General features: G+C 42.9%; 1 protein-coding gene across 3 annotated transcripts; it reads right to left on the reverse strand.

The window, feature by feature from the left end:
• Window positions 1–17,564: 17,564 nt before the first annotated feature.
• LOC125462372 (mesothelin-like protein) lies at window positions 17,565–52,008 on the reverse strand. 3 transcript variants are annotated; one of them, XM_059654219.1, is made up of 11 exons: window positions 51,936–52,008; window positions 43,678–43,777; window positions 42,424–42,455; window positions 41,043–41,136; window positions 39,043–39,224; window positions 36,271–36,417; window positions 35,710–35,843; window positions 34,260–34,393; window positions 33,585–33,679; window positions 19,982–20,180; window positions 17,565–18,255 (listed from the first exon to the last, which is right to left on the reverse strand). In XM_059654219.1, the coding sequence occupies exons 2-11, from the start codon at window positions 43,745–43,747 to the stop codon at window positions 18,161–18,163; spliced, it is 1,182 nt and encodes a 393-aa protein (XP_059510202.1). In that variant the 5' UTR covers window positions 43,748–43,777; window positions 51,936–52,008; the 3' UTR covers window positions 17,565–18,160. The 3 variants fall into 3 exon arrangements, with proteins under 3 accessions (XP_059510202.1, XP_048408326.1, XP_048408328.1); XM_048552369.2 differs by having other exon boundaries at window positions 51,881–52,002; XM_048552371.2 differs by lacking the exon at window positions 43,678–43,777 and having other exon boundaries at window positions 51,881–52,002.
• Between the last annotated feature and the right edge of the window lie 3,712 nt (window positions 52,009–55,720).

The raw sequence follows: 55,720 nt of genomic DNA on the forward strand, positions 1-55,720 counted from the left end.
TAGTTCCTCTGTGCTGCAGTGTGTGGTGGCTCGTTGGAATAATGTTCTAATGCAGCTTCGTTTGTGGGTGTTGGGATGGTTGCTCCTGTAGTTCAGTATTTGGTCTGTATGTGTTGTTTTCCTGTAGACGCTGGTTTGAAGTTCCCTATTGACTGTTCATTCTACTGTGACATCAAGAGGATGCAGGTCAGCTCTCAGTCCCCGATGCTCCAGAGATATTAGCCCCAGCCTATTCTGCCTCTCCTTTTGCTCAAACACTCCAAAGCTGGCAACATCCTTGTAAATCTTTTCTGAACCCTTCCTTGTTCAGGGAGACCAGAATTATATGTAGTATTCCAAAAGTGGCCTAATCAATGTCCTGCACAGCCACAAAATGACCTCCCAACAGCTATACTCAATGCACTGACCAGTAAAGGCAAGTATATCAAACACTTTCTTTATTTCTATATCTTTTAGAGCTTTTATTGATGTGTAGTTGCCACCTTACATTCATTTAACATTTTTCCAGGGAATTCCATTCAGTTAGAGAAGGCACTTGAAAGGACACATTCAGAAATGCGACTTGCCGCAACTATATTCGATGGTCCATCCTATACCTCATCAGCATTAAACAGTGAGGAGTTACATATAGATTTACAGCATAGAAACAGTAAATCCAATCTCACAAATCTAACAAAGGCATTTGTATCCCACAGGATCATCTACCCCCACCTAACCTCATCTGACCCATCGTTGTAACATCAGGACACTTCTAGATTCATTTTCAGAGGACAGAAGTTGTAAAAAAAATCAAAATGATTTAAAAATACATTTTAGTTTAAAAATTCCACACATTGCAGGCTTTTTTTTTGCTTGCTGAAATGGAAATCTGAAGTGGCTGTCACATTTCAATACTGATAGCAACAAAGTGATAATTTAATTGTTAAAAGGCTAACCTGTGAGATTATTGCAGCATTCTCCCTGGAACTGTTACAGTTCATCATTCTGTCACTCCACCTGAGCTTGTCTTGCATGTTTGTCTGACAGGGCGAGACATTGTTTCCAAGAATGCGCACTGCAGAAGATACCCTGCCAAGTACTTAAAATACAGCCGTGATCAAACATGGCATCTTGACATTCTTTGGGCATTTGTATTTTCAGATTGCCCTGGATATGTGCTTAGTCTTCCTCCATGCTATTATGACTCTCAGAGGATTCTTTATAGTTGAGGGCAAAAATTCAATGATTTCCAGGAATTAAAGACCTTGTGAAGATCATCAATCCAAAAGACTGATTGTTTCTAACTCCACAGATGCTGCATGATCTGGTGGGTATTTCCAATATCTTCTGATTTTATTTATTAGGTACACAAGGTTATTTCATTCTGACCACTTGTGGCCTTCAGCCACCTAGATTCGATATGCTGAAATTGTATTCCCACAGCCCTCCAACTCAACAAATCCCTCACCTCCCTCTTAAAATGTATCTCATTCACCAACTGTTTGATTGCCCCTCCTACTGAATCCTTCTTGCGTTCAGCAATTTATTTTTAGTTATATTCCTATTAAGTGCTTTGAGACATTTCTCCATGGTAAAGATACTACAAGAGCGGACACAGCTTTTGTCTGCCATTCTTACAAGCTCTATGAAAGCTCTTTCCTGTAGGTTTCAGGGCTTTTTTGGGTTCTGCTGTGCTCTGTTCAAGGCTCAACAGTTCACCGTTAATATCTATGGTGGGCAGTCTACTTGCAAAGGTTAATGTCAGAATCTGAACAACTGGTTTAACACCAAGAGTCAGAACATGTACCTTTAAATAACATGTTCCGGGAAATGTCTGTGCATGTAATTATGACAGTTGTCTTTGAACTGATAAACATTGCTTAAAAAGACAGCAGCAATGTGGCTTAGTACTTAGCACTGCAGGTTCACGGTGCCAGCGTCCCATGTTCAATTGGCCAACTGTGTGCAATTTCCACATTCTCTCTGTGTCTGTTTGGGTGTGCTCTAGTTTCCTCCCACAGTCCAAAGATGTGCAGGCTGGGTGGATTAATTTGCTCATAGTGCCCAGGGATGTGTAGTTTTGGTGGGGGATTGGTCTGGGTGGGATGCTCTGAGGGTCAGCGTGGACTTGTTGGGCTGAAGGACCTGTTTCCACACCGTAGGGATTTGATGATGATGAAAAATAGAGAGGATTTGTGTGCGGCAGTGGTGGCCTGGGTTCAAGTCCCCCCTACTCCAAAGGTATATCTAAACAGGTTGATTAAAAATTTATATAGAATGGGACAAGACCAGCTTACAGTATTATCATAGACAATGAAAACAGAAAGCACAACAGATAGTGTAAATGGGAAATTGATCAAAAATCTCAGCAGGCCTGCAGCACCTGTTGAGGGAAATCAGAGTTAATATTTCAGGTTGAGTGTTCCTTCGTCAGAACATAAACTGGTTGGATAAAGCCTTGTTACCATGATGTAAATTTAATGTGGTTTCACATAGTTCAAAAGGACAGAGGTACCATGATTGCTATTGTGCAAAGAGAGCTGTTAGATTCTTTTTAACAACTTGACAATATGAGATATTCTTAGGGCCAGATGATTAGAACAGAACTTGAAAATGAAGGCCAGAGGGGTACCAATATCCTGGGGGGAAAATTTGCTAAGGCAGTTCGGGTGGGTTTAAACTAATTCAGCAGGGGGATGGGCACCAAAATTGTAGTTCGACTATAGAAAAGGTTGAGAGTAGGATGGTCCGAAATAAAGTCTCAGGGAAGCAAGATGGCACCAGCAAGCAAGAAGTTGGTTTGAAGTGTGTCTACTTCAATGCCAAGAGCATCCGGAATAAGGTGGGTGAACTTGCAGCATGGGTTAGTACCTGGGACTTCGATGTTGTGGCCATTTCGGAGACATGGATAGAGCAGGGGCAGGAATGGTTGTTGCAGGTTCCGGGATTTAGATGTTTCAGTAAGAACAGAGAAGATGGTAAAAGGGGAGAGGTGTGGCATTGTTGGTCAAGGACAGTATTACAGTTGCAGAAAGGATGTTTGGGGACTCGTCAACTGAGGTAGTATGGACTGAGGTTAGAAACAGAAAGGAGAGGTCACCCTGTTGGGAGTTTTCTATAGGCCTCCATATAGTTCCAGAGATGTAGAGGAAAGGATAGCAAAGATGATTCCCAATAGGAGTGAGAGAGATAGGGTAGTTGTCATGGGGTCTTCAACTTTCCAAATATTGACTGGGAACACTATAGTTCGAGTACTATAGATGGGTCAGTTTTTGTCCAGTGTGTGCAGGAGGGCTTCCTGACACAGTATGTAGACAGGCCAACAAGGGGCAAAGGCACATTAGATTTGGTACTGGGTAATGAGCCTGGCCAGGTGTTAGATTTGGAAGTAGGTGAGCACTTTGGTGGTAGCGATCACAATTCTGTTATGTTTACTTTAGTGATGGAAAGGGATAGGTGTATACCACTGGGCAAGAGCTATAGCTGGGGGAAAGGCAATTACGATGAGATTAGGCAAGATTTAGGGAGCATAGGATGGGGAAAGAAACTACAGGGGATGGGCACATTAGAAATGTGGAGCTTATTCAAGGAAAAGCTCCTATGTGTCCTAGATAAGTATGTACCTGTCAGGCAGGGAGGAAGCTGTAGAGTGCGGGAGCCGTGGTTTACGAAGGAGGTGGAATCTCTGGTCAAGAGGAAGAAGAAGGCTTATGTTAGGATGAGATGTGAAGGCTCAGTTAGGGCACTTGAGGGCTATGAGGTAGCCAGGAAAGACCTAAAGAGAGAGCTCAGAAGAGCCGGAAGAGTCATGAGAAGTTGTTGGCGGATAGGATCAGGATAAACCCTAAGGCTTTCTATAGGTATTTAAGGAATAAAAGAATAACAAAAGTAAGATTAGGCCCAATCAAGGATAGTAGTGGTAAGTTGTGTGTGGAGTCAGACGAGATAGGGGAAGCGCTAAATGAATATTTTTCAACAGTATTCACTCTAGAAAATGACAATGTTGTCAAGGAGAATACTGAGATACAGGCTACTAGACTAGGTGGGATTGAGGTTCACAAGGAAGCGGTATTAGAAATCCTTCAGAGGGTGAAGATAGATAAGTCCCCTGGGCCAGATGGGATTTATCCTCGGGACCTCTGGGAAGCCAGGGAGGAGATTGCCGAGCCTTTGGCATTGATCTTTAACTCGTCATTGTCTGCAGGAATAGTGCCAGATGACTGGAGGATAGCAAATGTGGTTCCCCTGTTCAAGAAGGGTAGTAGAGACAACCCTGGTAATTATAGACCAGTGAGCCTTACTTCAGTTGTTGGTAAAGTGTTGGAAAATGTTATAAGGGATAGGATTTATAATCATCTAGAAAAGAATAAATTGATTAGGGATAGTCAGCACGGTTTTGTGAAGGGTAGGTCGTGCCTCGCAAACCTTATTGAGTTCTTTGAGAAGGTGACCAAACAGGTAGATAAGAGTAAACCGGTTGATGTGGTGTATATGAATTTCAGCAAGGCATTCGATAAGGATCCCCACAATAGGCTATTGTACAAAATGCGGAGGAATGGAATTGTGGGAGATATAGCAGTTTGGATCGGAAATTGGCTTGCTGAAAGAAGACAGAGGGTGGTAGTTGATGGGAAATGTTCATCCTGGAGACCAGTTACTAGTGGTGTACCGCAAGGGTCGGTGTTGGGTCCACTGCTGTTTGTCATTTTTATAAATGACCTGGATGAGGGCATAGAAGGATGGGTTAGTAAATTTGCAGACAACACTAAGGTCGGTGGAGTTGTGGACAGTGACGAAGGATGCTGTAGGTTGCAGAGAGACATAGATAAGCTGCAGAGCTGGGCTGAGAGGTGGCAAATGGAGTTTAATGCGGACAAGTGTGAGGTGATGCACTTTGGTAGGAGTAACCAGAAGGCAAAGTACAGGGCTAATGGTAAGATTCTTGGTAGTGTAGATGAGCAGAGAGATCTCGGTGTCTATGTACACAGATCCTTGAAAGTTGCCACCCAGGATGATAGGGCTGTTATGAAGGCATACAGTGTTTTAGCTTTTATTAATAGAGGGATCGAGTTCCGGAACCAAGAGGTTATGGTGAAGCTGTACAAAACTCTGGTGCGGCCACACTTGGAGTATTGTGTACAGTTCTGGTCACCGCATTATAAGAAGGATGTGGAAGCTTTGGAAAGGGTGCAGAGGAGATTTACTAGGATGTTGCCTGGTATGGAGGGAAGGTCTTATGAGGAATGGCTGAGGGACTTGAGGCTGTTTTCATTAGAGAGAAGAAGGTTGAGAGGTGACTTAATTGAAACATATAAAATAATCAGAGGGTTAGATAGGGTGGATAGGGAGAGCCTTTTTCCTAGGACGGTGACGGCGAGCATGAGGGGGCATAGCTTTAAATTGAGGGGTGAAAGATATAGGACAGATGTCAGAGGTAGTTTCTTTACTCAGAGTAGTAAGGGAATGGAACGCTTTGCCTGCAACGGTAGTAGATTCGCCAACTTTAGGTACATTTAAGTCGTCATTGGACAAGCATATGGACGTACATGGAATAGTGTAGGTTAGATGGGCTTCAGATTGGTATGACAGGTCGGCACAACATCGAGGGCCGAAGGGCCTGTACTGTGCTGTAATGTTCTACGTTCTATGAAACCATTGCGTAAATTCCCAAAGTGACGATTACACACTTTTCTGATTGACTATTTTAATCCTTTGAAATTGTGTTTTGTAATATGACTCAGTACTTTAATTCCTTCAGTAAAAATCATCAAGGAGAATGAATTACTGTCAGCTCAGGGTTTCAGAATCTTACCAATTCTTTTGTTGTTACCTTTCCAAACCATCTTGGACCTGACTCCTTTTGTCTGTTAATCTTGTAATCCATCGGAATGATTCCCTATTGTGTTTGGGGGAGATTGCTGATAGCCTGGACTCAGGCATCTCTATCTCCCACTCAGCTTTCCTGCCATTTTCTTAACCATCATTTTCCATGCCCCCTTGTCCTTTCACCAATCAAACAGATTGGAGAAGGGGTGGGGACCGAAGGAACAATGGACTGAGAGTAAAAGGTGATGGAATAGAAAGGGAAAGATTCAGATCGGGGATAAACAGACCAGAGAAGCAGAGGGGAAAGGAGTGACAGTGTAATGAGATTTTCTAATATATTCCTGAGTGAATTAATGATCAACTATTCAGGATTAATTTCCTTGATAATTCAACAAGTTAACTCATTTACAGTGATCAGAACCAAATGAGAGATCTTCTCAGCTCACCTACTTTGAGGCTTTTGTCTTCAAGATTCAGAGTCTCACTTACAAAGGGCTTGACTTCAACCCTGGATATATCGGGAAAATAGCAAAATTCCAGGAGAATGTTGGTCAGCAATAATCGACATTTGAGTTCCACCTCTCGCAAATCAGTTTGTCCAGCGATCAAAGCCCTCACCCCTTATCTCTCTTAAACATTTGGTTTGCCTTCTCTCCACAAAGTCATCTGATTGTTTGCAAATAAGTGAACCTGAACACTTTTCAACTTTTTGACTTTTCTTTCCAAGAGGTCACACATTAAACTCTCTTAAACGCAGAAGTTGTCCAAATCATTGCATCTTCTCCTGCTCCCCTTACAGTAGTTAGTTTTACGGTTTATGTATTCCCAAATGATAGGCAACATAAAAGTGTAACTTTTCCAAGAATTTCTAATGATGAACTGCTATGCAACAAATCCAAGTCCAAAAGCAACTAATTTCCTCACAGCTTCTCCAGTTTGGAGCCATTAGCATGGAATGAAGACACCAATGTTAGTGTTCATGGATAACACACATCAAACAACTGCACTGAAAAGGTGAATACACTTTGCAAAGCTTTGCCATTGAAAATGCTGATGTTTCTCTGATGTGAAGAGGCCACAACAGGATCTTTTAAACTGAGAAAGGTCTGCCAAGACTGGAGATTTCCTGACTTGTGCCAGTAATGGAGATCTAGTCCTCAGTTTCCCTTTCTTTGTTCCCAGACCTCCCCTGGCTGTATCCCTTTAGGAATCCATGATTCATTGCCTGGCTCTAACTGGTTATATATGACCTGAGATTCCAGATGAAAAATCATAATTTCTCTTCTAGGCCTCCTTTGCACTACTATTTGTATTCTTCATAACATTTCAAATTGCTGTTTTTTATTAACCATAGCTCAAACTCTTTAAATCATCTCTTGCCTCTTTTGTCTCTGGCTTTTAAAATGGTTCCCAATAATTTGTCCATTATTTCCAGTTTTCGTTACTCTTTTTTTCCCACTTTTCTCTCCTTCGACTGAGTACTATTTCTCTTTAACTGAGTACAGTGTACATTATCAGTACATACCCATTTTGCCAATTACCCCTGTGCCTTTCATTTCAGTTCTGAACATACTTGGATATAGATGAGAAAAAATATTCCAGTCAGGAATAATTCTGAATATTTCTCCAGATTCTTGAGCACTTTATTTGTATATTTCTGAATTTTCTCTTCTATTCTATTTATTTGTGTATAATCTTTTCTTCTATTGTATTCAGTCCATACCATTTCCGTAATCTCCCACCTGTTATGACACTCACCTTATTGACAGAGTTCGATTCTTTAATGTCAACTGTAAGAATTCTCTGATTCTGTTCCCATTTCTTAGTCATCCTAACAAATTTAATTAAACTCTAAATTCTCAAGGCATTGTGATGGTTCCAGCACCATCAGGGTCTGAATTTCAATCATACTACTTGGCCCAAAGTCATCTTCATCATTTGTTCTGACCCTGAGGCAATAATCACAAAGGATGGTTCCAAAATTACAAAACATTTCAACCAACTGGCTCACAGCAAAAGCCATTGAAGGCAAGACTTATAACCAAGGAATGGGGTTTTCAGAGATAATGGGAACTGCAGATGCTGGAGATTCCAAGATAATAAAATGTGAGGCTGGATGAACACAGCAGGCCAAGCAGCATCTCAGGAGCACAAAAGCTGACGTTTCGGGCCTAGACCCTTCATCAGAGAGGTCTAGGCCCGAAACGTCAGCTTTTGTGCTCCTGAGATGCTGCTTGGCCTAATGGGGTTTTCAGTACTGGATGGTTGCTGTGGGAGACAGCCATAGCATATATCAAAGTAATTTTTCTTCCCTTCTCTAATGGAAATCTCAACACTTGCTGGTTATCTACTCCACTGATATAGCTCCACATTCTTGTTCCAAGTACCTAGTTTCCTCTGCTTGGTAACAATTGGAAATGAGTCTGATTGCTGCCATGTAAGGAAATGTTCTCTGTCACCCTTTCAGGCTTCTTGCTATGGTTAGCAGATTTGCTTATTTTCTCATTTCCCAGCTTTGTAAGATTTTATTTCATTCCTAGGTTGTAGGTACCATTAGCAAGCTCAGTAATTGTTACAGGCCCCTGGTCTTCATTGATAAGCCTGTAGTATGCATTCTTTTGAAACTGCTGCAGGCCGTGTGCACAAGTTGCCACAAGGTTGTGATGTATGGGCTAATCATCCTCAATTCCGTTGGCCAATTTAATAGCTGGGACTTCTGTTTGAAAGAAAGCTGCTTTAAAAAGACTAGGACATAGTGCTCTAAAATGGCTACCCAAGTCACCTGACCAGCAAGTTTAAAGATTAAACCTACAGATTAAACTCACTGGCTCAATATGGAAAGCCCTGAGGGTGCACTGGATAATTGTGCTGAGAAGTTGATGAAATTGTGCATGATTTTGTCACTGTTAATTCCTACAGCCCTCTGATTGAGACAAGTAACTACAAGAACCAAATACAAAGGGCATCCATAGCCTTACCTTTCAGACTGTTTTCACCATTTTCTAATATTGTCAGGCTCCTACTTAAGTTGAACTTATGTGCAATTTAAGTTGAATTCTCTGTCCTTCTGCCAATTTTCTGATGTATTTTCTGAAGCTTAGAGATGCTTCCATTCTCTTCTCAGGGGCTGGAGGTGGAGGAGTGGATTGGGTTGGGTCTGGGGAGATAGGGGACAGGAAACATGTCAAAAATGAGACATTTGCCACAATGCAGTAGCAATAATCTGGAAGAGTTGTTAAGGATTATGATTCTGGATACTCCCACCGGTAAGATATAGGCAAATTGTTCGGAGATTATTATATTACAGGTTACTAAAACGCCTGTTTAACAATGTTATGATTCTGGATGGTGGTCATATAGATTGGAGAGTGAAGCTTGGCTTGACAGGTCATATTTTATGTTGAAATTTGATCGCTGTAGTGGTTATTCACAAGAGTATGTCAATATACATGATGCAGGCTTGTGTACATCAGCTTGTATGGCCACTTAGTCAAACATTCCTGTTTGCTAATGTGACCCTGTACTCACCACTTTAATCATTGTTTCATTTGTAACTTCTTACACGGCTACATCCAGGCTGAATGTAAGTCTCTGGAGCCACATTTCCTCTCTTTCCTGTTCACTTTTCTATTCTCTAGTCTGGATGTCGACTACAACAGCTTTAGAGCTTAAAGATAAAAACAGAAGTTGCTGGAAAAGTTCAGCAGGCCTGCCAGCATCTGTGAAGAAAAAATCAGAGTTAACATTTTGAGTCCAGTGATCCTTCTTCAGAACTGATTTCTGAGGATGGGTAACTGGGCCAACACGTTAAGTCTGATGTTTTTCTTCACAGATGCTGCCAGGCCTGCTGAACTTTTCCAGCAACTTCTGTTTTTGTTCCTGATTTACAGCATCCACGGTTCTTTTGGCTTTTATCAGAACTTAGAGATGCTTCCATTCTCTTCACAGGGGTTGGAGGTGGAGGAGTGGATCAAGTTGGGTCTGTGGAGATAGGGGACTGGAAACATGTCAAAGGTGAGATATTTACCACAATGCAGGGCTCATGGGTTGGGGGGAGGTGGGAGAGGTATTGATTTACACTTTGCCACCTTGGTACCGGTGAAACCACTAAGTTTTTGTACTGGTAATATTGTCCATTTTCATTTCATACCACCTGCATTTCTGGGCATTTTAGTTTTTCAGCTTAACATGGTGGGGAGGGAGGAATGGAAGGAGTTCAAGCTGTTTGCCCTTTAACACTAGGATTCACTCCCCAAACATATTTGTCTCTTTCGCTCCCTGTCCCAGATGCTCCGTAGGACTAATCTCTTTGACTAAGCCTTTATATGCCACTCCAGATATCTCTTACTGTAGCTTAGCTTTGATTAGCTCAATTGGCAGGACAGCTGGTTTGTAATGTAGAGTGATACCATTGGTATGGGTTGGATTCCTGCATCAGCTGAGGTTACCATGAACGACTCTCCTTCTCAACCTCTCCCCGCACCTGAGCTGTGGTAACTGTTGGGTCAAACCACTTTCTAGCCAGAGATCAGCTCTCTGATACAGCAGGGCTCTACATTTATCTGCGACAATGTTGACTGCATCTGGAGTACCAGGTACAGTATTGGTCTCTCTACTTAAGGAAGGATATAAATAAGTCGAAGTAAGTAGGTTCAGAGATGATTTACTGGACTAATTCCTGGAGTTGTATTGTGAGGAAAGGTTGAATAGACTAGGCTAGTATCCACTGGAGATTAAAAAAGGTAAGAGAGGGCTTGGTTGAAACCTATAAGATCTGCTGGATGTTCCCTCCATCTGGAATGGGTGGTCACTAAGGGGTTACCTATTTAAGACAAATAAGGAGGATTTTTTTCTCTCTCAGGGGGTCATGGATCTTTGGGACTCTCTTCCTTAAAAGGTGGCAGGAAGAGAGTGTCCAAATATTTCTAAGGCAGAGGTGGGTGGATTCTTGATAAACAAGGGGATGATTATTGGTGGTCGGAGTGAATGTTGGGCGATCAGTTAGTCAAGACATTACTAAATGGCAGAGCAGAAGCAAATGGACGGGGTTGCTCCCTTCTACTCCTCATTCATATGCTCTTGTAGGCAGCTGGTTTCTGATGCAGAGTAATGCTAGTGGAACAGGTTCAATTCCTGCACTGGCTGAAGTTACCAAGGGCTCTCAGCATCTCCCCTCACCTGAGGCAAAATGACCCTCAAGTTAAACCATTCCCAGTTCTCTCTCTAATGGCCCAGTAAGTGTACAACACCTTTGCATAAGTCTTCCCTGTTAATATTCTTGCGCTTCACTTAGTAATATTGCAATAAGTTAAACACAATATAGGAATGCAAACCTTTGATATCATTTTATATCATAGGACAACATCCTATTCAGGAGCTTGTGAGTCAGAAAATCGCTCCCTATTTTCTTCCTATGTCCCAAATTAACAAAAATGCTTTATTATTTTTCAATATGTAGTTGATGTGAAGGTCAAGCTCCCTTCACAGATACTTTTTTATCTGCTGTGGATATCTAGAGTATCCTGTTTTTTATTTCAACATTCAAGTTCTGGCTTTCTCCTTGAGGCTGTGTTGTTTCAGAAATTAAATGAAATTGGCGTGTCGGATCAAGTTCAGTGATATAATATTTAAGTATGAGTTCACGCCAACCCTTTTAATAGTCTCCATGGGAAGTAAATGTTTAGGACATTCTAGCAAATGTTATGTAAAACACATTGAATACAACATCAACAAATTGAGAGATTTCACACCCTTAAAGTGAAGATTGTACAATCCAACAGTTTTATGAAGCATGCAACAATCTTTCATTAACTCCCCAAATACCAAATTAAAATTTGCTCACAAAAGAATAGGTGAGGGCAATTTACTTTATAGCTGAATGGGTTAATAACCATCCAGTATTGGAAGGAAAGGTCTAAAGACCTGCATTTATATAGCACTTTACATAGCTGCAGTACGCTTTACAGTCAATAAAGTACTGTTGAATTGTCATTATTGTTGGAATGTTGGGAAAGAATGGATCACAGCATATATATGATTAATTAATATCATCCAGAACAACAGATTCCCCGGGCTGTATCTCAGTGGTAGTCAACATTTGCTCCCTGCCTTCAACAATCAAATTAACCAAATCTACAAGCCTTCTGTTCCATGCATATATAAGATTTTTGCAGCAAATGGTGTCCCAAATTTATAAAAGACATTGGCTCTCGAACCCAGAGTTCTGAACTCCAGCAGTTTGTGGAATGCCATACTAATATTGAAATACAGCAGAATGACCGGCTCACAGTTCTACAACAGAAAACAAAAATGGTGAGAACAAACAAGTTGTGTGCCCAGGCTGCTGACTTGTGTGGTTTCTCCTGGCACCAATGTCTTTGGGCAGTTCTGTAAAACTCTGCCCTACAGATAGGGAATGACCCTGCAACAAATTTTTTCCAGAGTAATTTTAGAATCAATTTGGTATCTGAGCCATGACCCCAAGTAATGATGCAAAACATTTGTAATTCTAAAATAAAAATTAACTGTTTTCCATATTCAAAACACCAAGATGAATATGTAAAGTTGGCCACATCCAACTGAGAAACAATGATCTCAATTCAATCTTCTTTAATCCAAACTAACAATGCAGACATGAGATTGCCTTTCTTCATTTATTACTATTCGGTAATAACCTATAAAATTGAATTGCCTGTATAAACAAAAGCAAAAGAATTGCAAGGCTATAACAACACTATCTCTTGCAAGTTCCCCTCCAAGTCACTCACCATCCTGATTGGAAGTACATCACCATTCCTTTAATGTCACTGGGTCAATATACTGAGATCCCCTTTGTACAACACTGTGGGTGTCCTTACATCCCATGGACTACAGTGATTCTAGAAGTTAGCTCACCACCACCTTCTCCAGGGCAACGAATAATGGGCAATAAGTGCTGGCCCAGTCTGTGAGGATTACATCTTGTGAACAAAGTAGAACAATGAATAAAGACGTGGGAATAACTTGATAGCTCCTGCAGGGAAACGGCGCTGGAGAAACAGGATGAATTATATCCTTCTGTGTTGTATTTAAGGTACAATAGTATTGCAACATTTTTCACACCAGCACTGTGTTGACGTTAACAGTTTCTGAGCAGATGGTGGAGTTATCAGTATGGAAGAGGTGAGGAGGATTTTTTCCTCATTAGTCTGTGGAAGATTCTTCCCCAGAAAACAGTGGGGGCTTAAGTCATTGAATTTATTCAAAGATAGATTTTGGCTAGACGAGGGAAGTGGGGTGATGGGAAGAGGGGAGAATGAGCTGATAGTGAAATAGAAGTGAGGCCCCAGCCAGATCAACTATGATCTTATTAAATAGCAGACCAGATCTAAATGATCTGCCCTATGCTCCTATGTTCCTATTCGATTGTGTCTCACATTCCTTGACGACAACTCCCTTGAGAAGTTTGTACTACATTTCGAAATACTTGTTTATAAAAAGCTTCACTGTGCTGCCTTCTTGAGAAAGGAGGGATGTCAATACCCAAAAACATTAGACAGAAAGGGAGAGATAGAGAGAGAGAGAGCTGAAGGGTCAGTATGGGGAAGTTCTGAGCATAGTTGTAATGAATCAATTGTGAGAATGAAGGACTATTTTTCCATTTGAGTAATGTGTGTTTATAAAGGCAATACATCACAGCCATACATGGTACACTGAAGTAAGGGAAGACAACAACATGCTCCCTTACCTCAACTCACCTGGGAACGTGAAAAAATGCCTCATACTATTGTTTTCTGTACAGTTTATTGGTGCGTCCTGGTCATTGCTGACTGATATTCCTCCTGGCTTGTTCATCTTAAATCGCTGCCATGCTGCTCATTCAAGAGGATATCCCTTCTTTATCTGATGATCTTGGAGAATTCTGAGATCCCCTCCCCACCTCCAAGGAAGGCTTTACTTTTCTTACCTTCCTCCGCTAAATACCGACGCCTTCGTGTTCCTGAAATTGTGTCTCCCAATGCTAGTTCTCCTGCCCACCAGTAGGTAGGATCTGAATGATGGAGCGTTGTCATTGGCAGGCACTTTCAGTGAGGCTGAGCTGGACATTCTTGCAGAGTCAGTGCTCTGAAGGCCAAGGACATGATCTTTGATCTGAAGTCATGCAGTGAGAGCGCCTCAGCTGATAAGTGAGACTGAAGAGCTAAATCATTCCAAGAACTTTAATCAGTTGATGTGTTGCACAATATGTCACCAAAAAACTATTTTTGATGGATCCTAGAGAATGTCATCTATACCAAGAGAACATGATAATCAGGATGATTTGCAGCAACTTGGTCCCACATCAGTGCTCATACACACTTTATGCTGCGAATTTCTCACAGACCAGATTATGATGTTACTTTTGGTGTAATTGATACAGATAGGTTCAATTATAGCATTTCTTTCTGGTTTTTGGTGTAAATCAATACTCTGAGGAATGGACCCTTTGCCTATTTAGCTTCCAGTTTCTAAAAGATCATTGTGACATTGTTGTCGCCGACAAGGCCAGCACTTATTTGCTTCTGAAACACCAGTGTTGAGCCTTCATCTTGAACTGCTGCATTCTGTGAACTAAGCTGAACTGAATGTTTCCCTACAATGTGTCTAAGTCAGGATGGTGTATGTCTTCAAAGGAACTGAGACATCGTGGAGCTCCCGTACGTCAGCTTCCATTGTCCCTCTGGGTAGAGACAGACTCAGGTTTGAGAGGTTCTGTGCAGCAAAACCCATTTCTTCAGAGCAGCAGTAATGTACTTCATTGTATGTGGCTTCCCTTTTAATCTATTTTAGATGGTCATTCATGTTTGAAAAAGAAAAACCTGACCCTGTCCCTGTTCCTGGTACCTTGAAGAAAATATTACATTTCTCTGCATATGGTGATGCCAGAAATGAGCATTTCATGAGGGCAACAGTTTATTTGAAAATAGATAATTGAGGGGAGGCTTGTAATAATTTAACCAGGAGAGCTCTTGGATTATTCACAGCTTCAACTGAAGATGAATACTGATATTTGAGTTACATTGAATAGACCCCAAAATCAGAAGCAGGGATCCAACTGCCTGGCTACCCTCTACCCGTTCAAAGTGATGCAAGTATGAATGACTACAAGCCTCAGCAAAGGACCTGAGCTCCTGCAAGGACCTACTTAAAACTAGCCACAATATCAGCTGTCATGACAACAGGCAGTGCTGGGAGGAAGCACAATAGAAATCTTTCGAGGAAATCTCAGAGTTTCTGATATCGCCTGGTATTTTAGCTCACTTGATCCATAATTTTTGCGAATGCATCTTCTACAGGAATAGGAGATGCACCCTTTCAAGTACGGATTGATGGAAAGTGTAGTCCTGCTCACTGTGCATCCCGGTCACAGACAGAGACGGGAGAGAGATATACACTGGCAGTGAAAGAAAGTTAGCTTCGATTTGGGTTTGTAAAGAATTTGGTCTCCACTTCAAAATGGACACAAAACACAAGAGATAACATGGTGTGAAGCTGGATGAACACTGCAGGCCAATGATGAAGGGTCTAGGCCCGAAACATCAGCTTCCCTGCTCCTCGGATGCTGCTTGGCCTGCTGTGTTCCTCCAGCTTCACACCGTGTTATCTCAGATTCTCCACCATCGGCAGTTCCTACTGTCTTTGTAACAAAACACAAGCCCTTAGAGGCACGTTTAGGTTCTAAGGAGTTAGCTAAAGTGCCTGCAGGTGCACAATGATTTGGGCTGAGGGTGCAATGATAGAATATGTTCCAGAAAAGCAGCAAAATAAAGTGAATGCTTTGACTCATATCCCGGTGGCAAGATCAGAATAAGATTGTTGTGCTTGTTGAAAAGGTTAAAACCTTTGCATTGACTACAACTACAGGTCTACCAGCACCAGCGCAGTGACTGAATGAAGTTTGAGATGTATAGAAATCTGAACAAGAATGTGCCCAGGTGAGAGAGCCATGCATCAGAGGAAGGCCGTTCTGCGCAATCCTATTCTAAAAATTGAGGCTACTGGAGTGCAGTGGATGATTTACTCATTGAGATGAGGGGCCGTCAAAGCAAGAGATGCCGTTTAACAGCAAGTGCCCCAATTGCATTTGGGCATCCCAAATGTTGTGCCAGAGCAGGGTATTCAGGGTAGCCAGGTCTCTCAGAGCTACTGAAAGGGATGATATCAGGCTGTATTCATCATCAGGAGGTATGAGAACTATTGATGTCATCTTCCTTTCCATCGTTACCATGGGAATGTCCTGGGGTTAACCTGTTCAAACACAGACGCAAGATCCTCTTGGTCTTGCCAGAAAAGTTCCAAGGAAGTGTCATACCAGACTCTAAATATTAACTCTGCTTCTCTCTCTGTGCACATGCTGCCAGGCCTGCTGAGTTTTTCCAGCACTTTTGACTTGTATTTCAGATCTCCAGCTATTTGCTAATATATTGGATGATGGGCTGAATCTTTGATTATTTAACATGCTCATCATATACAGTGTACATCACCACATAAACTGATGCAACATCATATGATTTGGTCCCTTGTAGAACCTTGTGGGAGGTCACAGAATATAGAGCAGGAAGCCGTGCTCCAGTAAAGCTCCTGTTTCCTCTGCCCCACCAGTCTCTTTTATAGTTTGTATTCATTAATGCCAAGAATATTGTAAGTAGAAGACAATAGAGGAATTAACTGAAATGACACAACAGACCAGAGAACCAAAGTTCTTCATTGCCTTGCAGGAGGTCTTCCTGAAGAAGGGGGACAGGGGGACAGAGAGATTCTCTTCCCTCACTGGGCAAGGTGACCCTGCAGGGACACACTGAGAAGAATGTAGGAACAAGATGAGCTGGATTCAGTGCTGCGAAAAGCTCAATGACCTCACCAGAGCAGACAAGGATAGTGAATGTATGCTTGAAAATACCCAGGAACTGCTTTTTGATTATTCAGTAGTATCCGAGGCTTAAGCAGTGAATGACTGAGCAGAACAGCACACCACCAGTCACTCTGGTACCTGCAGCCAACACCTTAGAAATGTTCGTTCTGTAAACCTTGTTGGGCAGCGGGCAAGGTAGAAATTGTGCACAGTGAGTCACTGGGGACAAGTGGGCTCAGGTCAGGTCAGGCTGAAGGCATTATGTAGATTCTTGCTCCCTACAGATAATTAGAACAGTAATAAAATGTGAGGCTGGATGAACACAGCAGGCCAAGCAGCATCTCAGGAGCACAAAAGCTGACGTTTCGGGCCTAGACCCTTCATCCAAGGGTCCAATGAAGGGTCTAGGCCCGAAACGTCAGCTTTTGTGCTCCTGAGATGCTGCTTGGCCTGCTGTGTTCATCCAGCCTCACATTTTATTATCTTGGAATTCTCCAGCATCTGCAGTTCCCATTATCTCAGACAATTAGAACAGACCAGGTGATAGCTTGAATGGGATGGTGTATAGGGAAAAATTGATGGATATGTGCACAGAGATATGTAGTGTGTAGGCAGAACTGCCAATGACCCTATTGTCACCTTCAAGGAAGTAATCTGGTTCAAACCTGCTACAGAGCTTTGCACAGAGCCTGGAGATCCCATGTGTACTCCAGTTAAGATACAGCATCTCTTTACAACCAAAGGTATTTATGATTTTCTCCAAAGGGTCAAGGAAAATATTTTTCAAATTATTATGCATCCATTCCGTAAGGACCATATCAAACAAAAATGAGTAAATGTTGTTTAGAGTTATTTTAGTGATGAAGTGAAACACCAAGATATAACACAATTGAATCATTAGCCACCTTTATTCACTGTTTATAATGAGGTCATGCTTTTTTTTCACATGCACATCTATGTTTTCACTACAAACACTATGCAAGAGAAAGCAGCCCAATCCCCTCCCCATGACTCTAAAGAGAGGAAAGAAGATCTTACATAAATATCGATCAAGCTTTAATGATAAACACTATGTTGCAGGTGGAAGGCAGTGACAGGATTTAGGCCAGAGTAGGCCTCAGGCCCAGGCTGGACATTGCTTGACAATTTACTGATGGACCAAATAGACAGTTGGAATGCAAACTAAGAATTTCCATGGAGCTCATCCCAAAGTAAGGTTCCCACATCTCTTCAGTTAGGTTATAGCTGCAGAGCAGCTGCACAGCTGAGGGAATTCACTATATTTCCAGTGACAATCCAAAGCTATTATCAGAATTTGTACCTAGTGGGAGACTCATCTGGAAAATGTAAAAGCTAGCCCAGAGTGGGTTGTTACAAACATCATCTTCCTTGTATGTGTATCCCTGTCTGGACTCCTGATGCCAGAAGTTCTGATATTTTCCATTTAACATGCCAGACAGCAGGGACAGGCCAAATCTCAGTGAATCAAATGTACTGCAATATGATTCCTGTCACAGCAATGAAAATGGAAGGCAAAAGATTACTGTTCTTGACTGAAGCTAAACTATTCAGTACGTAACCTGAAATAAAGAAAAACATTATAAATAATCATGTTGTACAATTGTTTTCAAGATTTCCTTTTAGTATAAAATATCATCTTTCCAAAATATCACTTCACGCTAAATAACAAATGGTTCTTTTTTCAAAGTGAAGTTATTTTACATTCAATATTGTTAATTATCTCTAGTTGTGCAAAATAATATGTTGTTGATATTCGTTTGTGCACATTTTAATGCAATTATTTATAAATGAAAATTTTTGTGACTATGACATGCACCACGTTGGTAGTTCTGAGCGTTGATGGGCGTAAATATCTGTATCCTTAGGGACAGCACAGTTGTCAAATAAAACACTTCCATCCTGCTCCCATGATGGCAGTAATCAATCAGAGATTGTATCTACTGTTCTCCTCAGTTTGGAGAATGACTTATGTAAAATACCACTTACATTCTGCTATAAAGATGTGAAATGTTAGTTTGCTGTTTCATCAGCTGCTCATAACATTTTCTTAAAAGAAGACACCTTTATGGTAAATAAATAAAGGGCACTTTTTGAAGTATCAGCTAATTCACATTCCACCGCAGGGAGACACAAAGTCAACTGAGATACAAAACCCCCCGGAAATGTTTTAATCTTTCAGAATTCACACTTTCTTGAACTGCTGTTGGCCAAGAAACAGAGTGGCTCATGTTTGCCACTGCTTTGTGGAATGTGCATGCTGGATTCTTCTCACAGAAGAAGGAGTGAGGCTCCGAAAGCTTGTGTTTCCAAATAAACCTGTTGGACTATAACCTGGTGTCATGTGATTTCTGACCTTGCAGAACAAAACTATTGATCCTAGGAGCAGTAAAGCAGTCACTTCGGTTCCTCTCTCTCATCAACATTTCATCTACGTTCTGAACTTTATTTTCCTGAGAGAAGTCTCTTCAGCAGACAGAGACTTTCTGCTAATAGCTGTTGAATTTTATGTACCTGTGATTGAGAAGCTCAACATAGTCAACTTGACTGGCAACTTATCACCACCTTCAACATTCACTCCCTCCACCAATGACGCACTGTGCCAAGATGCATCAACAGACTGAGGTTACTTTGGCACAACGTCCAAACCTGTCATCTTTATTACCAAGAAGGACCAGGGCAGCAGATGCTTGGGGGTGCAACCAGCTCCAAGTTCCCCTCCAAGATACACACCTTCATGACTTTGAATGATATTGCCTTTCATTCATTGTCACTGGGTCAAAATCCTGGAGCTTCCTCCCTGATAGCATTGTGGTCGCCCCTACATCCCATGGACAGCAGGAACTCAAAGTAAGGGCAATTGGAGATGGGCTGTGAATGCTGACACAGCCGGTGATGTCCGCATCTCATGACTGGATGAAACAAAATCGAAACATCTCAACCCAATCGATGAACCTTCATTGATTTTATTCATTATCATTTCTCACTTGGCCAAGTTTCACAGGTGATGCTCTATAAAGTTGCATTTTTCCAGGGGACTGAGTGTATTTCTTCACTGCTGGGATGTAGTGTGTGTTTATGCATTTTTAATGAGTTTGATATATTTTCTGGAATGGGTTTTAATAACAAAACTAACTCTTTACACGTTTAACGCAAGAATTTCTGGCTGATTACATTATTACGGTTAAATACATGCAGAATTGGCATTCCAGCATTCTTTTTAAAATATTCCAAAACTTGTGGAATCAAGGAGTGGAAGCAGAAGAAAACCTGTCTATCCCTCCTCACCTGGTATGACCATATCCTGAAAGGGGAAGATTCCCAGGCCTGCTGAAGATCGTCCTCTTTGAAGTCCAATTCCCAGACTCATAACCTCTGCTGCTGTGTGTGAGCGAACCCAACGCCTCACTATTTCCTGGTTTTCATTTTCTTTCAGGGAATTAAGATTTCTTCCAAGAAGACCACGTAGTCTCTGAGCAGAGAGTTTCTGAAAGAGATCAAGTAGCAGCTATGTGAGATGATTGGTGTCCCATGTGCTTCCTTTCATATCATCCCTCTCTCAGATGAGACCAACCACATCTGAAGCCACAGTGTGTAGTGTGCTCATAAATGGATTTACCCAAACACCTCTTTTCTTAAACAAAAACATTTTTAAAAATGCCTGCACTATCATTTTCAATTGCAAGTTATCCAAAATCCATGATCGATAAAGAAAATTATCTCTCGTGAACTGTTTGCTCTGATGAAGTCATGCAGACTCAAAATGTTAGCTTTCTCTGTTTCTACGGATGTTGCCTGAGCCTCTATGATTTTGAGCATTTTTGTTTCCAGATCAAAAGCTGTTTGTTCATCCCTATTTGTACCTTTTGACTTTCTCTGCTTGTGCATTGCATGCATCATCTTTAAAACATTCAAGTCTTCTAATGGTATAAGTGAAAATTGTCGTTGGTTGCTCATCTGATATCAGTTTATTCTTACAATGGTGTTCCTTCCCCAGGGAATATCATTCCTGTGGCAGGTGTTTCAGCAGTAATGCTGTTGTTGAACCATTAACTGATGATAGATCTGTACTCTGTGCAGTTGGTACCGTCAATCCTTTCTCATTAGCCGTCAGATGATGCAGCTTGTCTACTTTGTGGTGATATCAGTTTGCAGCTTGTTCTCCTTTCAATGTATACAATCAAGGTGACAACATCTCTGCACAGGTCTCAAATTGCCCAATGGGTTGAATTCTGTTGAGAGTGTTGAATATTTTCCACTCTGACCAGATCAACAATTCTGGTAATGATTTGGCAGCTTTATCAAAGTGTAATTTGGCTTTCTGCCATTTCACTTTAATTTTGTGACTCACTGCTGCTACTGCTCTTGCTTTTTCTTTTAACCACGGATGTAAGTCTACAGCATGACTTTAGTTACTGGACTGGACTACTTTCCATGTCTTTGGTAGGTACATTTGTCCACATCCATTTACTGGCAGAGTGTTTACAACTGCTTCCTCTCTCGAAATATCACTGACTGGTTTACATGAATACTTTTCTGGAACAGAGACAATACCAAAGGGCAGGTCTAATCTTCTGTGCTACCCAAATTGCATCTAGAATGTTATTAGAAAAGGCCTGCTTTCATCCAGTTACATGTTCCAGTATCCATCCTCTGTATGGAGGGTCAAAAAAACTTGTGCCTTGGCTTAGTGGCAGTAAAATTTGTCCAATGGATGTGAGTTTGCTCACTGAGCTGGAAGGTTAGTTTTCAGACGTTTCGTCACCTTTTTTTTATTTGAAAAAATATACTTTATTCGTAAGATGTACAAAAAATAAAACATATTTACACACCTACCCAGTCATGCAAGCCGCTCCAGGTTACCCAGGGGGTACATACCCCAACTAAAGGAAAAAAAACAAAGAAGGAAAAAAAAACAAAGCAAAGAAAACACCCCGGCAGTCGTCACCCCGCACAGTCCCCCCGCTGGCCCCATGACCAGTTGGGGAAGGCGCCAGCTGGGCCCAGTTACCAGATAGGGCCCTTTTTTCTATTCTGGACGAGGGGTTTCATACCGTGGTCTTTCCCCACCGCGCCTTGGCGGCGGCTGCCCCAAGCTTTAGCGCGTCACTCAGCACGTAGCCCTGGACCTTGGAGTGCGCCAGTTTGCAACACTCGGTCGGGGTCAGTTCTTTCACCTGGCAGACCAGCAAGTTGCAGGCAGACCAAAGAGCGTCTTTCACCGCATTGATGGTCCTCCAGGCGCAGTTGATGTTGGTCTCGGTGTGCGTCCCCGGAAACAGCCCGTAGAGCACGGAGTCCCGCGTCACGAAGCTGCTCGGGACAAACCTCGACAAATACCACTGCATCCCCCTCCAGACCTCCTGCGCATAGGCACACTCCAGAAGGAGGTGATCAACAGTCTCATCCCCCCCACAGACACCTCGAGGGCAGCGTGCGGTGGCGCAGAGATTCCGGGCATGCATAAAGGATCTCACTGGCAGAGCCCCTCTCACCGCCAGCCAAGCAATGTCCTTGTGCTTGTTTGAAAGTTCTGGCGATGAGGCATTCTACCAAACGACTTTGGCAGTCTGCGTGGGGAACCAGACGACAGGATCCACCCTCTCCTTTTCCCGAAGGGTCCCGAGGATACTACGTGCTGACCACTGCCTGACGGCCTTGTGGTCAAAGGTGTTTCCTTTCAAAAGTTTCTCCACGAAGGACAGGTGGTACGGGACGGCCCAACTACTCGGAGCGTTCCGCGGCAACGAGGCCAGGCCCATCCTTCACAACACCGGGGACAGGTAGAACCTCAGTAAGTAGTGACACTTGGTGTTTGCGTACTGAGGATCTACGCACAGCTTGATGCAGCCGCACACAAAGGTAGCCGTCAGGGCGAGGGTGGCGTTCGGTACGTTCCTTTCCCCCATTTTCCAGGTCTTTGTACATGGTGTCCCTGCGGACCCGGTCCATCCTCGACCCCCAAATGAAGTGGAAGATGGCCCGGGTGACCGCAGCGGCGCAGGTCCAGGGAATAGGTCAGGCCTGCGCCACATATAACAGTACCGAAAGCCTCTCACACCGGACAACCAGGTTCTTACCCGCGATGGAGCGTCCACCTGCCCAGCTTCTGTTTCAATTTGGTGATACGCTCCTCCCAAGTCTTAGTGCACGCCCCAGCTCCACCAAACCAAACACCCAGCACCTTCTGGTAGTCTGTCCTGACGGTGAAGGGGATGAAGGAGCGGTCGTCCCAGTTCCCGAAGAACATGACCTCGCTCTTACCCCTATTGACTTTGGCATCCGAGGCCAGTTCAAACTGGCCGCAGATGTCCAACAGCCTACTCACCAACCGACGATCGGTGCAGAAGACGGCGACATCGTCCATGTACAGGGAGGTCTTGACCTGAAGGCCTCCGCTGCCTGGGATAGTCACGCCCTTCAGGCTCACGTCCTTCCTGATGGATGCGGCGAAGGGCTCCACACAGCACACGAACAAGGCAGGAGAGAGTGGGCAGCCCTGCCTGACTCCAGATCTGACGGGAAAACTGTCCGATTCCCACCTGTTGATCGAGACTGCGCTAACGATGTTGGCGTAGAGCAGCCGGATCCAATTGCGGATGTCCTCCCCGAACCCCAATTTGGAGAGGACGTCCCTCATGTAAGCATGAGAGACCCTGGCGAAGGCCTTCTCCTGGTCCAGGCTGATGAGGCAGGTGTCCACCCGCCCGTCCTGCACGTAGGCAATCGTATCCCTGATGAGCACGAGGCTCTCAGCGATCTTCCTGCCCAGCACAGCACAGGTTTGGTCAGGGTGAATCACCGACTCCAGGACAGACCTGCCCGGTTGGCTATGATCTTGGCCAGGATTTTGTAGTCCACGTTCAATAGTGAAATGGGACGCCAATTCTTAATTTCTTCCCTCTCCCCCTTCCTCTTGTAAATGAGGGTGATGATGCCCTTCCTCATGGACTTGCACATTTCCCCTGCCCGAAGCGCACTATCGTACACCTCCAGCAGGTCCTGGCCGACCAGGCCCCACAGAGCGGAATACAGCTCGACCGGTAAGCCGTCGCTTCCAGGAGTCCTATTCCTCTCCAAGGACTTGAGGGCTCTGGTCAGCTCGTCCAGGGATATCGGCCGGTCCAGCCACTCCCTCGTGCCGTCGTCTAAGACCTCTGTGATAGACGACAGGAACGACTCGGAGGCTGTGCTGTCTGTGGGCTTCGTGTCGTACAGTCCGGCATAGAAGGATCTGCTGATCCTCAAAATGTCGGGCTGAGACGACGTCACCGAGCCGTCATCCTCCTTCAGCCGGCTAAGCACAGAGGTCTCTTTGTGCACCTTCTGAAAGAAGAAACACGAGCACGTCTCGTCCAGCTCCACGGAGCGGACCCTGGACCGGAAGATTAACCTGGAGGCCTCCGCGGCGAAGAGCGAGGCTTGCTGGCCCCTCACCTCGCGGAGGTCCTCCGTGACATCGACCCCCATCAACTGCAGAAGAAGCAGGTTCTGTACCCTTTTCTGGAGTCGCGACAGCTTTCCCCGCCTCTCTCTCGCCTTCCGAACACCCTTGAGGACAAAGAAGCTCTTGATGTTCCCCTTCACCGTCTCCCACCAGTCGCCCGGAGACTCAAAGAGGGGTTTCACGGTTCTCCAACCGGCGTACTCCCTCTTAAGCTCCTCAATGTTCTCTGGGGTCAACAGAGTAGTGTTGAGCTTCCACGTCCCCTTGTGTGACAGTCCGCCAGCAGGAGGCAGTGGTCAGAGAAGAACACCGGCTCGACGCCGGTGGACCTGACCGAGAACGCCCGTGACACAAACAGGATGTCTATCCTTGAGTGAATAGAACCGTCTGGCCACGACCAGGTGTACCTCCGCTGCACTCCGTCTGCAGGGGTGCTGAAGACGTCGAGCAGTTTGGCGTCCTTCACCGTGCCCATCAGGAATCTGGACGTGATGTCCAGTTGACTCCCCCCACCCGCTGTCCCCACGCCGGATCTTCCATCTGCATCGATGATGCAGTTGAAGTCTCCGCCTAGGATGACCGGCCTGGACGTAGCCAGCAGGGGTGGAAGCCGCTGCAGGACGGCCAACCGCTCACTCCGTACCGCTGGGGCGTACACGTTGATCAGCCTCAGGGGAGCGTTCCTGTAGGTGACGTCAGCCACTAGGAGGCACCCCCCCCACCTCCTGAAATTGAGAGATGGTGAAGTCGCGCCCCCGCAGCAGAATAGCCAGGCCCAAGGAGCAACAGTCATTACTCCCCGACCAAATCGAACGCCCACAGGTCCAGGCGCCGGACCATTTCCCGTACCTGCCGAGGTGCGGTATCCCGCACTCCTGCAGAAACAGGAGGTCCGCCTTGATGGTGGTCGGGTAGGCCAACGTGGATACACGTCTTGCGGTGGACCTGACACTGCGCACATTAATCCTCGCTACTCGTACCCCCATTGTGCAGTGACCACAGTACCCTCCCCAAGTCCAAGGTCCAGCCCCTCCATCTGTCCCTTCATGCCCATTGCCCGGGCTAACTGCTGGACGCTCTCCGGGCTCAGGAAACCGTCCATGCTGCCTTCCGGGTGGCATCCCCCCATCAGGGGTGCGGAGGCAGGAGGGTCCGGCTCCGGGTCAGGCTGGGGACGCGCTGTTTCCTCCTTCTCGCCTGGAAGTTCCGGGGGGCCCTCCAGTGCCCCAGCAGCACTTGACTGGGTGTCGGAGGGAGACTCAGGATGCCTCCCGTCACCCGGAAGCAGGGTGCTGCTTTCCTTCTCCCTCGAGATCTTTAACTTCTGCTTCGGGCGGGCCCTCTCCGAATCCCCCTCATCAGAGGAGCTCTTACAGCCCCCCTGCAGCTGCCTCTTCCCGCCTGATGGTTGCGGTTACTGGGCCCATCGACACACGTTCCTCCTTGCTTTCCGGACCGTTGTCCACTCCCCTGGGTTGCCTGTCGCCGCCTCCATCGACTCCGGGTTGTCGGGGGGTAGCGGAGCCTGCAGGGGTTCTTTGCTGGCCTCGGGCCCATCCTGCGGGGCTGGGCCCTCCTGCAAGACTTGGCCCTCCTGCACATTAGTGGGGTCCTTGCTGGGCCCTGGTGCCTTCCTCTCCTCCGGGGGGGCTGGCCCCGCATTGCCCCTGCTGGCGACCTGGGTGTAGGTGGTCCCTCGCTGTGGGCATGCCCTATAGAGGTGGCCCGCTTCCCCGCAAAGGTTGCAGCTTTTCTCTTGTGGGCAATCCTTTGCAAGGTGTCCCTCCTCCCTGCAGTTCCTGCAGATGGTGGCTTTGCAGTCGGCCGCCACGTGACCTGACCTACCACAGGCATGGCAGACTTTAGGTTGCCCTGCATAGGTCAGGTAGCCCTTGCTCCCGCCGATCGCGAAGCTGGACGGTGGGTGTACGACATTCCCGTCCGCGCCCATCCTCAGCGTCACCCTGACCTGCCTCTTACTGGTCCAGATGCCAAAGGGGTCCATGATGTCACTTAGGTCCCCTTCCACCTTCACGTACCTTCCGAGGAAGGTCAGGACATCAACTGCTGGCACATGCGGGTTGTACATGTGTACAGTCACCATACGGCTCCTCTGCGCTGGCATCACAAACAGCAGGACAGCGGTCAGTACAGAGAGGGGGCCCTCACCTCCTTTCTCCTTGAAAACCTCCAGGAAGTGCTTGCAAAGCTTGGCACTCCTGAAGGTCACATTCTAAAAACCTCCTCCGGGGAAATCCTGCAGGCAGTAAATGTCTGCAGCAGCGAACCCACAACAGTCCAACAGGACCCTCTTCACGAAGAAGGTGCAGTCCACAGGTGCACCTTCATCCACCTTCTTTACGGAAACATGGATGGTGTTCCGGACCCCCTGACCTGGGGCACGAGCACTTGCCGCAGCCATCGTTGCAGGTTGGCTGCTCCCCTGAACCAGCGTTAGGCCGAAGCCAGCATTAAGATCCACTGGTCGCAAGGGCGCACAGCCAACCCGACGTCCTCCTTTCACCTCCAAGACAGCGCTCTCCTCCTCTCGGTCCACAAGAGAGTGGGTCTTTATTTTGTTCTGGATGTAAGCTGGTTCACTGAGCTTGAAGGTTTGTTCCCAGACGTTTCGTCACCATTCTAGGTAACATCATCAGTGAGCCTCTGATGAAGCACTGGTGTTATGTCCCGCTTTCTATTTATCAGTTCAGGTTTTCTTGGGTTGCTGATGTCATTTCCTGCATTGGTGATGTCATTTCCTGTTCTTTTTCTCAGAGGATGGTAGATTGGCTCCAAATCAATGTGATTGTTGATGGAGTTCCAGTTGGAATGCCATGCCTCTAGGAATTCTCGTGCGTGTCTCTGTTTGGCTTGTCCTAGGATGGATGTGTTGTCCCAATCAAAGTGGTGTCCTTCCTCATCTGTAAGTAAGGATACGAGTGATAGTGGGTCATGTCGTTTTGTGGCTAGTTGATGTTCATGTATCCTGGTGGCTAGCTTCTTGCCAGTTTGTCCAATGTAGTGTTTGTCACAGTTCTTGCAAGGTATTTTGTAGATGACGTTCATTTTATTTGTTGTCTGTAGAGGGTCTTTTAGGTTCATGAGCTGCTGTTTTAGTGTGTTGGTGGGTTTGTGGGCTACCCTGATGCCAAGAGGTCCGAGTAGTCTGGCAGTCATTTCGGAAATGTCTCTGATGTAGGGGAGAGTGGTTATGGTTTCTGAGCCCGTTTTGTCTGTCTGTTTGGGTTTATTGCTGAGGAATCGGCGCACTGTGTTCATTGGGTACCCATTCTTTTTGAATACACTGTATAGGTGATTTTCTTCTGCTCTGCGTAGTTCGTCTGTGCTGCAGTGTGTGGTGGCTCGTTGGAATAATGTTCTAATGCAGCTTCGTTTGTGGGTGTTGGGATGGTTGCTCCTGTAGTTCAGTATTTGGTCCGTATGTGTTGTTTTCCTGTAGACGCTGGTTTGAAGTTCCCCATTGACTGCTCGCTCTACTGTGACATCTAGGAATGGCAGTTTGTTGTTGTTTTCTTCCTCTTTTGTGAATGTTATGCCAGTAAAGGGTATTATCGATGGTCTTGAAGGTTTCCTCTAATTTGTTTTGTTTAGTGATGACAAAGGTGTCATCCACATAGCGGACCCAAAGTTTGGGCTGGATGATTGGCAGAGCTGTTTGTTCGAGTCTCTGCATTACTGCCTCTGCGAAGGACCCTGATATCGGGGATCCCATGGGTGTTCCGTTGGTTTGTCTGTAGGTTTTGTTATTGAAAGTGAAGTGGGTGGTGAGGCATAGGTCCACTAGCTTGATGATGTTGTCCTTGCTGATGAAGTTGGTGGTGTCTGGTGTATGTGTCTCCGGTTCTTCTAATAGTGTCGTCAGTGTTTCTTTGGCCAGGTTGATGTTGATGGATGTGAACAGAAATTTCTTCAATATTTGTCACAGGCTGATGTATTGATTTTTTAAATGTCAATGATCTGGAACTCTTCCTGTAGTGATAGCATTGAAGGAACTTGAGGGAATATTTATTTAAGTTTTGTGGATTCTTGTAACAATCATTTTAAGTTCACTAAGAATGTGCTGGCAATGACTAAATTGCTTGAAGTAGTATATGTACATGGAATATAGGAATGGGGGTAGGCCATTCAGCCTCATGAATCGGTTCCACTATTCAATGAAATATTGGCTCGTTTATATTCTAACTCTAGTCATCTCACTTGGCTTCACATCCCTTCATATCCAAGGCTAGAAACTATCTACGCATCTGATGTTTAAAGTTATTAACTGAGTTAACATCCACTACTTTTTAAGGGAGAGAGTTCCAAACATCAGGAACTCATTTTAGGGAGAAATATTTCGTAATTTCTGTCCTGAATGACTGACTCTGATTTTAAGATTATGCTCCTCATCCTAAACTCCTCCACCTGTAGAAAACTTTCTCTGTATTAAACCTATCAATTATCAATTAAAACCTCCGATCATTTCAGTCAATTATCCCTTTCATTTCTATATGGGAGATAAAGCATGCCCAGGTTAGTTCCTGATATTCTGATCCTTGAAGTTCTGGTAACATCACTGATCTCATTCAATACTCCTGATGTTGCCCTCTCCACAGTGGTGAGACCAAACAAAGAATGATGACTGCTTTGCAATATCATCTAATCCCATGGGGAGGCTATGGCCTAGTGGTATTATTGTTGGACTGTTAATCCAGAGACTCAGGTAATGTTCTGAGGACTTTGGTTTGAATCCCAGCCACAGCAGATGGTAGAATTTGAATATCTGGAATTAAGAGACCAATGATGACCATGTAATCCATTATCAGGAAAAACCCAAATTGGCCTTCAGGGAAGGAAACTGCCTTCCTTACCTGGTCTGGCCCACAGCAACACAGTTGACTCTTAACTGGCCCTTGGGCAATTCAGGGTGGACAATGAATGCTGGCCCAGCAAATGACACCCCCATCCCATGAATGAATGAAATAAAATCCAAGCTTCCTGTCATCTCTGATATGACAAGGTGTAGAGCTGGATGAACACAGCAGACCAAGCAGCATCAGAGGAGCAGGAAGGCTGACGTTTCTGGTCTGGACCCTTCTTCAGAAAATTCTTGTCATCCCTACCTTGTTCCTACTTTTCTGTCCTCAAGAACCTCAACATAAGCTCAAAAAACAACACTTCATCTGGGCATTTTACAGCCTTCTCGACTGTAGGCTTAGATCATAAGTCCTGACCCCATTTCCATTTGTGTTTCCTATCTGGTTTGATTTCTTCTTGTTTTCTTCCTATTCCTTTCACATTGTGGTCGAAGTGTAATAATCACAGAACATAGAACATAGAACATTACAGAGCAGTACAGGCCCTTCGGCCCTCGATGTTGTGCCGACCTGTGAAACCAAACAGAAGCCTGCCATTCACCCCCAATCTAGACATGCATTTTAAATGGTTGTAGTTATACCGGACTCCACCATTTCCTCTGGCAGCTCATTCAATGCACACAGCACCCTCTGTGTGAAAAAGATGCCCCTTAGGTCCCTTTGAAATCTTCCCCCTCTCACTTTAAACCTATGCCCTCTAGTTTTGGACTGTCCCACCTTGGGTTAAGGACATTGTCTATTTACCCAATCCATGCCCTCATGATTTTATAAACCTCTATAAGGTCACCCCTCAGCCTCCGACGGTCCAGGGATAATAGCCCCAGTCTATTCAGCTGCTCCCTGTTGCTCAGATCCTCCAACTCTGGCAATGAACTTCTAAATCTTTTCAGAACCCTTTGTAATTCTGATGGAAGAATTACTATCTCTATTTCCCTCTGATCAGATCTGCCTGATCTGCTGAATGGTTCCAACATTTCCAGTTTGACTTTATAGTTGACTTTCAACTCTCCTCTAAAGTCAAAAGTCAAACGACACCAGGTTATGGTCCACTAGGTTTATTTGAAATCACAAGATTTTGCGGCGCTGCTCCTTTGCCGGGTGAACTCTACTTGATGAAGGAGTCGCGCTCTGAGAGCTTGTGACTTCCAGTAAACCTGCTGGACCGTAACCTGGTGTCATGTGTCTTCTGACCTTGTCCACCCCAGTCCAACACCGACACCTCTACACCTCCTCTAAAGTGATCCAGACTTAACTATGTTAAACCACCATCAAAGAAGCTGGCCACAAGAAAAACGTCCATCCCCTCCTTTTGTAGGGCAACGAGCAATTAGCAACTAAGAATAGTATTTAAAAAGAATGGTTCGCACTTGTAACTAGCCCATGATAGGAAATGATGGTGTTTCTTTGTGGATGTATGATTAACAAGAAGGAAGATCCCAAACTTAAATTAAGTGAGATGTTTTACGAAGATCTTCCCAAAGCTTTGAAAATCAACGTGAATGGATAATGAGAAATCTAATGATACAGTTCCTTCATCTGAAATTGGGCTTATGATTTTCTGCCTAAAATTTAGGAGGCAATTTTCCCCGGATATTTCAGGGGCTAAAGAATCTCCTAGGCAGCCTTATGCTGAAATGTTGTGTTGAGCACAAGCTGCCAACCTGCTAAAGGGATTGAAATGAGCAATTAGAACGGCCATCCTGAGGTCCTTTGTCACTTTGATTATGAGAGGACCTGATCTAATTTCCCATCCGAGCAACAACCAGCTGGCTGGGAGTAAATGCAGCAATAATTTATACCACACCTTTGATGTACTAAAATGTAACTAAGTTCTTCACAGAAGTGTTATAACGAGGGACAGAAGGATCTTGGTGTCCTTGTACACCAAATGCTAGCATGGAAGTTCATCTATTAGATGAAAGGCACAGTGGCTCAGTGGTTAGCACTGCTGCCTCACGATGCCAGGGACCTGGGCTCAATTCCACCCTCAGGTGACTGTCTGTGTGAAATTTGCACATTCTCTTTCTGTCTGTGTGGGTTTCCTCCAGGTGCTTCAGTTTCCTCCCACAATCCAAAAGAGTGCAGCTTAGGTGGATTGGCCATGCTAAATTACCCATCGTGTTCAGAGATGAGTAGATTAGCGGGGTAGGGCTGGTGGGATGCTCTGAGTGTTGGTGTGGGCCTGTTGGGCCAAAGGGCTTCTTTGCACACAGTGGGGATTCTATGAAAAGACCTTTGTTGCAAGAGGGATGGAATGGGATGTTCCTGTATAGGGCACTGTTGAGTCCCATGTGCAGTTTTGGTCTCTCTACTTTAAAAGTACTGGAAGTAGTTCAGAGGCTCACTAGGCTGATTCCTGGTTTGAAGGGTTCTCTCATGACGTAAAGTTGAGAAATTTGGGCCTGTGCTCACCAGAGTTAAAAATGATTTGAGATGATCTTCTTGAAACATTTCAAATAGATAAATCAATCAATCAATCAATCAATACAAGCCTGGCTTACGGAGCATCTGAATGGAGGAGGTGGTTTGACTTAGGGAGGGAGCTCCAGAGTTTATGCTTGCAAGCACTATCTCAGATATAGCAAGAACTGCCAATGTTGGAGTCAGAGATAACACAGAGTGGAGCTGGAGGAACACAGCAGCCTGGGCAGCATCAGAGGAGTAGGTAAAGCTGATGTTTTGGGTCAGGACCCTTCGTCAGAAATGGGCATTTCTGAAGAAGGGTACCGACCCAAAATGTCAACTTTCCTGTTCCTCTGATGCTGCCTGGCCTGCTGCATTCCTCCAGCTCCACACTGTGTTATTTCAGGCACTAACTAAAGCTTTGAATGTTCCTTTCCAATCGCTGCTAGAGTTTGAAATGGAATTTTGAAACATGTTGCAGAGACTTTCTGGCCAATTCAAGATGTCAGCAACACTATTCACAGATAATGGGAACTGCAGATGCTGGAGATTCCAAGATAATAAAATGTGAGGCTGGATGAACACAGCAGGCCAAGCAGCATCTCAGGAGCACAAAAGCTGACGTTTCGGGCCTAGACCCTTCATCATTCTCTGATGAAGGGTCTAGGCCCGAAACGTCAGCTTTTGTGCTCCTGAGATGCTGCTTGGCCTGCTGTGTTCATCCAGCCTCACATTTTATTAACACTATTCACAAATGTTTTTGGAATCCTCTGATTAAGGATAAAGGGGAGCACTGTAATACTCCACCTATTAGCTTTGTTACGGCAGGCACCAGGAGATATTAAGGGAGCGATTGGTCATCTGCACCTTGCTGCCACTGGTGTGTACGAGGAATGGCAGTAGCTGAGGCCAAGGACAGCAGGTGGTGGTGCTGCAGGATGGCACACAGAAAACCGATCCTTCGCTAACTGGTAAAGAACAACCTTTCTTTATTGGGACCTCCTCCCCTAAGCCTTTCAGTGCCACATCTGAAACTCTGGGCACTGCCTCATTTAGTTCCTATACCAACTGACATGTGCCAGTATGGCAGCCAGCATACTCCACCCATTCATTTGAACATGATGCATAGTGTATATGTACTACGCATCGCTGTATAGAAATTTGATTTAGATGTGTGTACAAGTTACTGTTTTAGCACGTACGGGAAAGATCAGCTTCCAATAATCGGCAATTCAGGACAACATTCTGAGTAATAAACCAGACTTTCAAGCAGCAAGTGTATTAGCTCAACATCATGAACCATTCGCTTTCATTCTCTCACAAAATTATCCTTTTAGTGTAGAAAGCACCCCAGGAATCAATACTTAAAATAATTGCTTGATGTGTTTATTTCCACAGCCACAGGAAAACCCTTAAGATGTGGTGTTTAACATTTAAAAGTTTAATACTGGCTCTGGGGATGCAAAAGTGATTCACCCTGGATTGTTTAGGACCAGTCGGTGGTCTCAGTTGGAAATGAAGGCGTTGTTGAGGCACATGAGAGACTACGAGAGCACTTCAACCTGTAAGTAGTCTCAGAAGCATGTATTTAAAGTTAAAGTTATTCACGCAATACAATTAGGACTCCTGAAACCGAAGAGCAACCAAGGGTTGCTCAATTGTGCCCTGGGTATGGTCCTTCCTGACAGCAGTCCCTTCTCTAGAGTATGGGTCCTCCACATCCAATGACCTCTTCTACCATCAGCACTGAGTCTATCACCACAGAGATGGTGGGCTCTGCAAGAGGGAATAGGATGGCCACTCTGTTCATAATAAAATGCTGGTGTGTCACCAAGTCGGATCTAATTCCATCCGTAATTAACTTAATTGGGACAATCCATCTTCATGGTTTTGGCAGCCAACTCCAGCCTCTGTCCATTCAGGGCCAGATAGAAAGCCTCAGGGAGCAGTTCCAACACAGCTCCTCTCTCCTCCGACTCCACCATTACTGCGGCTGGAAAGATCAGCTCTAAATAGTTGAAGAAAAATTTGTGTTTCGACTCTCAGAAACTAAACTAAGCGTTTCATCATTTTGCTTCATTTAATAATCTATAAGAAAAGCGCTTCAAATAAAGATGCAGACGCAACAGTTCTGGACAAATCAAAATTTTCCATTGGCACCTACTTCTACTTCGGTTGGATTGAGTCCTTCAAATGTCTCATAGTCCATGTTGATCCTACTAACAGCGAAATTCCGAAGATCAGCTGCTTTGGCACCACCTTCAGGAATATCGGTAGAGCATTAGTTCTCTGTGTGCGTGTATGTGTGTGTGTGTGTGCGTGTGTGAAAGTGCAAGTGCGTATGTCAATGTGTTTGGGTGTTTGTTTATGTGTGAATGTGCATATGAATGGTGTGTGAATGGACATGCCTGTAAATATTTGTTAATATAAGTGTCGGTGAGTGTGCCTATGTGTGTGCACGTGTGTGCATGTGCATGTGTGTGTGTGAATGTATAAGTGCATGTGAATGTGTGTCAGTGAACATGCATGTGAGTGTGTGAGTACGCATGTGAATGTGTGGGTACATCTGTGAATGTGTGCTTGCATGTGTATCTGTGAAAGTGTGTGCGCATCTGAGTGTGTGTCAGTGAGCACTGCATGTGTCTCTGAAGGGGTATGTGTGTGTCTATCTGGATATGAAAATGAGTAAGCCTTTAATTTTGAACTAGTCTAAAAATTCTTGGGAGGAAGAGTAGAAACATTCCATTTTTTCCACTGGAAAACAACTTCAACTTTAACAACATCGTCAAAAATTAATCTAATCATGACACTAAACATTTCAGATTGCAATGTCACTCACCAATGTACGGCTTGATTGAGCAATAGTAGGTTTTCAGGTTACCAGTTTGATCCTGGAATGCAAGCTTAGCAATCCCAAAAATTATTTCTTTTTTTGTCTGAGAACATGTGGAAATATCAAGTGGTTTCACTTTCCTGTGATAGAATGGTTAGGACATTATATTAAAACCCTTTTTCAGAATGATAGTACTGTGTATGTTCGCTAAAGCAGTCACATTCCCCTCTTGCTCTGAGTTCTAAATGAGGTGTTTGTCATTCTCATTGTATAGAGAACCTCCTTATTCAGTGTCTTGCTTTAGGTCACTATCAACACTCTAACCTTTAAGGTGAAGCCTTAAACACACCATGTTTCCCTAGGGAGCACTGTGCTTTTGAAGAAACCAGAGAAACCAGGGCTTGAATGAAGAAGGAAGCCGACACAATGGTTAGCGAATAGGCATGGTGGAACCAGAGGTCACCATTTGAGAGACAGGTTTATTAGCGTTTAGGTCGGTATGTTTGAAACCATGGTCTCTATTTTGAGACTTGAAAATTGTCATTAAGATTTGTGAGAAAGGAGAACAGATTCAAGAACAGCTTCTTCCCTGCTGTTATCAGACTTTTAAACAAACCTCTCAAAGGGTCATTTATGACCTCTTTCTGTGCACCTTCTCTGCAGCTGTAATGCTACATTCTGCACCTTGTTCTGCTACCCTGATGAGCTTTGTATGGCACGATCTGCCTGTGTGGTGTGCAAAGCAACACTTTGCACTTCATCTTGGTACATCCGACAACAGTAAATCAAACTCAAAACTCATACTTTTTTACATTTTATGGAAATATTTAATTTGACCCCTGAACAAGTAGCCGCATGCTCCTTTGCTGTTAGTTGTTGTCACAGTTGCTACTATAGTGTTTCATCTGACATTCCCTGGAGTTCGCAGGTTTGATGCTGTCCAGGCTTGAAGGCAAGTCGTGTAAAAGTTAACATTTGATGCTGAGCATGCTTGCAGCTCATTATCAGATGATTTTGGGAATATTTACTGAACAGGCTTAACTTGCAAAGAAATGGTAGATGAGGAACCAAAGCCCATAAACACACCTCTCTCCATGAAAGAGTGGCAATTGGTTCTGTACAACTGGAGGGCAACCACTCCATAAATGTGGGATAAAGTGAGGAGGTACAGCCCCATGAACTACCACATCCAATAAGATGCTTGAACCCATGCAGCTGGCTCTATTCTGCACCAAATTCTAGCCATTGAGCTTACTAAACTACAAAGAAATGGGCAAATATTTAACCTAATGAATACAGGCTTCCATGCTATGCCTCGAGGATAGCATGTCAGTGTACCATCACTGTCTCAGCATGTGACCGCAGAGTATAACAATGCCAGTCTCCACCTTATGTGGAGCAAAAAGCTACATGAGACAGGTGCTGAAATGATTAATCTCAAGAATGTAACACTCACCTGAGTTCAGTGGGAGAAATGGTTTCTAGCTTCTCCTCACTGGCTGTACACAACATTGTGCCACCAATTGCATTTAATGCATTTACATCTAATACCCCAAGCCCTTTCACGTAGTGTGACCGTAATGAATTAGTCTGAAACCAGGAAAATATTTCAAATTAGAGACTGGCACAGATTCAGAGCGATTCACAAACAAAACAGGGGCAATTGGAAGGAATGTTTCTCATACAAACAGTTGGACTATGTTATCTCATTATAGCGGTGATTACGGATTTACTAACAACCTTCAAAAGGGGTTTAGATAAATATTCACAGGAGAAAGAATCTAAGGATAGGAGAATGAAGAAGGTGGAACGAGAGCAACTTCATAAAAAAAATAATCTGGGACTCATTGGGCTGAACTGTACTATTCCAGGACGCTATAACTTTATTACTGAGGAACAAAAGACATACAGATTTGCTGCGATCTAACTGAATGACCAAATTGGCTCAAAGGGCAATGGCATATAAATTATTATACCACTTAAGCGAGAATCTGAAATGCTATTTGCAGCTCCTTACCATTTCAGCACTTCCACTGTTCTGTACTGCTTCTGCAAGCACAGAAGGATCAGTTATATTCCACTGGCTAATCTCTTCAATGGTGTACACAGTCATGATTATTCCCAACTTCTTAATTTCTTCTTGAGGAAGTCCTCTGGGGTATATCTGTTTTGGAATATTTAAGCATAAACACATAACAAGGCATTTTTCAAACATAGAGAAACACAACAGATCCCATGAAGAGAGAAACAGAGTTAACATTTTGAATCCAACATGTTCTGTGATGGAAAACTGAATAATTGCTGGCACCATGTAATAGCAGAGATGAGACATTTTAAAAATATATTTCATAGCATGTAGTTTTTGCAGGCTAAGCCAGTATTTTTGTCCATTTCTAGATGCCCAGCAGCTACTGCAGTGAAGAGTCACCCATGTTGCATTGGGTTTGAAATCACATATAGACCTGTTAAGGGTGGAAGATTTTCTTCCTGGAAAGACATTAGTGAAGAGACATTAGTATTTTTATGGCAAGTGACAGTGGTTATATAGTTGCCATCAGGTTAGCTTTTTAATTCCAGTTGCTGCGATGAGACTTGAATCAATGTCCTCAGAACATTAGTCCATTATCCACTGATGTTACCACAAAGCCAACATCTCCCCCATAACAACAACTTTAACTCGTATTTGCGTAGCACCTTGGATGTAATAAAATGTTTTAAGCTACTTCACAGAAACAAAGCCATAAAGCAACATTAGACACACGAGGCAATATTTGTGAAGCTGGACAGAAGATTTGTGAAAGAGGTATTTTTTTAAGAGCTGTGTTAAAGGCGAATAGAGAAATGTAGAAGCAGAGTGATACGGAAGTGAATTTCAAAGCCTCAAGTTAATGGAGGGGAGAATGTGGGGACCATAGCCGTGCACTGGAATAGTCAAGTAATGAAGGTAAGGAGGTTTCCTTTTATTCACTCATGGGACGTGGCCATTGCTGGCTAGCCGGGATTGTTTGCCCATACCTACTTTCCCTTGAGAAGGTAGTGATGAACTGCCTTCTTGACCACTATAGTCCACCTGCTGTAGGTAGACCCGCAATGGCCTTACAGAGGGAATTCCATGATTTTGACCCAGCAACAGTGAAGAAACGGTGATATATTTCCAAGTCAGGATGATAAGTGGCTTGGAGGTGAACTTGCAGGTGTTGGTGTTCCCAGTTATCTGCTGCCCTTGTCCTTCAAATGGAAGAGGCCGTGGATTTGGAATGTGCTGACTCAGGATCTTTGATTCACTACTGCAGTGCATATTGTAGATAGTACACACTGCTGCTACTGAGCGTCAGTGGTGGAGGAAGTGGATGTTTGTGGATGTGGTGCCAGTCAAGCAAGCTACTTTGTCCCGGATGGTGTCATGCTTCTTGAGCATTGGTGGAGCTGCACCCATCCAGGCAAATGGGGAATATTCCATCACATTCCTGACTTGTGCCTTGTAGATGGTGGGCAGGCTTTGGGGAGTCAGGAGATGAGTTACTGATCTGCTTTTGTAGCCACTGTGTTTGTGTGGTGAGTCCAGTTGAGTTTCTGGTCAATGATAACCCCAGGATGTTGATAATGGGGGATTCAGTGTCGATAACACTACAGCATATCAAGTGCTGGTGATTAGATTGACTCTTGTTGGACACGGTCATAGCCTGATATTTGTGTACCATGAATGTTACTTGCCACTTGTGAGCCCAAACCTGGTTCTTGTTGCATTTGAACATGGACTGCTCCAGAATCTGAGGAGTCGTGAGGGCTGCTGAACATTGTACAATCATCGGCAAACACCCCCACTTCTGACCTTATGATGGAAGGAAGATCATTAATGACGCAGATGAAGATGGTTGGGCCTAGCACACTACCCTGAGCAACTCCTGCAGAGATGCCCTGGAGCTGAGATGGCAGACCTCTAACTACCACAACTATTTTCCTATGTGCCAAGTACGACACCAACCAGGGGATTGTTTGCCCCCCAATACTCATTGATTCCAGTTTTGCTGGGGCTCTTTGATGCCACATTCAATCAAATGTGGCCTTGACGTCAAGGGCTGTCACTCTCACCTCAGCTCTGGAATTCAACTCTTTTGCCCATGTTTTAATCATGAGCATGTTGTTTCCGTAGAAGGTGCAAATCAGCAAATTCTACAATGAATGAGCAGTAGAATGCTTACCTAAGTGGGAAAGAAGATCAAGGCAGGGCTGGGCTTTCAGAATAAAAAGTGCACGATGTTTTGTGCTTCTAAGCAAGGTATAGAGCACATGAAGGGATCAATTACATTAACCTTTGGCTGTCTGGAATCTTTGCAAGTCCCTTATCAGAATCCATGCTTACAATGAATTTGACTGTGGCTTTTAGGTGGCATATCTGGACATTACTGTGAACTTTCTTGTTTTTCATCATGATGGGTGGAAGATCTGCTCTCTCCCCCATCACTAACATGACCTTCAATCCTTGTGTTCAGCAACACCTTCCAATGTTCCCTTCGATACTGATATGAAAGCAGTGCCTGGGACCTAAAGCTTTTAAGGTTTAATTGAAAGTCAATGTGCCATTAACTTAGCAGTAACTTCACACTGAAAAGAACAACAAAAGATGTGTTTGAAATCTAACCATAATTCACAGTTAAGACTGACATGGTGTGAGTGTGCTTTGGTGGTATGGACACACCTATAAAGGCACAAGAGAATGTAAATATTCTGCTCCAGAGTTCTGATGTTTTTATTCTGTAAATCGAGTGTCTCAACCTTAGAGTCTTACCTCTCCCAGTTTTCTTTTAATAACAAAAATTTGATCATTGTTAAAGGCTAAGCTTCCCAGTTCAGTGAGGTTTGCAGCCAGGACACTATTGTTCAAACAGGCATCCAGATCGGTGGCAGTATAGGTCGACGGCAGCAACAAATGATCAGTTCTGTCTGGTGTTATGAAGACCAGGGCACAGTCTGTGGATGTAAAGGGAATGAAAGATGTGAGGAAGGTAATTGCAATCTGGTTTCCCGATGAACATAATTACTTCCCTTTTTTTGTTCCTCCATTAGTTGCACACTTACAGCCACTAGTGAGCAGGATGTCTAATGTCACCCACGCCATTCGCACAATTACAGGAGCCAGGGCTGATCAGAAAAATAGCAGATATGATCCTCACTGGATTTAATGAGCCCCCATTTTCTTTAAACCCATGCTTTAAATGCATTCCATTTGCTCTGTTTATCTTTCCATAGATTTGTTGAATATTTCTAAGCATTATCTGTTTTTATTTTAGTACTTAGAAATGTAATGCAGCAAAAGAAAACAACAGCTAAAAATATATATTAGTAATTCAAGCCAGGACATTGCAGAGTGTTTGTGAGAGTCTGAATTGCTGCGACTGGGATTTGCTGTAACTGTGAGATTCCTGTTCCTGAATGAAGACACTCTGACACATAAAGGGAGGGAGGATAGCACCTGGGCAGTTTGAATCAGACTTCAGTCACACTTTGAGGAGGGGGTTACAGAGTCAGAGTGAGGGTGGTGTGATCAATGGTGAACAGAGAGTAAGGGGAACCCAGGTTAGGTAGAAGTTTAGAAATTGCAGAAATCAGCCCTACCTACAACATACTTGCTATCAGTGGAAGCAAGAGTAAAGATTATAGGAAGGATAGTCAGATTATAGGCATTGAAGCAGACAGCTGTTCCAGTGGATAACGTGGTGGTTGTAGAGATTCCATAAGTAATGGCTAGATAACACTTTTCATAAGTAGAACATACTTATTTGGTGTCAGATGAGAGACGCCTCAAACAAAAAGCAAGAGAGTAGAGAAACAATCAGAAATGTAGAGGAGTCATACCAGATGCGAAACATTAACTCTGTTTCTGACTCCACAAATGCTGCCAGACCTGAGTTTCTTTGGCATTCTCTGTTTTGGTTTCAGATTTCCAGCATCCACAGTGTTTTGCTTTTAGTCAAAAATAAAGTTTTAGCCTCTGCTATTAAACTAAAAACATGTAGTAGTTAAACCAGGAGAGAGAACATGTTGGAACAGAAAGCTTAGGATGCGTGGACTAAATAAATGATCTTTAGACAAAAACAAGGAGCGCACGCTAATAGCTAATGCCAATTCTACTTGGAGATGATAGCCAGTTATTGGAGCATGGTTGTAAGACAATCAAAACTGTAAATTAATACACCAGTTTATAACTTTACAGCCCAGGAAAATGAGAAATAGCCTTAGTGGTTGAGAATGAAACCATATCAATGTTGACAAGACCCTGAAGGGTCTAGGCCCAAAATGTCAGCCTTCCTACTCCTAAGATGCTGCTCGGCCTGCTGTGTTCATCCAGCTCCACACCTTGTTATCTTGGATTCTCCAGCATCTGCAGTTCCGGTTATCTCTGATACAATTTTGGCCCTCAGGTCTGTGTGGGTTCTGCAGCCTCACAAATCTAAATCTTCATGAACATCTATGCAACATTCAATGGCTCCTTTAAACAAGAATCCCTCCTCCAACAAAAATGCCTGTGCGACTCTGCCTGACCTCCCTAAATGGCCAGGAACTCAGAGGCAGGCTCTAGTTAGTGCGTTCCAGTGAAACTGGAAGGCACACAGCTCCCTCAATCAGATTGAGTTAACAACATGACAGTGTATGAACATTTATTTAAAAGCACTCAACCTGATTTGAGGTCAAGGCAATGTCCTACTCTGCTGTCCTCTTGCCAATGTGTATTTTCTTTACCATCCAGTTCAATATAAAGAAATATTTAACCAGTTTCTGGTTATATACCTGTTGCATGTTGTACTCTTCCTTTTACAAGCATTGGGGGGCATTTTTCCGACTGCTTATTCAAAGATTCATCATGGACAGTTTCGGGAAAAGTCTGCAGAGTGGAGAATATGGGTATAATTATTTAATTTGTACAGGATGAATACATAATCAAATTTATTATCTGTTTAAATAGATATTTAGAATCCCTACAGTATGAAGGAGGCCGTTTGGCCAATCGAGTCCACACTGACCCTCTGAAGAGCAGACTAATCAGACCCACCCCTCAACCCTATTACTGTAACACTGCATTTCCCATGGCTAATCCACAACCTGCACATCCCCAGACACTGTGGGTAATTCAGCACTGCCAATCAGCTCATCTTCGGACTGTGGGAGGAAACCTACACAGATGTGGGAAGAATGTGCAAACTCCACACTGACAGCTACCAAGTGTAGAATTGAACCCAGATCTTGGTGCTGTGCTAACCACTGAGCCACCATCAGTATAAAGAGTTGAGGTCTACGTATTCTTATTTTATTTTCCTGTTTTTCATTAGTTTTAGGATACAGATGTTGCTTTTAAGAGTGTGTATCACCTATTACTAGTTTTCCTTGAGAAAGTGATTTTGAAGCTCTTTTAGAACTGCAGTAGTCTCTACATTGAAGACACTCCCACAGTGCTGTTAGGTAGAAACTTCCAGGATTTTGTCTAAGGGACGGAGGTGATATATGCCCAGATTGCGGTAGAAAGATGAGGTTTTCCCATATGTCTGCTGTCCTCATCCTTCTAGGTGGTGGGGGGTTGCTAGTTTTGAAGATGTTATTAAAGGACTTTTGATCAGTCAATGCAGTATGTTCCGCACACAGGGCAACTGGCAGCCACAATGTGCCAGTTTTGAAAGAGTTGATGTTTAAGCTGAACAGGACTGCTTTTTCCTGAAAAGGGGTGAGCTTGTTGTTACAATAGCAGTCTTAAAAAGTAAAAACTATCCGCTGCATTGTAAAATGATTGCATTTGACCACCTCCATAGGTATTGTGAATGCTAAACAATAGATATCAATCGCCGATGCCCAAGTTTAAAGAAACAGCTGGTTGCAGAGGCTAATCAGGTGGTGAGGGTAACACACTTGTAAGTGAGCTTTCATGATTGGGTTTCTTCACTGCAATTCCCTATACCCTGGTTGCCTGCTCCATGCTGGGGTCTGGTGTTGCTTTACACTCAACTAATATAATCAGGGTTTATTTGCCAACCCAAAACTAAGTAACATTTCTTACATCTATTGCTCTTACATTTTAGAGAAACTAACGCCGAGATTGGAGATTGTTGTAATCGCTCCAATTCATCAGTGAATTGGACCTGTAATTTTTTGAGTGCATCATGCGTTAAATCTTACTTACCGATTGAGTACTGGAAATTACCACAAAGAAACCTAGAGTAAAACGTGAAGAACATGTGTTAAGTCTCATCATTCTGGTTTACAAGTTATTTATGAAAAGAAACATGTTGGTGTTTCTGTTTTTGAGAACTCTGAAACAATCAGGGACCAGCCAGTTTTTGGAATTGTGTTGATGTCTCTTGGGGTTACATGATGTTTAATGGCAGTGGATTACTTGTTCAACAATGAACTGGTTCTACATGGTTCATCCTTTCAATGGGAGTTGGACTATCCCATCCCCTGCTGAAAGAGAAGGTTTTCTAACACCAGGATGAACAATGATGCATTTTTGTGCTATGTTATTCAATAACCTGTCCAATATTAAACTGGCCTTTGTTTATTGGTTCAAATCTTATGGAAACCCCAACCCTAACATTTCAGGCTAATTGTCTACAACATTATTCTGGCTAAGATACATCCAAGCTCAATTAATTTTATTGATAATAAAATGTGAGGCTGGATGAACACAGCAGGCCAAGCAGCATCTCAGGAGCACAAAAGCTGATGTTTCGGGCCTAGACCCGAAGGGTCTAGGCCCGAAACGTCAGCTTTTGTGCTCCTGAGATGCTGCTTGGCCTGCTGTGTTCATCCAGCCTCACATTTTATTATCTTGGAATCTCCAGCATCTGCAGTTCCCATTATCTCTCAATTAATTTTATTGCTCTGTTTATAATTTCCCTCATAAATATAGTGCAGAAAATTGCTGTTAAAGGACCTATTTTCTTCAGAGGTGTTCCTATGTTTCCAAGGTGTGTAGCAGAGGACAAATGCCAACCACAAAAGAAACTGCAATCTGGTTAATGGGTTGGAATAATTTGGTTTGAAGGATTAGTCACCCTTAAGGAATCAGTGTCAAAAATAAAAAAAACAGCCCTTTACATACCTCCTAGCCCAGAACTTTGAAGCAGGATAAACCCATAAATAAAACAGATACTGGCTCAAATGGTACTGAGCTTCAAAGGCTGGATTGCCAATACTCCAAACTTAATGATATTGAACACAAAAACAGAAGTTTGCTGGAGAAACTGAGTAGTTTTAGCAGCATCTATGGAGAGTAAGTAGAGTTAAGCATTTCGGGTCCAGTGACGTTTCTTCAGAATCATTGAGTTTCTCCAGCAATTTCAGTTTTTTTAAAAATTTTCAGCATCCGCAATTCTTTGTTTTATTTTAATGATATTAGAGTTCAGGAATCCACTACCTGACAGGATTGACTCACCAAAGGCAGTATTGACCAACACAGCCCTCGGGGAAATGGTCAGATTGGGCGACATTCTCTTCTGCACCATGGTTGGACGGTTAGATGTCCAACTAATATTCTGCAAAAGGAAACAATAATCTTTGTCTTTATTAAGGGGAGAGTTGATCAGACTTTACCAATGTCTTATGATATCACATTGCCAGAGATCTCTCTTTATCAATGAAAGAACTGGAGTCGGTCATTCTGTCCTTCGAGCCTTCTGTTCTGCTTCAAATAGATCATTGTTATGATCAAATAGATCCTAGACAATTGCTATGCATCAATTCCATTTAAAATTTAATAATCTTGTTTAACAAATGTCTACCAAATTCTTGCTAAAAGTATTTTTACTTACAAACATACTGTGTCCCAAGCAAGGACAAATTAAATGCTCATTATCTTTACCAAGCTTATAGCATTATTTTGTTCCTGTAAAGAGTCCCATCTGCTGAAGGTTACTCTGAAAGAGTAAGGTATGTTAAATGATTGAGCAACAGGTCAAGATGTCTGTTTCACACTCCTACTATGCGTGTCAAGACAGGCAGAGCTCAGCACTAAACATGAATCTTCTGTCAAGCCAGAAAAACATTCTGCCTATAACATAAATTAATAATTTGGCATAGGTCTTTCAGTGCAGAAATGATGCCAAGTTTTGATTATTTCAATTGGCCCCAAGCCTTATCATAGAGTTTGTGGGATGGCATATGGAAAGGTTTACCAGACTAATACCTGGATTGGGCAGGTAGTCTTACAGAGAAAGGCTGGACAGACAGGAATTGTACCTGCTGGAGCTTAGCAGGGCAGGAGGTGGTTTGATTGAAACATACCAGATCCTGAGGAATTCTGACAGCCTGAGAGTGGAAAGGATATTTCCCATTGTGCGAGAATCTTGAACGTGAGGTCAACTTTTAATCAATAGTGGGTTATGCATTTGAGACTAAGATGAGGAGAATGTTTTTCTCAAAGAGGATCATGAATATTTGGAAATGGAAATGGCAGTGGGTGAAAAGTACTTGAACATTTTTAAGGCAAATGTAGATACATCCTTGATAAGCAAGGAAAGATCACTAATGATAAGTGCGAATTGGAATAATTGGATCAGCCATGATCTTATTGAATGATGAGGTAGACTTGAGAGGCAAGGAGCTTACTCGTGCTCCTAATTCATACGTATATATGTTCGTATGGAACAGTTTCAGATTTCTTCTAACCTTTAGTGTCAAGGAAATGCACACTTTTTCAAGAAAATGCATTATGTTGGCAGTGCAATCTACCCTTTTTACTTTAATCCTTTGAGTTCTGGGATCAGTCCAGTGAATCGACATTGGTCTGTCCAAGGTCATTTTCTCCTTGAACAAAAACAAAGTTGCTGGAAAAGCTTAGCAGGTCTGGCAGCATCTGTGAAGGAGGAAACAGAGTTAACGGTTCAGGTCTGGTGATCCTTCCTCAGAACAGGAGGAGTCTGAGGAAGGGTCATCAGACCCAAAACGTTAACTCTGTTTTCTCCTTCACAGATGCTGCCAGACCTGCTGAGCTTTTCCAGCAATTTTGATTTTGTTCCTGATTTCCAGCGTCCACATTTCTTTCGGTTTTCATTTTGTCCTTGAGATGCCGTGCCCAGAAATAAACAAAACACTGTATCTTCAGAATATAGTAGCAGTGATGTTGAGCTTTAGTAAAGAAATAATTATTTCAGATGCTATAAATATTGAACTGTTGAATTAAGATTGAAGTAATGTGTTTGTGAAAAACATTTTTTGAAGTTTATTGCCTTCCTGACAATTTGCAAGAATTACCAATATTAAAAGAAAACAACATTAATCCTGCATGAGAGGAGAATGCTGATTAGATGGTAAACAGACTTTAATCTGGAGAGGTGTTGTTGTGGAGAATGCTCTAGTTAATGAATACAGGCAGCTAACTACAAAGCTTTGTTTAAATTTTAAATCAGGCAGCTTGACACTGATGACATTGCATTAAGAAATAAGCAAGTGAATGGCCGTCATCTATTTTATTGAGTTTAAACAGGTGCAGTACATGTACTTTTTTTTATTCACTCGCTTGTGCGACATGGACGTTACCGGCTGGCCACAATTTATTGCCCGGACTTTTTCTGCAAAGACCAGGGCCCTCTCTTTAAAGATACATAGTTTTCAGTCAAACGTGCCCAACTCACAATCCTAAATTGGTAGTACGTAAAATTCTTTGCACACTCAGAATTATCAAGTAAATGTTGTCCAGTTGTAGAATATCATCCAATGTTGCATGACACTGTGTGAGGTTTGCAGGTGAGGACTGGTTGGGTGCATTCACTACCTTTCTTGTTTTGAACAGAAATGGGGTATCCTTTTTTGTGCAATATATCAGTCTTTAAGACATACAGACTACATACCTGGCACCACACTGGCATTTAAATTCATACCACATTTCTCAATTGTGTTATAGGCAGCTGGCCTCCTTGGCTCATGAGCATGCTGTTAGTGGCAAGTATTACTCATGTAGCTGCTGTGCAGGGGCAGCATGAAACAACTGGGTCAAACCTGTGAGAACCTTACCCTTCCTAGGTAATTTGAAGCTGTCTGGAGAATTTTCAGGACCAAAAGTGGCATGAGGTCAAGAAAGATAATAAACATTTAATTGTTCCTCACTATGGGGCACAGTATTTTTGGATGTAAAACTATTTTTATTACCACTTTATATTATTTCACCACTGTTTTATGTTTCAGGTAAATACTCATCGTACCTGTGTTTTCAGGTATACAGATTTAATGTTCTAAAGCCATTCTATAATCCAGAAAACTCGAAAATACAGAAATGACTTGGTCCTAAGTATTCTTGACTGCAGATGTTACAGTATAAGAAGATTCATTGGAAATTAGGAATAGAATGAATCATCAATAAAATAACAAGTTAAAGAATTTACACCAGTCCACAGTGAAATAGTTTATTAATGCTAAAATTATTGATCACAGACAACTTGATGAAATGCAACTACTTAGAGTTGTATTATGTAGTGATTGTCACAGAGAAAAGGTGAGAAAAAAGTTTTAAAAACTAGATGTCAGAACAAATAGTTATGTTCCATTGATGAGATTTTTAAGATTATTATACTTTCTGTTCTGCAGTCTGTCCTAGAGTAATTCTGGCTGGTTTGACTGCTATAGATCAAAGGACAGTTTAGATTGCTTTATTAAGATGGAGGTGCAAGCTATTTACACATGGTGACAATGGCAACAAGTCTGACAGTATCCCAAAGTCCAAAAATGCTGCTATACATATCTGATTATAAACATTATACAATGTTTAAAATGTCTCTTTACTTCTAAGATGCAAGGTGTTAGGATCTAATTTGGCAAAGTAGTGTTTCTACCAAGGGATGCAAGATTAAAGTGTTTCATCATACCATGAGGATGAGGGCAAAGGAAGCCATTTTTAAGATCAGGTTACAGGCTTCCCTACCACAGGATGACAGTTGAGGTTCTTTGTGGTCAGCAGAGAGAAGGCCCTGTCTGAATTTAAAAGCTGTTATATGCAAAGGAAACAGTTGCTAGTCAAAGAGGCACATTCTGTAGCCACCTAAGAATTCTGTGAGCAAGTGAAGCATTTCTGCCAATCATTCAGAATGGCGACACCTTCTCTAAGAACAAGGTCATGCTTTGAGTGATAACGTGCAACCTCTTATTGATGAAGAAGGACAGAGGGAGAGAAGGAAAGAAAGGGAAGCAATTCCTACACTCTGGATCCCATTATCTCATGGGATGTCTGCTCCTTGTGGCCAAAAATCTGTGAGCAGAGAATTGGCCAGTTCAGCCACAGGAGATTTCATGGCAGAACTCATGTCACCCTCACATCAAGGGCTAGCTAACAAAGATGAGGGATGATCAAGCATTTCTCTTGGATTTTTCAGTAACTAAAAGAAATTGTAGAGTTTCTTAAAGGTCCTACAGGTATAATGATATAAACAGGACACAGTGCCAATATCATGGGCATACTGCACTTTGTTGGTATTACATCATTCGATGCAAAATTGTTTCACTCCCTCCTAAAATCAAACTAATTATGCTCTTTAACAATTGTGTTCTGGCTGATTTATAAAATGAATTTTGATCACAATGATAGTTGCATTTTGGAATTAAACATTTCTCACCATCAATTGCTCAGTGATCTCCAAGTTGTTAAAATGACAAACACAGTTGACAATCTATTCACATCTTAATTCCTGAGGCCCTGAAGCTTCTTAATTAAGTAGCATGACTGGACAAGTTTTGTACAATGCTATTGTGAAACAAGGGCATTCCACCTTACTGCTGGAAATCAACACTTCGCAAGCTATACTTGTTTCTTAAATGAACCGTGAATGAACTGGGTGACATAAACAGAATAATGTTAAAACAGAGGCTTTTAACCAAGAAGCTGCAACTGAGTTAGATGATTTACCACGTTTATAAAAGGAAAGAGAGAAACAAAGTTGCATCCACTTTGTGCCAGCAGTACGAATCTATGTGTTTTCTTTGTTTGGGTTTTATGTTAGCAAAAATCTACCCAGCTTAAAAGATCAATGCCAGAGTTTGGTTTGCATTTATATCAATGAAGTTGAGGATACAGCAAACTGTGGGGAACAATGCTGGAGGAAACACACCGGTTAGCAGTAGAAGGCAGAGAACACAAAACATAACTTAGGTCAAAAAAATGTTGATCTGACATATCCTGCACACCAGATTCTAAAAATGTATTAACAGAAAAATATTGGGTGCAGATACAGAGACAGTTCTGAGGAAGGGTCACTTGACCCAAAACGTTAACTCTTCTTTCTCTTCACAATTGTTGCCAGACCAGCTGAGCTTTTCCAGCAATTTCTGTTTTAGTTGTGTGTGCGCAGAGACTTTTTAAGGTGGTTAGTAAAAACAGATTTGACAGAGGTTTTCAAAATCATAAATGGGGTGGATACAGTAGGATAGGGAAAAGCTGTTCCCATTTGTCAAAATGAAGAATGAGAGGGCATACATTTAAAATAACATGCAATCAAAGCAAGGGTAATGTAAAAAAGGCATTTTTCAGAATGCAAAGTGTAAGAGTATAGGCCAGTTAGCATATGGAGTGCACAGTCTGGAAATGTGGTGAAAGCAGATTCAATGAAGGCATTCACAAGATTTTGGATGATTAATTGGATAGAAATAGCATGCGTGGATATGGGGAAATGCTAATGACTAGTGCCAGGCCATAGAAGCAGTGGAGAATAGTCGGCTGAATGGCCTCCTTCAGTCATTCTGCAATTCATTTGAGCTCCCAACGAGGTTCAATATGGACATGAGCTCACTCTGATTATGTCACTGAAGCTAAGTCAATTATTCAGCATCAGCATGTCAATGTTCAGGCGAAAACATAACCCCAACTAATGTTTAAATGGGACAGCCGATCAGAAAATTGACCTCCAGGAGATCATTTTCACGACAAATATGTGAAAAGGAAAAATATCAATTTATGTATTAGCTGGCCAAGAGAATAGGACTAAAGCAGCACAAATCTAGAGGGCCAAATGGCATTCTTTGTTGTGATTGGTCTGACATCCATTAATCACAAAACAAACACTCTGACATGTCACCGACACATTCACGAAGAAGTTTTAATATCACCACTAAATGCTTTTAACACTTGTCACGTCAAGAGACATGGAAAATGGCTGCAGAGCTACAGAAGGCAGGATTTGAAGAAATGGCAAGAGACTAACCAAAGGCAGTTTTTAAAGAAAGTGGAGGGTGTAATTTCAGATGATGGAGCACAGGCAGCTGAAGGCTACAATGCAGGGCAAGAAGCATGGAAATAGAGTCAGAGGACAGCATTGGGCAGCAAGGTCTCAGAGAATGATGCTCTGACTGAGTTGCATAATAGAGAAAAGACATTGTAGGAAGAGGCCCAAGTTAAAGACTGCAGGAGGAGATCACAAGGAGGCAAAGTGCACAGTCACAGAAGATATCATTTAAATATGTCGATAGCGTTACTATATTAACATGATAGAAACCTGAAGAAAGAGATTCAAACATGAATTTGCAAGACCACATACCTTTGGGAAGGAAAGAGAAAGGACTTTAAGAGTTGAGTGTGAGAGAGGGAAATGACACCAGCAGTATTGAAAAGATGATTAGGCTGGGGGTAATAATTGATGAGGGAATCACCTACAATACAGGATCAGAAAGGAGAGTGGGACGGTTGGTAATTGTTTGGGAATGGGATCATTCAAATGGGCAGACAGTAAGCCTCGTGGTCAAAGTGAGACATGTTGTGAGAGAAATTATGGGAAAAAAATTGTAAATTGAAGGCTAGAGGGCCTGGCTTGGGTAGAAAGGATGGTTGTAGTGGATCAAGGGTTACGGGGGTGGGGGGGGAGGTGAAAGCGGAAGAATGGGGTTGAGAAATTTATCAGCCTTGATTGAATGGCAGAGCAGACTCGATGGGCTGAATGGTCTAACTTCTGCTCCTGTATCTTATGGTCTTATGTAGGGACAACTTTGGTTCTTGAGAAAAAGGGGGAAGGAGCTGAGGTGGACAAGTGTCGTATCAATCGCAGTAACATATTCATGGCTCCTCATGCTCAGTGTTGGAACAGAGGATGGTAGGGCAGAAAAGAGGAGTTTAAGAGTGCTGACAATGGAGTAAAGAAGCCAAAAGTTGTCTTTGTTTTATAGAATGATCTTGGAGGGTAGTTTCTGACAGAAAATGAGGAACCATTTTATAGGTGATAATGGAAACTGCAGATGCTGGAGAATCCAAGATAATAAAATGTGAGGCTGGATGAACACAGCAGGCCCAGCAGCATCCCAGGAGCACAAAAGCTGACATTTCGGGCCTAGACCCTTCATCAGAGAGCATTTTATAGGATCCAGTTGGCCCTGCTGATCTGCATCTAAACCTATATATACGCAGTGCACTGAAGTACTTCAATAATAATTTTACTCCATACCAAAATCTGTTTGAATTCTTAGACAGTGCCTGGTTAGGGGTTAGGGGATTTGGAAGATTGAGATGAGCTACCAAGGAGAGTAATCAGAATGAAAGACAATGTTGGAGGCAAGAATGTAACAAGTAAAGATGAGGATTAGTTGAGCAGATCACCATCTGAAGAACCATCGTGGCAACTGAACAGTGGAAGATTAGTGAATGGCAGCTTGGACAGAAAATTGTAAGTGATTTGGGGAAAATGTTCCTTCGGCACATGGGGGAGGTGGAGCGGATAGTGAGAGCAGAGGCGCAGTGAAGGGTATGGGGTCTAACTTTAATTAGTTTCCCAAGCTATGCTTCTCGGATCCATATTACTTTCTGTGAGCATCCTTTGTTCACAGCTTAGTGGATTCACATATCCTGTGGACTAGCATCATCATTCCACCATTACCCATCACCAGTATTACACAGTCTGCTGGCAACTCATTAGAGTTAGAAGGAGTGGTGAGCCATAGATGTAATAAGACAAGGCGTTGTCTGAAGTCAACATGCTGGGCGTAGAAGTTTCATAGGAAGTGATAGGATCAAGGGTGTTGTTGTATGTATAGCACAGTGTAGGGAAGACAGTTGCTAGGCGAGAGGGGTCACCTTCCAGTTTCTTTCAGGTTCCACTAACAAAGGTAGAAAGATGAAAGAATTGCATTGGTCAAGCGTCTCTTATGATCTGAGAGGGTTCTAAATGTTTCACATCCACACAGAGACTTTCGAAGCGTAGTCACTGTTATCATGCAGAAAGCATTGCAACCAATATGCACTGAATAAGCTCCCAAAAGCAATGCTTGATGGGCAATGAGTACTGCTGACAAGCAGCCCTCAGATGGTGAGGTTTCTAACTCAAGGACTTAAATTCTTGGAAACATCCAATTGGCAAGTTAAATACCTCATGGGCATATAGTTCCTGTAGGCTTTCCACACAGGGGCAACATAGAGTTCCCAGTGATTTTCCAGAAAGAAGTTAAGAGCCCTGTTACCAACATGAAATTCTATCTGTCAACAAATACAAAGAAAGCATTTCTTTCTATAAAGTCTTTAACTTACACACCCCTTTTGACAAACAGCAAATTAACATAATTGTCTGGATCACAAAGCTATTTTTAAAAGGTTAACTTGAACTCACTCTTTCTTTCAACAGTGCAAAAGCTATCATTTGAATATCTTTTTGAAATCTGAAGTAAATTCTACTCACCGTTACACTGTACAAAGCTCGTTTAGAAACAATTTAATGCAGACAAGTAACTCACTTTATTAACTACTCAGGTGCCTGTGAAACAAAATTATGATCACGTTTCTGGGAGCCGAGGCATTACTAGTGGTCTTATTTGAAGAGACATGCAAAATGTGGAATAAGTTGGATTTATTTTTTGGCTTTCATAACTCAATAAAAATTTTACTTCATGCCAAAACCATTTTAAATTCTTCGTCAGGGAGTGCCTCGTTGAAGATACTGAGTGAGAGAATTCTGAACAGATGTAACCATTTATCTGCGGTTCAGTGAGAGCGATCTCTCCTCAGAATCCTGGCTGACACTTAGAATGCAGGAATGCTGCTCTCCCTCACATGCCATTCTTTTGAATGAGGCACTAAACAACAGATATCTCTTAAGTTCATTCTTGGGATATGGTAAAAACTGGTGTTTATTGCCTAGTCCTTAATTGCCCACAAGAAAATGGTGATGAATTGCATTATTAAGTATTATTGGCCAATTTAGTGTAATTAAGATTCAATCAAACTGTGGTGGACTTGGAGTCACATGTAGGCATACTGGGTAAGTTGTCAGCTTTCCTCGTCTAAAGGATTTTAGTGAACCAGATTTTTTTTGACAACAATCCAATAACTCCCTGTGACTGAATTCTATGTTATTTTGACTAAATCTGAGTTACTATGCATTTTATGGAAGGCTTCTTACTCCTAGTGAGATTTCTCTCTGTTCTGCTTTATTAACTACTACATCACTCTTATGGCACCTCTCACATCAGATTCTAGCATTATCATAATTGACTATCTTAATGTCCCTTAGTTAGCCTTAATTAACTTAACTAATTGCCCATTTCTGGTCAATGGGTATTCAGAATAGCTTTTATCTGTAAGAGGACATTGGGTTCACATCCAAATGCCTTCCCCTGCCAGTTTACAACCCTGTCTGCCTCCAATTCCACCTTAAAAGGATGAGTAAAATCTGGCCCCTTAAATTTAATCTCAATTATGTGACTTTTATACACCCATAGCTCTTGCAAAGAAAGGAGGGGAGTTTCCTTCATCTTTTTCATAGAGGATGAGAGAACCGTCAGGAGATCTGGGGAAATGTGTCTGTCCATGAGGACCCAGGCTACACAATGGGTTTAGATCAGCCAGCTGGTGCCAGTGACAGCTCAGCATCATTAGTTTCACCCGAAATGCCACCTGACAATGATCCTTTCAGTTACTGAGAGATTGGGAAGTTAGGAACTGACAACGTTAGGAATATCCACTTCTGTTCTACACTGTTGGAAATGCACTTAGGGTAGTTAAGAGTACATCCAAAAGGTAGTGATGGTTTGGACACCAGGAGAACCCCAAAGGATATGTTGGCAATGCCACTTCACAAAGATCATTGAGGCTGTTTGACCAATCCTTTCCAATCATTTTCTGTTACTCCAAAAACAGTTTTCTTGCAAGTCTCTTTGTCCTTAAGGGGTGTGTTTATTTAACCCACAGTATTATTATATCTGTCAACTTCCAACTTAACAAGTTACAAAACAATGAAGGGAAAGGCCCCTGTCTCTGCGCTTCCCAGCCTGTGAAACTGTGTCATACAGGTGTGGTTAATACTCTGCATTAAAGTGCACAAAGCTGCAGTGTTGTTCTTCAGCCAGTCCGTAATTAGACTTCAGCTTTTGGCTATGTTGAAACTTGTGAACTTTATTAATGGGCTATGTGACAAACAGGGTGTATCTGCCCTCTTCAATGGGAAACCAGTACAGATAGTGACAGAACAGCTATTTATTCTTAGCAGGGGGAGAAACAGATTCTAATGAGCAAAAGATGAAATGTTTTGAGTGAAAGTTTCAAAACAAAACCATCCACCATCTGAAACTGATCCATTTTCTTTTAGAAGAATACCACCATTTATCACTCCATAGATATTTTTAATTATTTAGACATGTTTATAACACACATAAGAAGTAATGAACTCATGCCTCTTGGTTCGGAGGTAGGGAAATTATAATTGCAGCACAACAGCCCGTCTATTGTACACAGTTCTCCTGATCAGTAGCCTCAGTTGGCATTAACAAAGTACTATATTGTCATAACCACTGGACTAATAGATTTAACAAGGACAATTTCCTTTCCCACTGTAGTAAGCCCTAATTACATAAAGCCGCTAACCATTGGAAAGCACTCAGGAGTTGACATATATGCTGTATAATTCAGTGTATGTTTCTGGAAATCATCCTCCAATATCCCAGTCTCCATAACTTCTACTCCCCCAGCCCATCCCCCATTGTCCTTTATCAACTCGGTAATGTGGAAAATTGGACTTATCTGCAAAACAGCCTCACTCCAACCATGGATTTTAAAAAAAGCTGAATGCCAGAGGTAAATTGAGAGTGACTGCTCTCTCAACATCAAGGAAGTGTGGTGTCGAGGAGCCCAGGTAAAACAACAGTCTGTGGCAGTCAGGGAGAAATCTTGGGAATTATTTTCCTACTCCTTTAAGTCCACGAGGGCAAAAAACTGTAAGTCTACTCTTAATATTACTGTTTGTATCCCTTCACCACAAGGACTACAGCAATTCAGGAAGGAAGCTGACCACCACCTTCTCAAAGGACACTGGCCCTGATTGTTGGAGGCCAATTATCTCAGCCCCAAGCATATGGCTGCAGGAATTCCTCAGGGTGATATCTTGGGCCTGTCCATCTTTGGCTAATAAATTAATGATCTTCCCTCCAAGGAATGGCCAAAAGTGATGTATATGCAATGTTCTATGTCATTCACACTCTTCAGATACTGAAGTAGTCTATGCCTGCAAGGCTTTGAAATCATTCAGACTTGAACTGATAATTGGCACATAACATTTACACCATATAAGTTCCAGGAAATGGCCAACTCCAGCAAGACTGAATCGAAGCACCTTCTCTTGGCATTCAGTGGCATTACGTTTACTGAATCCCCCATCACGAACATTCTTGGCCAGAAACTAACCAACCAGTCATATAAATATGCTGGCTCCAAGAGCAGATCAAATACTGGGATTTCTGTGATGAGTAACTCTGCTCCAGTCTCCTCAAAAGCCTGTCCATCATCTACAAAACACAAGTCGGGACAGTGATGGAATAATCTCCACTTGCTTAGATGCATGCAGCTCCAACAACACTCAAGAAAATTGACACTATCCAGGTCAAAGGAACCCACTGATTAGTACCCAATCCTCCACCTTAAATATTCACTCCCTCCATCCCCAAAGAAATGCAGTCTCTACAAGATGAAGCTCTACATCAACTCCTTCCAAGCCCACAATTTCAACCACCTAGGAGAACAAGGGCAGAGGATATAAAGGAACATCATCACCTGTAAGTCTCCCTCAAAGTCACACACCATGCTGACTTGGAATCATATCTTCACTGACACAGGTCATAGGTTTGTTACTGCCCCTCTCTGATAGGTCTGGATGTGCACACGGACTGTACCAGTTGAAGACCATTAGCTTACCACCACATTCTCAAGGTCAGTTAGGGATAGATAATAAATACTGTCCTGGTGAGCATAGCGGTGTGCCAATGAACTGGAGATGTGTAAGTGTTATGCCCTTCAAAAAAGGGTGTATGGATACACCCAGTAACTTCAGTCCAGTCTATTTGATATGGTGCGAACTCCAGCAGAAGCAATGGGAAGCATTTAGTTCCATTCTCCATGTTCAGGTTGGTGACAGCTGGGAATCCCAATACTTTCCTATTTCCACTCCCACATCCTTTGAACAATCAAAAATAAATGACTTTACTCTTTCAGAACCCACTGTTTTCTGTTGTCTGTGTGAGGAAATTCCGAG

The sequence above is a fragment of the Stegostoma tigrinum genome, chromosome 23, assembly GCF_030684315.1.
Source record: "Stegostoma tigrinum isolate sSteTig4 chromosome 23, sSteTig4.hap1, whole genome shotgun sequence".
In the NCBI taxonomy this organism is placed as follows: Eukaryota; Metazoa; Chordata; class Chondrichthyes; order Orectolobiformes; family Stegostomatidae; genus Stegostoma; species Stegostoma tigrinum.

Coding starts and splice junctions, on each gene's coding strand:
- LOC125462372 (XM_059654219.1), bottom strand. CDS start 43,747: ATGGTGCAGAAGAGAATGTCGCCCAATCTGACCATTTCCCCGAGGGCT. Junction 39,225..41,042: donor AAGAGTACAACATGCAACAG/GTATATAACCAG, acceptor TTACATCCACAG/ACTGTGCCCTGGTCTTCATA. Junction 33,680..34,259: donor CTCAATCAAGCCGTACATTG/GTGAGTGACATT, acceptor ATATTCCTGAAG/GTGGTGCCAAAGCAGCTGAT.